The 72,089-nt window shown below is 44.5% G+C and overlaps 1 protein-coding gene across 1 annotated transcript; it reads right to left on the minus strand.

Moving 5' to 3' along the window:
* Nucleotides 1–10,515: 10,515 nt before the first annotated feature.
* On the minus strand, nucleotides 10,516–35,091 carry eef1e1 (eukaryotic translation elongation factor 1 epsilon 1). The gene is made up of 4 exons (XM_068030988.1): nucleotides 34,971–35,091; nucleotides 19,199–19,399; nucleotides 14,044–14,139; nucleotides 10,516–11,691 (listed from the first exon to the last, which is right to left on the minus strand). The coding sequence occupies exons 1-4, from the start codon at nucleotides 35,061–35,063 to the stop codon at nucleotides 11,551–11,553; spliced, it is 531 nt and encodes a 176-aa protein (XP_067887089.1). The 5' UTR covers nucleotides 35,064–35,091; the 3' UTR covers nucleotides 10,516–11,550.
* Between the last annotated feature and the right edge of the window lie 36,998 nt (nucleotides 35,092–72,089).

Raw genomic sequence — 72,089 nt, forward strand, 5'->3', positions numbered from 1 at the left:
CCAACAATTTTTGCCAGTTCTCTTAAGAACAATGCCATGTACATATAATATTTATATGTAGTACAAATATAAATAGAGAATCTGATATACAGATGCAAGTAGAATCATAGTTGAATCTTACAGCACGGAAGGAGGCCATTCAGCCCATCCTGCTTCTGCTGGCTCTTTGAAAGTGCTATCCAATTAATCCCACTTGACTGTTTTTTCCCCTGTAGCCCTGTAAAAGAGTTCTGTAAATAATTTTAGCAAATTCTCCAACCATAAAAGCCACAAATTTGGATTTTTTTTATAGTAACCTCTCGCCTGCAGTTATTTATGAGAGAACAGTTGTTTGCTTTTCATGTATAGTATAAATGCAGTTTTGCTTCCCAAACTATTTGTGTTCTAATGCAACAGTTATAAAAGTTGCATTGATTTGACTGATTTAAGGAGAAATATGAAGGTGTCAACAATGTCATCACTTTATCACTTGGTTTGCAGTGCAAGCTTATTGAACAATATCAGCCTTTCACAGGACAAGTGCAGTGAAAGTAGCACACTTGAGTTACACACTCTTCAACCAGTCAAATATTTTTCTTTCCAAATATATCTGATCAGCTTTCTGAGATACAAACTGTTCATGCTGTATCAAGCAATCCATGTGCACAAATACAAAGTGACAGGATTCGCCATCACATTCTATAATTTAGTCCCCTGCTAGAAAATAGCTTGTGGCCTCAGATGCCAAGCCTCTCGACAAAGGCCTTAAGGGTATTTTCTTCGTCTCTTCGAACAAATAAAGCAAAACTCACTCTTAATAAGTTATGATGTCAAAAGAGGTTATGGTGCACACTGATTGCCTAATTAACCAATCAGACTCTTAGAAGCCAGTAAAATACTTCCTCTCCAACCGTAAATGTCACAAATTTGGGTTCCTTTGTTGATCTGTGCAGCATTAAGAGACACAGGCACACTAGTGCCTTTTCTGACTGAAAGATGGATTGTCTTAGAGAGTTTTTCTTCCTCCAGTACCTACAAAGATTAGAGGATTTTGACAGCAAAATGTGGAGCTGAGCCTCAGCTAAATACATTTGACATCTATGGTTCTTGAAGGCCAACTTTCTCCCAGACTTCTTCATCCAGTTTTTTTTTTGTAAAACAGCCTATCCATTTTAAGTTTGAATGCTATTATTTACCTATAGACTCCTATAATAAATGTTAAAAAGTTTTGAATTCAGCAAACAGCCTCGTTAGATAGTGTCACAAATCATTTACTTCATTCCATTGACTTCTGACTGCAAGCCTGTAATGAATGTGTGGTACCACAGTGAACATTTTAGATATCTTCTCATCCTTGTTTTCAAATCCGTCCATGGCCTTGCCCCTCCTGATCTCTTCCTCCAATCCTACGACCCTCCAAGATCTCTGTGCTCCTCCAATCCTGGCCTCTTACCCTTCCTCGATTTTCTTCTTTTTTTATTAGTTTTTGGGACGTGGGTGTCACTGGCAAGGCCAGCATTTATTGCCCATCCCTAATTGCCCTTGAGAAGGTGGTGGTGAGCTGCCTTCTTGAACCGCTGCAGTCCTTGGGGTATAGATACATCAACAGTGCGGTTAGGAAGGGATTTTCAGGATTTTGACCCAGCGACAGTGAAGGAATGGCAATATAGTTCCAAGTCAGGATGGTGTGTGGCCTGGAGGGGAACTTGAAGGTCGTGGTGTTCCCATACATCTGCTGCCCTTGTTCTTCTAGGTGGTAAAGGTCACGGGTTTGGAAGATGCTACCAATGGAGCCTTGGTGAGTTGCTGCAGTGCATCTTGTAGATAGTACACACTGCTGCCACTGTGCGTTGGTGGAGGAGTGAATGTTGAAGGTGATGGATGGTGCCAATCAAGTGGGCTGCTTTGTCCTGGATGATGTTGAGCTTCTTGAGTTTTGTTGGAGTTGCACCCATCCAGGCAAGTGGAGAGTATTCCATCACACTCTTGACTTGTGCCTTGTAGATGGTGGACAGGCATTGGGGAGTCAGGAGGTGAGTTACTCGCTGCAGAATTCCCAGCCTCTGAGCTGCTCTTGTAGCCACAGCATTTATGTGGCTGGTCTGGTTCAGTTTTTGGTCAATGGTGACTCTCAGGATGTTGATAGTGGGGGATTCAGCGATGGTAATGCCATTGAATGTCAAAGGGAAATGGTTAGATTCTCTCTTGTTTGAAATGGTCATTGCCTGGCACTTGCGTGACACGAATGTAACTTTCCTTTCTCCAACATTGGTAGCTGTGCCTTCAGCTGCCTAGGCCCTAAGCTCTGAAATTCCCATCCTAAACCTCTCTGCCTGTCCTTTAAGATGCTCCTTAAAACCTACCTCCCTTTACATGTTCAGTGATCTGTCCTAATATTGCCTTATGTGGAATTGGTGTCAAATTTTGTTTGATGATCGCTTGTGAAAAGCCTTGGGATGTTTCACTATGTTAAAAATGCTATCTAAATACAAGTTGTTATTCGGTATCATAAACTGACCATGCTCCATTGACCAAAAATAGCTGGATGGATGATACAGGCTCTTTAAAAAAAAGTCACTGTTGTCTATTTTCATGCTTAGTAACAAGAAAGCAGCCATTGCTAATTAATGGATGCAAATCATTGCTGCTTATATAGCAGTATGTTTAGTATTGGAATAATAGACTGCATCAGCAGATCAAGCCATGGACGGTTTTTGTAGCAAACATTGTTTAATGAAAGTCCTGCCTTGAAACTGCCTAAAAGAATAGTTAACTCAGTTTCATTTCAGTACAATCCCTGCCTCGTGTCCTCAATGTTTACAGCATGAATCCTGAAGAGATAGGGACCTTAACAGACGCTTCTGTGACTGCAGGGTTGTAATCTAATCCTTTCTCCCTGCTGGGAGAGTTGACTTTATGACATCTCGTAAACACAGTCAAACCTATGTTGGCAGAGGATGTAGATCAAGAGACACATGGGTAATGACAACTTAACGATGCAATTTTACTATGAATAAAATAATTTGTATAATTATAATCATGGATATAACCTGATCTGAATTGTCTATGCGAATTGCATTACTTCCTTTGTGATCCAATTAAATGCTATACAGCCTAACTCCTCACAATCATCCACCACTTAGAAATGTTGTCATTGTAAAGGAAGTGGTTAGCAAGCATACAAGAAAGTGTGTCAATGGGATGATGTTAATGCAAAATGCATTATGTTACTTGTGCATGTCATTATGTGGAAAATGAGGCATCATTGTTCCCTTTCCACCGTAAGTCAGTGCCCCTTTACATGCTACACCTTATGAAGTGACTTCAAAGCAAAGCATAGATTGACTCAGTTGATGTCACTTATGCCTCTGAGACAACTGTAGGATCATGTCCCACTCTAGGAGTTAGGTACAGAACCCAGGCAGACACTTCAGTGCAGCACACTGTCTTTCAGCTAAGACATTAATCAAGGCTCCATCAACCAGTTTAGGTGGATGTTGTGGATCAAACAATATGATTCAAAGAAGAGCAGGTTTTTTTTTCCTGGCCAACATTCTTCAGTCTACCAACACCACACTAACAAATGGGATGGCAGCATAGTGGTAATGTTATTAGACTAGTAGTCCAGGGACATGGTCAAATGCTCTGGACACATAACTTCAAATCCCACCACAGCAGCTAGGGAAATTCAATTTAATTAATTAATAAATCTGAAAAGATAAGCTAGTCTTAGTAATGGTGACCATGAAACTATCAGATTGTCATAAAAACCCATTTAGTTCATTAATGTTTTTCAGGGGAGGATTCTCTACAGTCCTTCTCCTGGTCTGGCCTACCTGTGACTCCAGACCCACAGCAATGTGGTTGACTCCTAACTGCCCTCTGAAACTCAGTTGTATCAAACTGCTACAGAAAAGTCAAATAAGAATAAAACCAGATGGACCACCTGACCAGCTGACACTGCAAAGTACTCCTCAATAACATCTGGGGGACTCGTGCCAAAAGTGGGAAAACAGTCCCACAGACTAGTCAAACAACAGCCTGACGCAGTCATACTCACCAAATCATACCTTACAGACAAGATCCCAGCCTTCTCCATCACCATTCCTGGGTGGGACAGGATAGACCCAACAGAGGTGGTGGTACAGTGGTATAGTCAGGAGGGAGTGGCCCTGGGTGTCCTCAAAATTGATTCACTCTACCATTACCATCAAGCCAGGAGACCAACCCTGGTTCAACGAGGAGTGCAGGAGAATGTGCTAGGAGCAGCATAGTCACACCTAAAAATGAGGTGAAGCGACATCACAGGAAACACATGTGAAACAGCATGCTACAAACAGAGCTAAGTGATCCCACAACCAACATATCAGGTTAAAGCTCTGCAGTCCTGCCACATCCAGTCATGAATGCTGGTGGACAATTAAACAACTAACCAGAGGAAGAGGATCCAAAAACATCCACATCCTCAATAATGGTGGTGTCCAGCACATCAGTGCAAAAGACAAGGCTGAAGCATTTGCAACCATCTTCAGCTAGAAGTGTCAAGTGGATGACCCATCTCAGTCTCCTCCTGAGGTTCCCACCATAACACAAGCCAGTCTTCAGCCAATTCGATTGACTCCATGTGATATGAAGAAACAGCTGAAGGCACTGGATACAGCAAAGCCTATGGGCACTGACAACATCCCAGTTTTTGTACTGAAGACTTGTGCTCCAGAACTAGCTGTGCCCTCAGCCAAGCTGGTTAGGCACAGCTACAACGCTGGGATCTGACAATATGGAAAATTGCCCAGGTATATCCTGTCCACAGAAAGCAGGACAAATCCAATCCAACCAATTACTGCCCCATCAGTCTACTCTTGATCATCAGCAAAGTGATGGAAAGGTGTCGACAGTGATATCAAGCGGCACTTACTCAGCAATAACCTGTTCATCGAATCTCAAATTGGGTTAGGCCAGGGCCACTCATCTCCAGATGTCATTACAGCCTTGGTCCAAACATAGACAAAAGAGCTGAATACCTGAGGTGAGGCATGAGTGACTGCCCTTGACATCAAGGAGCCCTAGCAAAATTGAAGGGGAAAACTCTCCATTGGCTGGAGTCATACCGAGCACAAAGGAAGATGGTTGTGGTTGTTGGAGGCCAATCATCTCAGCTCCAGTACATTGCTGGAGGAGTCCCTCAGGGTAGTGTCCTAGGCCCAACCATCTTCAGCTGCTTCATCAATGACCTTCCCTCCATCATAAAGTCAGAAGTGGGAAGTTTGCTGATTATTGCACAGTCTTTAGTACCATTTGCAACTCCTCAGATGCTGAAGCAGTCTGTGCCTACATAGAGCAGGACCTGGACAACATCCAGGCTTGGGCGAATAAGTGGCAAGTAACATTCAGGCCATACAAGTGCCAGGCAATGACCATCTCAAACAGAATCACAGAATAATACAGTGCAGAAGAGGCCCTTCGGCCCTGCACCGATGCATTAAAGACACCTGACCTGTCTACCTAATCCCATTTGCCAGCACTTGGCCCATAGCCTTGAATGTTATGACATGCCAAGTGCTCATCCAGGTACTTTTTAAAGGATGTGAGGCAACGCGCCTCTACCACCCTCCCAGGCAGTGCATTCCAGACAGTCACCACCCTCTGGGTAAAAAAGTTCTTCAAATCCCCCTTAAACCTCCTGCCCCTCACCTTAAACTTGTGTCCCCTCGTAACTGACCCTTCAACTAAGGAGAATAGCTGCTCCCTATCCACCCTGTCCATGCCCCTCATAACCTTGTACACCTCGATCAGGTCACCCCTCAGTCTTCGCTGCTCCAGCGATAACAACCCAAGCCTATCCAACCTCTCTTCATAGCTTAAATATTCCATCCCAGGCAACATCCTGGTGAATCGCCTCTGCACCCCCTCCAGTGCAATCACATCCTTCCTATAAATGTGGCGATCAGAATTGCACAGTACTCCACTGTGGCCTTACCAAAGTTCTATACAACTCCAACATGACCTCCCTGCTTTTGTAATCTATGCCTCGATTGATAAAGGCAAGTGTCCCACATGCCTTTTTTACCATCCTATTAACCTGCCCTTCTGCCTTCAGAGATCTATGGACAAACACGCCAAGGTCCCTTTGTTCCTCGGAACTTCCCAGTGTCAGGCCATTCATTGAATACTTCTGTGTCACATTACTCCTTCCAAAGTGTATCACCTCATGCTTTTCAGGGTTAAATTCCATCTGCCATTTGACCATCCCATCTATATCTTCCTGTAACCCAAGACACTCAACCTCACTGTTAACCACCTGGCCAATCTTTGTGTCATCCACGAACTTACTGATCCTACCCCCCACATTGTCATTTATATAAACAACATAGATGACTAACAAAAGGGGACCCAGCACAGATCCCTGTGGTACGCCACTGGACACTGGCTTCCAGTTTCTAAAACAGCCGTCTGTCATCACTCTCTGTCTCCTGCAGCTAAGGCAATTTTGAATCCACCTTATCAAGTTACCCTGTATCCCATGTGCATTTGCTTTCTTGATAAGTCTCCCATGTGGTACCTTGTCAAAGGCTTTGCTGAAATCCATGTAAACTACATCAACTACACTACCCTCATCTACACACCTGGTCACATGCTCAGAAAATTCAATCAAATTTGTTAGGCATGACCTCCCTCTGACAAAGCTATGCTGACTATTCCTAATCAAATTTTGTCTCTCCAAGTGGAGATAGATTCTCTCCTTCAGAATTTTCTCCAATAGTTTCCCTACCACTGACATGAGACTCACTGGTCTATAGTTCCCTGGCTTATCTCTACAACCTTTCTTAAATAGTGGGACCACATTAGCTGTTCTCCAGTCCTCTGGCACCTCCCCCGTGGCCAGAGAGGAATTAAAAATTTGGGTCAGAGCCCCTGCAATCTCCACCCTCGCCTCCCACAGCATCCTGGGACACAAATCGTCTGGACCTGGAGATTTGTCCACTGCGAATTGTGCACATATTTGCTCCTCAATTTCCCACTGACTACCTGGGGGTCTATAATAAACACCTAGCAATGTGGCTGTCCCTTTTTTATTCCTAAACTCTACCCATAAAGCTTCATTTGATGCCCCCTCCAAGATATCATCTCTCCTTACTGCAGTAACTGACTCCTTAACTAATATTGCAATGCCCCCTCCTCTTTTACCCCCTCCTCTGTCTCGCCTGAAGATTCTATATCCCAGGATATTGAGCTGCCAATCCTGCCCCTCCATCAACCATGTCTCCGTGATGGCTACTATATCACAATTCCACGTGTCCATCCTTGCCCTTAACTCATCCATTTTACCTGTAATACTCCTGGCATTAAAGTAGAGGATATCCATCCTGCTCTTACTCCCTTGAAACTTACTTCCACTATATTCCCTCTGACTTGTTTGCTTTCCTGTGTTTAGCTGTGTCCCTATTCTGCCAGGAGTCTGCAGCCCCTCCCCCTGCCAAATTAGTTTAAACTCCTCCCAACAGCACAAGCAATCCTGCCAGCAAGGATGTTAGTCCCCCTCTGGTTCAGATGTAGACCGTCCCGCTTGTACAGGTCCCACCTTCCCCAGAAACGGTCCCAGTGGTCCAGGAATCTAAAACCCTCCCTCCTGCACCAACTCTTAAGCCACGCATTCATCCTATTCTCCTATTTCTACACTCGCTAGCACGTGGCACTGGGAGTAATCCAGAGATTACAACCCGAGAGGTCCTGCTTTTTAGCCTGTTGCCTAACTCCCTGAATTCTTGATGCAAGACCTCATCCCTCTTTCTACCTATGTCATTGGTACCAACATGTACCATGACCTCTGCCTTATCATCCTCCCCTTTCAGGATGCCCTGCAGCCGTTCAGTGACATCCCAGACCCTGGCACCAGGGAGGCAACACACCATCCTGGAGTCACGTTGACGGCCACAGTAGCGCCTGTTACCCTGACTATAGAATCCCCTATTACTATTGCTCTTCCTCTCTTTCCCCCTTCCTGTGCAGACAGGCTGCTTGTGCTGCCAGAAGCTTGTCTCTGTCCGCACTACCTGGACGAACCAGCCTCATCAACCTCTAAAATGGAATACCGATTTGCAAGCGGGACCCCAGGGGACTCCTGAACTACCTGCCTGTTTCTCTTGGACTGCCTGGCGGTCACCCATTCCCTTCCTTCAAGTCCCTTCAGCTGCGGTGCGACCACCTCTCTAAACTTGCTATCCACGAAGCTCTCAGACGCTCCACAGTGTTTCCAGCCGCTGTTCCAGCTCTGAAATCCGAGCTTCCAGGAGCTGCAGCTGGACACACTTCCTGCACACATGCTGGTCCCGGGGACTGGAAATGTTCCCGGATTCCCACATGCAGCAAGAGGAGCAAACCACGGCTTTAAGCTCTCCTGCCATGACTAAACCCTTTAAATTAAAAACTTTAGACGACTATTATAATAAAAAATAAATCAACTAAGTTTTGCTAAAACAATGACTTACAATTCAATCCAGTTTGAAAAATATCCACCAGGACTTACTCACCAGTCAGCTGTGCTCTTTGGAAACTCTCGGCTCCCCTCACACTCTGAGGACAGATAGGAAATGAAAGGAGCTCCTCGCTCCCTCCTCACCGAAATCCCTCAGTCACAAAACTCCTACTTTAGCACTCTAATGCAGCCCCAAGTCAGCACTCCAGTGTAAACAAAGTCAGCACTGTAAGATGGCCCACTTTTATACTCTGACTCCAGCCCCTGAAAACTGGTTTAAGCCAGTTATCTAATTAACAATGTGCAGCTGCAAACAGAGCCTGAGTGAACTCTGTTTAAAGCTGGTCGAAAACCAACCCAAACAGCAACTGTTAATTTGCTAAATAAAAGACTAGACTTTAGATAAAACTAACCCTTAATTACTCTGTCACAAAACTCCCACTTTAGCACTCTAATGCAGCCCCAAGTCAGCACTCCAGTGCAAATGAGAGAGAATCTAACCATCTCTCCAGGACATTAAACAGCATTATCATTGCTGAATGCCCCAATATCAACATCCAAGGGGTTACCATTGACCAGAAACTGAACTGTTTCTTCAAGAGCAGGTCAGAGGCTGGGATTTCTGCAGGGAATAACTCACCTCATCTCCCAAAACCTGTCCACCATTTACAAGGCACAAGTCAGGAGTATGATGAAATACTCTCCACTTGCCTGGATGAATGCAGCTCCAACGCTCAAAAAGCTCAACACTCCAAAACAAAGCCATGACTCCTTCATCAGCACCTTCCAAACCCGCAACTTCTACTACCAAGAAGGACAAGGGCAGCAGACGCATGGGATCACCACCTGCAAGTTCCCAGTTCAAGCAGGCAGCTCACCACCACTTTCTCATTCAGTTTATAATTTTTTTTTTTTTTACACTGACCGACCAGTGGGCTCTGATAGTAACTGCATGGCAACAGTCAAACTCAGAGACTGGCAATTCCGCCATAACTGTTAAGTTTAATGAGTAATAATTAATGACTAATAAATGTGGATTTTATTGAACACAGCAGAGCAGCTTCTTAAAAATGTAGCTGCATCTAACTACTCCTGGTGACTTAGGCACGGAAAGCCATTCCCATATTGTAGCTGTTAAAGAAACATTATTGCATTAAATCAACGTTTTGCACTAAATGCCCGTTGATGGCTACAATCCAAAGGAAATGTCCTATTCATACTCAGGTATGCGTCAACATGTTACACCTGAAATTCACCATACACAGAGCTCCTGATTTCTAATCTGGCATATGTTGATTGAAGGTGACACTTTCCTTGAGGTGAAAATTAACAACTGGACTGACCCCCCCCCCCCCCACCACCACCACCAGGCCCAACAGGTTTAACGTAGCCTTTTCTCTTGTTTGATGAATGTTAGAATAATTTTGCGGTCTATTATTGAATAGCATAGAGGTATTTAAGGAGAAGTCAATTAAGTATATGAAGGAGAAAGGGACAGAAGGATATGCTGGTAGGGTTAGATGAAGAGGGTTGGGAGGATCATCAAGTGGAGCATAAATACTGGCACGGGTAAATTGGCCCATTTCTGTGCTGTACATTCTATGTAATTCTATTGGGCTTCCTTTTACTGGCCAGCAAAGGTGAGGGGGGGTGGGTGGGTGGGTGGTTAGAGAAGGGCAACAATGAAAGCCTGTTCTGGTAACATCTAAAATTGCGTGGACCAAAAGTGGCCTCCCTGGGCCACAATCTGGGTACCACTGCTATAACTGACCGCAGAAAGTCTCAAAAAGGCTATTTTAACAGTTGTTCTGCTCTTCGTCTCAGAGTGTCAACACTTTGAATGGCTGCTTTCAATCGATAACACCATCCATGAAAGAACAATGAGAAATTGTGAAGTGGAAACTGGCCAGAGTTAGATTTTTAAATTTAAAGCTTACTCAGACTCAGTTTTTTTTCCACAGAATAAAACTTCAAAACATGCAATATTCGATATTAAAATGAGTGGTCTCAGGTTGGGATGAGTATTGTGACTTATTCATAAGTTTCACAAACACACAACAATGCACCAAATTTGTTCAAATTTATTATAGCATACCTTAGAATATGAATTCCAGACACCCAATAAATATTGATCATTTAATGCAAAATGATCACTGCATACATTTATTTTAAGAGACTACCTTTGTATCATCTGATGCTGTTTTATAGTCAAAACAAGTTAGAGATCTTCACAGTCAAGCTAAGGTCACTGGCTCCCTTTGACAAGCTCTTTAGAATTGGCACTTTTTTACCACTCAAATTAAAAATGTAAACAATATGCATTTTAAAATAATGTAAAACTATGCAAAATAGGTTGTTTTGGAACTTCTTTTCTGTATCGCAATTGATGAGAACAGTTGGCTAGTTGAAATATTTAGAAATGTATATTCAACAGCACTCTTCCATTTACATCCCCACAATTAAATATAATGGTCGAGAGCAAGCGGTTTCTGCAATATCACTGTCCAATTCACCACTAGTATTAGGTAGGATAGGTAGAGAGTCAAAGAATATTTTCATCGTTCCTCAATGACATGTGTAGGGTGTGTCACCACATCGTTCAGCCGAAGCAGCATCTACCAAAATTGATTTCCAGGCATTTCCCTTCAGCAAGGTGAACCGGGATGGATTAGTCGCAACTTTTTCTAAGGCTCCTTTAATGATTGGATTACACCAAAAACGGTCTCTGTAAAATGAGCGAGATTGGCATTTCTAGCATGCTGCGCCATTCAAAGTGAAAGGCTCTGCTCAGAAATAAGACTCATGCCAACTTTGCAGAAACATTTTTAACATGATTTGATAAAACAGAAGTGGTAACACAGCAGGCATTGACACTCTACCAAATTTTAAGAGTTAAATAAGAAAACAAATGGAATTTAAAAAATATTTGCTGTGCATTACATTTTCACCAAAAGCAAACACGCCAGGCAGACAAAAGAACAGGAGGCCTGTTCTCCTGTATGCTGGAATCAGCAAATGTGCCCATGTCAACCCTCACTACTTCAATCCTGACAAGATGCTCAGATTCAGCAAGACTCATGAAGACTGTATGCAGATTTCTAGTGGACGGTAGGATAGAGCCTGTTCTTCATGAAGACGACAGCAGCACAGTGTTGCCGGACTCCTGGATAGTGCTGGATATGGTTGAACCAACGGGACACATTAATGTATTTTTCTCTCTCTTCATGGGTTAGTCCAGCCTAGGAATAAACATTTCAAAAGTAGTTAACAGGAGAAGCTGCTTTACATATTGAAACATCTTCTGTTCCAAATGGGTCAATAATCAAATGAACATATGATGTGTGACTGAGTCATAGGGACCAGAAAATGCCCCTGGTGTGATACCTGCTCAAGTGCCGAATTAATTGACCACAGCTGAGAATGTGGCAGAGGGAACTAAATTGTTCTTGTATACGCTAGAATCTATATGTGCTCACAAGTCAACCCAAACTACTCCAATCCTGGGAGTGGGGAAGGAGGGGTCTCAAGGAAGAAGACAGCTAGAGTTTCAGCTCAACTGCTCAAAAGATGGGATCAGGATTGGGATCAGGTTCACCCATGATGCACCCACAGTTGAACAGCTTTCTAATATTTACTGTCAGTGCTTTCACATGAGTAATAACCCTTTGGATGGGGTGCAAGGCAGCTGGGCACATTCAGAAGGGAAGCTCAAAAATAATCAGTGGGAAAATGAGGCAGAAGGAACACAAAATCAACAAAACCTAGAGTTTGTGTTCACATACAAGGGAAACCTTTCATCAGTCGACAGATTCAGGGATGTGCAGTGAAGTAGATATTATGCAAAAAGCTGAGTTTATGGGCTTGATGGATTATGCTTCAGCATGACCAAATGTGAAAGCAATCTGTAAATGTAGCCACGTCATGCACTAGTGGTCCACATTCCCAAAGCACAAAAAATTGTAGGACACCATTAAAATTAATAGCACATCAAAAAAAGCAAGAGGTTCTGGTCACTATTCTTTCTAAGCTGCATGGGTGCGTGGGCCCACAGCCATCTGGAACGCACCGCACAGTGCAAACAGGCTGTGCACAACCAACATTCAATTTAAGACGTGTGCCTGCATGGTCGTACAGCAATCTTAAAGGGACTGCGCTATGCAAAAAACAAGCAGCACAAAGAAAAATTAGAGGGAAGCTTGGTACTGTTGGAAGTTTATTTCCTCCACTCTTCACTAAAATGTAAGAGGCACTAATTCTTCACCCTCAACTACAGAGGCAAGTGTTTGCATGATGCGCCTGGAACCGAGCATGGGGCAGGCTTGATGGACCAGCTGGTCATTTCCAGGCACTGTTAAGCGTCACAAGGGTGTGGAAATCATGACACAAAGAAGTGAGTGTAGCAAAGAGAGGTGCAGACAATCGCAAGAAGTTTATTGCATGAATAGATGTATCTCAACTTTAAATATTCGACTTTCTGTAAAATCATTACTCACAGAGCTAATCCACCAATGCTGTTCTGTACTGAACACTGGAAATGTACACCACTATCTTACTAGCTTAGAACGGAAAGGGAGCCATTGAAACATTTTTCAAAAGTTCCTAAATAACTGTTCTGGTCTTAAACAGTGCATAGGATTTCACAATATCACATCATATAACATCTGTTGCACTGGAGTCTCTCACGACCTGCAAACTAGTAAGGACACTGAAAACGATTTATAAGCAAGATTTTATTTCTCCAATACATAACATGAATAACTGCACCCTTATTTTATAAATGGAAGAGTCAACAAGTTGGATATTTATATATAAATAAGTATTAAATAAGTTCCTTTACTAATCTTCACTATATAGATATATATATATATATATATATATATATATATATATATATATATATATATATATATACACACACACATGTTGGTTAACTCTACAGGTGCAATACATAAAATGTTTCACATTGCTCTTGTGCTTACACAATTGACGGCATAAAATTAGCCTACAGAGCATATTGGCATCAGCTGTACCTGCATGGGTGGATCTAAAAATGGTTAAAACAAGGGTGTAGTAAGTTATTTGGTTTAACTTGTGCGGGTGCAGGAAGACAAGAGATATTGCAACATCAGATTTCTGTATTTCTTGACTTGCTAGCATGCTACTTTAATTGCTATATATTAGAGACCTTTTGGAGGTCGGACAGTGGGCCTTGGGAGTGTTAATATTTGCAAGGGGTTCGCTCAGAGATTTTGAAAACCACTCATCGAGAACAATGCTCGATTCCAAATCGAGTTAAATCGGAAAGTATTCAAAATGTGGCATGGAGGCAACCAATCACATCCAGTCACATTCTACCATTTTACCTTGGTAATGGCAAGGATTCCTGTGTATTTTTGCTGCACTGAAACACTCGAATGTGTTAAACATTTATTGTCTACTGTGCAAAATAGGAAGGATTTTTTTTTTTTAAACAGTTGTATTTTGTTACAATAATTCCATATTTCACAGGAGTTATACAGAATCCTTATAATCTTAAGCAGAGGTTAAGTTAGTACAAGAGTCCAGTTTCTAAGGCTGTACAAATCACTCACCATAATAGGATGAAGACCATTGTAGACCATGATATCAGCTAACGTGAAGCTGTTTCCAGCCATGTATACTTTATCTTCAAGGTAGCAATTGAGTTCCTACAAAAAAAAAAGCTGGAGTAGACAGAGGTCTGTACATAATAAATCACCAACAGTTAGAAGTCATTGCTTTTAAACTTCAGGACATTTTTAAGTCACCCAAGCCAGAGATGAGAGAATGTTTATAGTAGCTTCCCACTGCTTTGACCTGGCCTTGCAATGCAGTGTGTTGATGAAATTAAAGATTGCCGTAAGGGACAGATCAAACAAACTGGGGTTAAGACTTGCTCTGGCTGCAATATAAATGCATCTAAAAATAAAGAACCCCAGTCTGCAATACCACCAAGTTTGTGCTGGTGGTGTTGCTGCAGCAGAGAATAATGACTGTGAAACAGCACTGCAGTTCCCCCAACAGGCCCTCAGCAGTATAACAGCTGTAAAATTCATGCCAGCAATGACTGGACTCTGCAAATTTTGCAAAATGTAATAGCAATATAAATTAATAGGTCTTATTTAAGTCATCAACTTTAGTACATGAGAACTGTTATGGATACATACAGCACAGTCCACATGCTTAGTTATTTCATGTAAAAAAATCATTCAGATCCAATACTCTTTGGAAAGTTACTCAGAATATGGATAGGTGATTTAATTAGTAGTTATGAAACGAATCAGATGGCAAAATGGAGACTGATGGAAGACCACTCCCAACATACATGCGGCAGAGTTTGTTTTTATTTAGTTTTGGGTCTGTCCTCTGTTGCCATTGGATGTTTTGGGAAACACCAACAAGCAGCCAGCTATATGGGCTAGACTTTTGTGCCCATCAATTGCAATGTCTACCACTCACTATAGTCCACTCTTGGTAATTGGAAAATAACACTCAATATGGACAGAAGCATTTTAAGTACTTTGGGGTGTCCCAAGGTTGTGTAAAAGTCGATGCAAGCCTTTGAAAAAAAAAAATTCATTTGGGGGATGTGGGCATCGCTGGCTAGGATGTCCCTTTGAAGTTCTACACTATCCTCCTCACAGTTCACAATACTTCCAAGTTTTGTATTGTCTGCAAGTTTTGAAATTGTGCCATATACACCAAGATCTAGGTCATTAACGTATATTGGGAAGAGCAGGGGTCCTAACACTGACTCCTCAGAAACTCCACTACAAACCTTCCTCCAGTCTGAAAAACAACCATTAACCATTACTCTGTTTCCTGTCAGTTAGCCAATTTCGTACCCATGTTGCTACTGTTCCTTTTATCCCATGACCTCTAACTTTGCTCACAAGTCCGTCGTGCGGCACTTTATCAAATGTCTTTTGGAAGTCCATGTACACCACATCAACAGCATTATCCTGATCAACCCTCTGTTACCTCATCAAAAAACTCTAGTCAGTTAAACATAATTTGCCCTTAGTAAATCCATGCTGACGTTCCCTGATTAACCTGCATTTGTCCAAGTGACTATTAATTTTGTCCTGAATTATCGTTTTTAGCTTCAGTGGTGGGGAAGCTTCCAGAGACTTATTGGCCTGTAGTTACTGGGCTTATCTTTTACACCCTTTTTGAACGGGGGTATTACATTTGCAACTCTTCAGTCCTCTGGCACAACCCACATCTAAGGAAGATTGAAAAATTATGGCCAGCGCCTCCACAATTTCCATTCTCACTTCCCTCAGTATCCTTGGATGCATCTCATCCGGTCTTGGTGCCTTATCAACTTTATGTACAGCCTATCCAATATTACCTCCTTATCAATTTTAAACCCTTCAAGTGTCTGAACTACCTCCTCTTTCACCATGAGCTATGCAGCATCTTCTTCGTTGTTAGAGACCGATATATTCATTTAATATCTCAACCATGCCCCCTGCCTCCATGCGTAAATCCTTTTTTGGTCCCGAATTGGCCCCACACCTCCTTTTACCACCCTTTCACTATTTATATGCCTACAGAAGACTTTTGGATTCCCTTTTATGTTAGCTGCCAGTCTCTTATCGTACTCTCTCTCTGCTTTTCTTATTTGCTTTTTCAATTCCCCTCTAAACCTTGTATATTCAGCCTGGTTCTTAGTTGTACTATTCATCTGACATACATACATATGAACATACGAATTAGGAGCAGGAGTAGGCCATTCGGCCCCTCAAGCCTGCTCCATCATTTGATAAGATCATGGCTAATCTGATTGTGGCCTCAACTCTACTTTCCTGTCTACCTCCTACAACCTTTGACTGCCTTGTCAATCAAGAATCTATCTAGCTCAGCCTTAAAAATATTCAATGGCCCTGCCTCCACAGCTCTCTGGGGAACAGAATTCCATAGCCTAATGACATTGAGAAACAATTTCTCCTCATCTCCGTGTTTAATGGGAGATGTCTTATTTTTAAACTCTATCCCCTAGTTCTAGTCTCTCCCATAAGGGAAAACATCCTCTCAGCATCCACCCCTTCAAGACCTCTCAAGATCTTGTATGTTTCAATAAGATCACCTCGCATTCTTCTAAACTCCAATGGATACAGGCCCAACCTGTCCAACCTTGCCTCATAAGATAACCCCCCCCCTCATTTGTCATAAGCACATTTTGTCTTTATATTAATTATTTTGTCATCCAGGGAGCTTTGATTTGTTTGCCCTACCTTTCCTCTCCGTGGGAATATACCTTGACTGTGCCCGAATTATCTCTTCTGTAAAGGCAGCCCATTGTTCAGTTACAGTTTTGTTTGGCAACCTTTGATTCAAATTTATCTTGGTCAGATCCATTTTTACCCCATTGAAGTTGACTTTCCCTCATTATTTATTATCCTTAATTATTTCAAAAGTGATTTAGCAGAACTATTCTGATAAAAATTACAACATTTAGATGTGTCTTACCTGTATAGAAGGTGATGTTGAAGCACTAAGTTTTGAGCACCACCCCATATTTTTGATCTAATGGATCTTTTTGAAAAAGGTGGGATGGAAGAGGAGTTTGTTTTGCTAACTTGTCGTAAATAAAGCATGCTATTTAGGGTGACTCATGAAGAGACTTAAAAAGAACGAGCGAACTTGCAACGTAGAACGCTAGCAAAACTGGACTCAATGGGAATCGGGGTGAGGGGGCATCTCCACTGGTTGGAGTCATACCAAGCACAAAGGAAGATCCTTCCCCTGAATTGCAGGAGGTGTAATACCTGCCCATTTACCTCCTTTCTCCTCACTATCCAAGGCCCAAACACTCCTTTCAGGTGAAGCAACGATTTACTTGTATGTCTTTCAATTTAGGATACTGTACTCGCTGCTCACAATGTGGTCTCCTCTACATTGCGGAGACCAAACGCAGACTGGGTGACCGCTTTGCGGAACACCTCTGCTCAGTCCGAAAGCATGACCCAGAGCTTCCGGTTGCTGGCAATTTCAACACTCCCCCTTGCTCTCATGCTCACATTTCTGTCCTGGGATTGCTGCAGTGTTCCAGTGAACAACAACGCAAGCTCGAGGAACAGCATCTCATTTACCGATTAGGCATGCTACAGCTTGCCGGACTGAACATTGAGTTCAATAAATTCAGAGCATGACGGGCCCCCCTTTTTATTTTTTTTTGTGTTTATTTTATTTTAGTTTGTTTCAACTTGCCTACCCACTTTTTTTTCATGATTGTGCTTGGGGCCTGGCTGTTCGGTTTTCTGTCAATTAACACCCTCTCCGTACTAACGCTTTGTCTTTCACCACACCATTAACAAACCGTTTGCCGTTGCTCCATGACCTCTGGTCAGTTATTCTCTGTGACCTTGTTCTATCAACACCTGCTCCTTTGTTATCTCTTGCCCCCACCCCCACTTTACTTGCTTAAAACCTATTACATTTCTGGCTCTGCCAGTTCTGATGAAGGGTCACTGACCTGAAATGTTAACTCTGCTTCTCTCTCCACAGATGCTGCCAGACCTGCTGAGTATTTCCAGCATTTCTCGTTTTTATTTCAGATTTCCAGCATCTGCAGTATTTTGCTTTATTACAAAGGAAGATGGTTGTGGTTGTTGGAGGTCAATCATCTCATCTCCAGGGCATTACTGCAGGAGTTCTTTGGGGAGTGTCCTAGGCCCAACCATCTTCAGCTGCGTCATCAATTACCTTCCCTCCATCACAAGGTCAGAAGTGGGGATGTTCACTGATGATTGCACAATATTCACCATTTGCAACTCCTGATACTGAAACAGCCCGTGTCCATATGCAGCAAGACCTGGATAACATCCAGGCTTGAGCTGATAAGTGTCAAGTAACAGTCGTGCCAGACAAGTGCCAGCAATGACTACCTCAAATAAGAGAATCTAACCATCTCCTTTTGACGTTCAATGGCGTTACCAACGTTGTATCCCCCACTATCAACATTGATCAGAAACTAAATTGGACCAGCCACATAAATGCTGCAGTTACCAGAACAAGTCAGAGGCTGGGAATTCTGCAGCGAGTAACTCACCTCCTGACTCCCCAATGCCTGTTCACCACCTACAAGGCACAAGACAGGAGTGTGATGGAATACTCTCCACTTGCCTGGATGAGTGCAGCTCCAACAACACTCAAGAAGCTCGATACCATCCAGGACAAAGCAGCCCACTTGATTGGCATCCTAGCCACCACCTTCAACATTCACTCCCTCCACTACTGATGCACAGAGGCAGCAGTGTCCACCATCTACAAGAAGCATTGCAGCACCTTCCAAACCCACGACATCTACCACCTACAAAGGACAAGGGCAGCAATGCACAGTAACATCACCACTTGCAAGTTCCCCTCCAAGCCACACACCATCCGGACTTGGAACTATATCGCTGTTCCTTCACTGTCACTGGGTCAAAATCCTGGAACTCCCTTCCTAACAGCACTGTGGACTTCTCTACACCACATGGACTGCAACGGTTCAAGAAAAAGGCTCACCACCACCTTGTCAAGGGCAATTTGGGATGGGCAATAAATGCTGATCTAGTCAGCGTTGCCCCACATACTGCGAAAGAATTAAAAAAAATAATAATTTGATCTCTTGGGTACAAATGTCTCTCGAGGACAGAGGACAAAATCTCTCTCGAATTAAAAGGAAACCTTCGAAAATCTCATTCACAGCTATCTCTTCAGAACTGAAGTTAACCTTACCTTTAAAATCATTCTCGTATCCTCTTGACTATTACACCTATCTATTTGAGTTATTCTATATTCGAGCCATTGCTGAATTATAGCACTCTTCTCTGCTGTACTTCCCAACAGTGCTTCTTTTTTGGCCACTTTTACGAGATGAGATGCTATGGTTGTCAACCCCACTAAACTAGGCCCATTTTCAGTCTGCAGCACGGGAATCTGCGAAGTTAGAAAGAAAATTTAAATGAAGGATCTTCCTACAGTGCAATAATAAAACAGCCATTTATATAAAAAAAGTCAAAAGGTATGATTTAGAGTTAAATAAATCACATACAATGACAATGATATTCAGATCAGATAGATAATTTATGAAAAGATCAAACCAATCCTTTAGGAATAGCTGCCTGAAGAACTAAGTCAGACCACATAGAATTTTGCATTTAAATATATTCATTGGTGCCACTGGGTTTATTATCAATACACATCAGGGAAAAAAAAAATTAGACTAAGCCAATGGAGAAGAGGTTCTTTCTATTATATTCTGGAACCATTTGCCTTTTTTTGGGTGGGGTGGGGTAGAAATGGAACAGTTTAATAATGCATCGCGTCAAATTTCTCACGCCATCAGTATTTCACCTTAGGAAAGGCAAATGCTGTATTTGTAATGCTGGGCCTCTATAAAAAAAGTTCAGGTGAAAACTGCACATAGTTAAGATTATGTTTTTTTTTAAACCGGTGAGAGAACACCGATACAGTCAACAATGTATACATCATGAAAGAGTTCATTCTCCGCTGCTTGACCACGGTTATGAGCATTTACACTAGAACTAATAAATTACTCACTGTTCTTAAACAGCATCAATGCTGTGGGAGGAGTTTCAGTTTATCACGTATAATAGAACATGGCAGTTCACTAATAAGCAACACCATGCACTCATTGTTTCTATAAAAATACCAACCACTTCACTTCAAGTTCACAATCTGCCTTTCAGATATAATTGGACAGAAAACAGCATTTTAAATTTGAATAACAGTCGAAAGGTGTATGCATGGCAGGGAGCAGAGAGACAAACAGAAATGGGATTGAATTTTATGCTCCTCTGTACGGTGGCTTTTTAGGTTGGGGGGGGGGGGGCGGGTGGGGTGGGGGGCAGCGGAGAATCGCCATGGATTTGTCTGCCACGGAACTCGATGCCGCAATGCCACATTCCGATTCTGTTGGAGGCAGCGAAGTTCCGTGGCGGCACTTCTGCACTGCCGTGACGACATTGGTATTTACATATGTTAAACACTTTTTAGCATATATCTGAATCGAATAATGATCTTACCATGCATTCAAAATCTTGTGTTAGGCATGCGGCACCCAAGTACCTTCAGATTTGCATCCTTAAAAAGCTGGCAGCACCAAGGAGAGAGTCCTCAGTGACTTGAAAGGGTAATTTACTTTACCGCTGTTTATCTAGGGGAAGTGGTTGGTTGGAAGAACTCGGCAACTGCATTGTCTGTGGCGGTGGAGGCGTCGGAAGAACTCTGCAAGTGGTGCGCCTGTGGAGGGGAGGGGGTGGTTAGGAGAACTCAGCAAGTGTAGAGGTGGTTTTGTTTTGGAAGGCCAGTGCAGGGCACTGAAATTTTGGCGGTTTGCTCATGATTGCTTGCACTTTTGGAAATCCTGCGGGTCTAACATCAATCCATACCGTGGAGCTAATGTAGACTTCCCATAACCAAAATTCCAACATCTCTTTACACAGATAGGTAAATTTAACATTTGAAGGAAGTCAAAGGTCCAAGGAGGGTACAGATTGGTATGATTCACCCAGTTTTCTTGGAGTCCCGTGCTGTGCTGATGCGAATCCGCTGGAGGCTGGCCGAAGAGGCAGCTGCAGAGCAAGAGAGGCCTCCCAGACGCGAGCAGTAGCAGCAGCTGAGAACGCAACGGAGAGCACAGCAGCAAGTATATAGAACTGGCCCGACATCTGCGGCTGTCTGAGTGGAACTGCTGGAGAAGAGTGCAGCTATCCTGAAGGCCATCACAGACCTCTGTGCACTGCTCAATGACTTGCAATCAATGGTTTTGGTGGTCACCTTATGCCTGTGGCCCTGAAGATTACTGTGGCCCTAAACTTTTATGCCTCGTTACGCCAATGTGTTTTGTTGAATGATAATTTTCCTTAATCCACTGACAGGAGATCTGAATTTTTTTTTTAAAAAAAGACATTTTGAAAGGGCAAGCTGCCAGCAAAGTCATCCTTTCAGCTTAAGATGATTGCCTAGTTTGCTACACTGTATCCTACATTGCAAAAGACTGAGGAGACAGACAAAATGTCTGCTAATATCCCAGCAAGAACCAAGACCCAGGAAGTTTAAAGGAACTACCTATTCTCTCAGCAAGCAGATAAATACTGCTAGCTGCTATGCTTGAATGACTGAGTGATTGTCATGTGACAGGTCCCTCCCCAACTGTGTTTTTAAGCTGACATTTTCTCTGCAGCAGAGGAGAAGCAACTGGACTCTGACATGAGCAGGCCCTAAGTGAGGGTCCCTCTTTCTCTCCCTCCATTTCAGCTTGAAAGCTTTCAAATCCTGCTTGTTGACTGACAACTTTTGCATACTCCAGTTACAATCCGAAATTCTGTTGGAGGAAATCATCCCCATTGCTATCTCCAAGAGACACAATGAACTAGTCATCTATCTCTTCAAACTACAAGCCCCAGGAATACCGAATTCAGCTAGAAGCCAGTCAAATGACTAAACTTCACAGACTTTATACCTTTTTCTCGAGAGATAGAGACAGAGACACAGTGTATGTGTGAAAGTTGGCGCATTGTTTATTATTTTATTGGTTCCTATTAGGTACAATAAAGTCAACCTCTTTCTTTGTTAACTCAAGAAAACCTGTCCGATTAGTTCCTGTTATGATCATAGCAATCAAACACCTACTGAATTGGCCAGTACATCCACTTTAAGAAGGAATTAAACTTGTTGTAGTAAAACAAGGAGAAAGAAAAGAGGGAAGTCCTTCAACCCCATCTCAGTTGACCGTAACACTCTGGATCATTCCAGGGATCCGCCGGGGGCATGTGTGGGGTCTCTCAATCCGCAGTGCACTGCTGCATTAAGGAGGAACCAATGCTCTGTTTAGGAGGGCCGGAGACTATGTGCGCTACAGGGCAGACCTTGAGAGTCAGGCCAACAGGGCCATCGGATTTGGGGCCATTATGGGATTCCCACAGGTCTAAGATGTGATTGACTGTATGGATGTGGCCATTAAGGCTCCCATGGACCAACCAGCCGCCTTCATCAACAGGAAGGGCTTTCATTCCATTAACGTACAACTTGTATGCAACCACAGAAAGCACTTCCTATAAGCGTGTGCACATTCAGGCTTCGGCAGTCCCAGGCACCACTCTGATCAGTCCTGCCGCTTGCCAAGGGTGGATTCTCGGGGGTAAGGGCTACCCATTGAGGACATGGCTTGACACCTGTAAGGCACCCCAACAATGATGCAGAAGAGTGTTACAGTGCCTGTCATGGCACCACCAGAGCGACCATCAAGCAGGCCATTGGCATGCTGAAGACGCGGTTCTGTTGTCTCGAAAGATCTGGTGGAGCCCTTTAGTATGTCCCACAGAAGGTTGGGTGCATCATTGTGCTCTGCACAGATCTACATAACATTACACTGTAGAGAGGGAAGGCATTACAAGAGGAAGACATGTGGGAGTATGAAACTTCCTCAGATGAAGTGGATACAGAGGGCACACAAAGGTCAAGCAGCCATGGAAGATCCTAGCAGAGTGGAGGGCGGACATCTAGAACAATGGAGGCAAGGCAGAGCCTTATAATGGAGCGTGTCCAAAAACCATGACTTGCCATAAATTTACTTCTGACCAAAACTCACCCTCATGCATGTAGACAGGTTTACTGCTTCCGTACTATCGCCCTCCAGCATGAACAGCAACATCTAATTCAACTAGTACCCATGTGACATAATTCGAGTAATAAACTATCATGCTTATTGGCATGTTAATGTCGTCAGTGGTCACTTTGCCTACGTAGTAAGGCATTTGAGGGGATTGCAGTAGTCACACTCATGCCATGGCGGAATGTGGTCATCGATCAATGAAGGCCGAGGATTTGTACCAATGAACTTTTAATCACATTAAACACGATATCTATTTCACCCGTGAATAGCTATGTGTATCAAGGTCTCTGTTGCACATTTGCCGGTGCTCCTGCATGGTACATCCCTGCAACAGCAGCTAGACTGGAGGCAGGCTCATCATGATGTCCCTTGGCTTGGGATGAATTTGGCAGGCATCCTCCGGGTGCCAGAGGCCTGGAGAACCCCAGCTGCCTGAAAGCTTCCTGCACCGGTGCAGGAGTGCACTCAGGCGCTGCGGCTGCTGGAGCTTGGCTCACTGACAGAGGGGATTAGGAGCCGGTGTGCACACAGGAGTCGCTGAGAGGAGACACGAGATCAGGAGCATGTCCTCTCCTCCTCCCTCTCAAGGCTCCTTGGAGCCTCCCTACTCACCGGAGAAGGACTACGAGCTGGAACATTCTCCGGCCGCTTGGTCCTTTTCTCGCCCTGCCACTACTGAGTGGCCAAGGCAAAGGTTTGCATGACATGGCAAATCTGTGGACTGTGGCTCTCTTTGGGCGGCACAGTGGTTCAGTGGTTAGCACTGCAACCTCACAGCTCCAGCGACCCGGGTTCAATTCTGGGTACTGCCTGTGTGGAGTTTGCAAGTTCTCCCTGTGTCTGCGTGGGTTTCCTCCGGGTGCTCTGGTTTCCTCCCACATGCCAAAGACTTGCAGGTTGATAGGTAAATTGGCCATTATAAATTGCCCCTAGTATAGGTAGGTGGTAGGGAAATATAGGGACAGGTGGGGATGTGGTAGGAATATGGAATTAGTGTAGGATTAGTATAAATGGGTGGTTGATGGTCGGCACAGACTCGGTGGGCCGAAGGGCCTGTTTCAGTGCTGTATCTCTAAAAAAAAAAAGAGGGTCACCAACCTCTCAATGGATGAAGCCATGCGTTCATATGCCTGGGACATGGCAGCAGTCATGGCATGGATGGACTCTCCCACCATGCATGGCCTCTGGCATCTCTGCCAGATCTTGCCTTACCTCTCCCTGCAACTCCAGCATGCCCTGTGCTGCCAAAACCAGAGGCTAGTCATCAGCCTGGGGATCAGCATGGGCCTGGGCACCAACAGTCCTCCAACTGTCAGAGGCCTTGCCTGTCTCAGCCTCAACCAGCTGCTCAGGTATGTGTGCGGTGCTCTCACCAGCCTGTGACCCGGATTCTACAGCCGAGTGGAAAGTTTCTGCACTGGCGGAAGGTGCAGGGGAGTCATGGGACAGTGCAACCTCTGAGTGCTCCTCGTCCTCAGAGGTTGTTGTCAGTCTCTTGGGGCTGTGGTCTCCTGCAAACGGCGACATGCAAGAAACAATGCAAACAGCATTTTTGGGGTTTAGGCTACACATATCCCATTAAGGACAGCATGCCAGAGCTAATGCACCATGGCTATCGCATTTTTTAATCTGATCGGCAATAATCACTCTCCTGCGCCGGGACCCCCGGGCTCCACCTCCGAGATGGCATGACTTTTTGGCTCCCGGCTGGTTGCAGTGCCTCCTCTTTGGCTTGACCTAAAGGACGCAGGTCAGGTACTCCGCCACCAGTCCTTGCCGTCTCCCTCCTGTTATGGGACCTCTTCTCCTTAAAGAGCAAGGATGCAGAGATTGAACATTGCCAAACTTCAACATCATGGATCTACCGACCTGTCATGGGTCTAACTTGCCCTGTGGTATTAACAAGGGAGACTTGATTCACATATGTAGCCAGTCATCTGTTATGACCTCCCTGTCTTTGAAATGCCGGTGGCACCCAAGTGGCATACCGTGTCGTGACAACCAGATCACACCGAGCAATTCTGGAACATGCCACTTACCTTTGCTGAAGGCAGGAGGTCATTGTACCTCTTCCTATACTCAACCCAATTTCGTCGGGTGACCCCATGACTATTAACCTCCTCTGCGAATTCTGTCCAGGCTTGCTTGGTCAGGCGGGAGGACCTCTTCTTGCCATTACTGGGGAAAAGAACCTCCTGCCTTTCCCTTGCAGCCTGGAGGAGAATAAGCAGGAAGGCATCACTGAACCATGCGGCCAACCTTGCTCAGACTTCTGACATGAGAAGGATGCCCAGTGGGGTGGTTTGCTGAGTTTTAATGTTTTGGAACAACACGGAAGTGTTGCTTCAGTGAACTTCTACAGAATGCAGGGCTGGCAGGCTTTAAAAAATGGCGGCAGCAACTGGTCCTACATCAGGTGACACCGTGAACACTGTCTCCATTTCTGCCCCCACCACATGATTGGGGGGGGAACAGCTGCGCTGCCTCTATTATGCAATATGGCCGCTCTCCGCATAATCGCAGCGGCATGACTGATCACGGGACAAGCAGGAACGCTGCCATTTTGCACACCCACTGCCACGATCAGAAAATTCAGCCCATGGATACAGGGCAACAGACATTTTATTTCTCTTCTTGCTCGAGTAACACCACAATACAGGAAATAATTAGCAATACATAAAAGAGGCGTTGCCACATTTTTCCTGGGTGGGGTTTGGAGAGGCTTACTGTCTGGCCAAAGGAGGGAAAGGGGAGAAAAAAAGCCACCACAGAAACTCTGCTATGTCTCCATGTCAGCCTCCGAAGTCTGTGGTGCAACTGCATCTTCAGATATTACTATTGCAATGTTCCTTATTCCTTGATTGAATAAATAAAGAAGCCAGTACAAACTGCGTAAGCAGCATGCGATAGACAGAGCCAAGCGATCCCATAACCAACGGATCAGATCTAAGCTCTGCAGTCCTGCCACATCCAGCCGTGAATGGTGGTGGACAATTAAACAACTACTTGGAGGAGGTGGCTCCACAAATATCCCCATCCTCAATGATGAGGTAGCCCAGCACATCAGTGCGAAGGATAAGGCTGAAGCATTTGCAACAATCTTCAGCCAGAAACGCCGGGTTGATGATCTATCTCGGCCTCCTCCTGAAGTCCCCAGCATCGCAAATGCCTTACTTCAGCCAATTCGATTCACTCCGCGTGATATCAAGAAACGACTGAAGGCACTGGATACTGCAAAAGCTATGGGCCCTGACAATATTCCGGCAATAGTACTGAAGACCTGTGCTCCAGAACTTGCCGCGCCCCTAGCCAAGCTGTTCCAGTACAGCTACAACACTGGCATCTACCCAGCAATGTGGAAAATTGCCCAGGTATGTCCTGTACACAAAAAGCAGGACAAGTCCAACCCGGCCAATTACTGCCCCATCAGTCTACTCTCAATCATTGGTAAAGTGATGGAAGGTGTCATCAGCAGTGTCATCAAGCGGCACTTGCTTAGCAATAACCTGCTCAGTGATGCTCAGTTTGAGTTCCACCAGGGCCACTCAGCTCCTGACCTCATGACAGCCTTGGTTCAAACAAGGACAAAAGAGCTGAACTCAAGAGGTGAGGTGAGAGTGACTGCTCTTGATATCAAGGCAGCATTTGACTGAGTATGGCATCAAGGAGCCCTAGCAAAACTGAGGTGAATGGGAATCAGGGAGAAAACCCTCCGCTGGCTGGAGTCATACCTAGCACAAAGGAAGATGGCTGTGATTGTTGGACGTCAATCATCTGAGCTCCAGGACATCACTGCAGGAGTTCCTCAGGGTAGTGCCCTAGGCCCAACCATCTTCAGCTGTTTCATCAATGACCTTCCTTCAATCATAAGGTCAGAAGTGGGGATGTTCGCTGATGATTGCACAATGTTCAGCACCATTTGTGACTCCTCAGATACTGAAGCAGTCCGTGTAGAAATGCAGCAAGACCTGGACAATATCCAGGCTTGGGCTGATAAGTGGCAAGTAACATTCGCGCCACACAAGTGCCAGGCAATGACCATCTCCAACAAGAGAGAATCTAACCATCTCCCCATGACATTTAACAGCATTACCATCGCTGAATCCCCCACGATCAACATCCTAGGGGCTACCATTGACCAGAAACTGAACTGGAGTAGCCATATAAATACCGTGGCTACAAGAGCAGGTCAGAGGTTAGGAATCCTGAGGCGGGTAACTCACCTCCTGACTCCCCAAAGCCTGTCCACCATCTACAAGGCACAAGTGTGATGGAATACTCTCCACTTGCCTGGATGGGTGCAGCTCTAACAATAATCAAGAAGCTCGACACCATCCAGGACAAAGCAGCCCGCTTGACTGGCACCCCATCTACAAACATTCACTCCCTCCACCACCGACACACAGTGGCAGCAGTGTGTACCATCTACAAGATGCACTGCAGCAATGCACCAAGGCTGCTTAGACAGCACCTTCCAAACCCACGACCTCTACCAAATAGAAGGACAAGGGCAGCACATACATGGGAACACCACCACCTGCAAGTTCCCCTCCAAGTCACACACCATCCTGACTTGGAACTATATCGCCGTTCCTTCACTGTCGCTGGGTCAAAATCCTGGAACTCCCTTCCCAACAGCACTGTGGGTGTACCTACCCCACATGGACTGCAGCGGTTCAAGAAGGCAGCTCACCACCACCTTCTGAACAGCAATTAGGGATGGGCAACTGGCCTGGCCAGCGATGCCCACATCCCATGAATGAATTAAAAAAAAGTTGTTACGTCAATGTGCTTTGAGTGACAAATTTTCTTTAACCCACTAACTGGAGATCTGAATTTATATTTTAAAATTACATTTTTAAAAGACAAGCTGCCAGCAAAGTCATCCTTTCAGCTTAAAAATATTACCTAGTTTGACACACTGTATCCTACATTGTAAAGGACGGTGAGGAGGGAAATGAAACGTCTGTGCATTTCGCCAGCAAGAACCAAGACCCAGAAATTTAAGGGAACTGTTTTTCCTTTTTTTAGCAAGAAGAAATACTGCGAAATGCTATGTTTGAATCACTGAGTGACTGTCATGTGACAAGCCCCTCCCCATCTGTGGTTTCAAGCTGGTGTTTTCTCTGCAGCAAAGGAGAAGCAACTGGACTCTGACATGAGCAGACCCGAAGTGGAAGTCCCTCTCTGTCCCTCCATTCCAGCTTGAAAGCTTTCAAATCCTGCCTGTTGACTGACCACCTTTGCATACTCCGGCTACAATCAGAAACCCCGTTGGAGGAAATCATCTGCATCGCTGTTTCCAAGAGACCAACCGAACCAGTCATCTACCTCTTCAAACGAAAAAAAACTCGACCACCAAATTCAGCTAGCAGAATCACCAAAGATTGCACAACCTTTTTTTTAAAAAAATGGAGTCTAACTCTGCTCTGTCATTCAACAAGCTCATGGCTGATCTGATTGCAACTTCAACTCCACATTCCCGCCTACCCCCAAATCACCTTTCACCCCCTTATCAAGGATCTATCTACCTCTACCTTAAAAAAATCAAAGACTCTGCTTCCACTGCCTTTTGAGGAGAGTTCCAAAGACTCATGGCCCTCAGAGAAAAAATTTCTCATGTCTTAAATAGGCGAGCCCTAGTTCTAGATTCTCCCACAAGAGGGACTCACCTCACTCTTCTAAACTCCAGCAGAAACCAGCCTAGCCTGTCCAACATTTCATAACAAGACAACCCGCCCATTCCAGGTATTAGTCTAGTAAACATGAAAACAAAGCTGTGCGTGGAAAAAGTCACTCAGACTCTACCACAGCTGCTAAGAAGCCACTATATACCCCTAAGTGAACCCCACCCATTTATCCTCCCAATAAAAGTTTGCAGCCAGTTCTGGAATAAACTCGGAACTAAACTCAAAATGACCACAATGCTAGGACAGGTACACAATTTTTTGTTGAGGGAGTGGGGGAATGGGATGTCATGTCGTTTTTTTCTGGCCCACCCACCTCCCGGTGGTCAAACTGCTTTGAAATGAATCCTACTCGTCTTATTGTATGTGGGGAGTTATTTAATTATAAACCACCCACTTATACCATCTACTTAGATCAATTTTATATAATCCCTTCATAATTAGAAAAATAAATTAACTTTGAAACAATTAGCTCACTTTAAAGTCTACTCCTTTCTAAAGGAACACACCCAACATTTTCAAATGGAGATTTATGTTTGTTGCTCATCTCTGTGCTTCCCCCATCCCCCAAGGGCAGTAATATTCCTGCCATGATTTGCAACCAAGGTCGCACACAGTCCTCTGTGTACAGTCTGACTAATGTCTTTTGATAAAATCCCACACAGGTTAGTAAGCAAAATTAGAGCACATGGATTGGAGGCAAAATACTGGCATGGATTGAAAACTGGTTAACGAACAGAAAACAGAGTTAGAATAAGCAGGTCATTCTCAGGGTTGGCAGGCTGTGACTAGTGGGGTACTGCAAGGATCAGTGCTTGGGGCCCAGCCATGCACAATCTATATCAATGATTTGGATGTGGGCTCCAAATGTAATGTTTCCAAGTTTGCTGATAACACAACTCGGTGTGAGTTGCAAGGAGGATGCAAAGAGGCTTCAAGGGGATTTAGACAGGCTAAGTGAGTGAGCAAGAACATAGCAGATGGAATATAATGTAGAAAAATGTGAAGTTATCCACTTTGTTCGGAAAAGCAGAAATGCAGAGTATTTCTTAAATGGCAAGAGATTGGGAAGTGATGATGTCCAAAGGGGCCTGCATGTCCTTGTTCATAAGTCACAGAAAGCTAACATACAGGTTCAGCAAGCAATTACGAAGACAAATGGTATGTTGGCGTATATTGCAAGAGGTTGAGTACAGGAGTAAGGAAGTCTTACTGCAATTGTATAGAGCCTTGCTGGGGGTATTGGGTACAGTTTTGGTCTCCTTACCTCAGGAAGGATATACTTGCCATAGAGGGAGTGCAACGAAGGTTCACCAGACTGATCCCTGGGATGGCGGGATTGTCCTATGAGGAGACTGATTCTATATTCTGTAGAGTTTAAAAGAATGAGAAGTGATCTCATTGATGCATACAACATTCTTACAGGGCTCAACCAGTGTAAGGCATTTGGATATCTCATATTTTTGTTATGCTGTGAGGCATTTATTAACAACTCCTACATTTCTGCTCGTAAGTAAAATGTAACCAGTTGTGCAGACTGGAGTGTGGAGCTCATTGGGTGGTAAAAATGTGCACATCAGGATGAAGGGAGAAGAATTCTGACTGAAGGCATCATCGCTAGGATTCCTATCAGAATGATTAAAAAGTCCTCGAGGCGGCCAACATCCCCAGCATATACACCCTACTAATCCAGTAGCGCCTGACATGGCTTGGCCTTGTGAGCCACATGGAACATGGCAGGATCCCCAAGGACACATTGCACAGCGAGCTCGTCACTGGTACCAGACCCACCGGCCGTCCATGTCTCCGCTTTAAAGACGCCTGCACATGCGACATGAAGTCCTGTGACATTGACCACAAGTCGTGGGAGTCAGTTGCCAGTGATCGCCAGAGCTGACGGGCAACCATAAAGGCGGGGCTAAAGTGTGGTGATTCAAAGAGACTCAGCAGTTGGCAGGAAAAAAGACAGAAGCGCAAGGAGAGAGCCAACTGTGTAACAGCCTTGACAACCAATCTTATCTGCAGCACCTGTGGAAGAGTCTGTCACTCTAAAATTGGCCTTTATAGCCACTCCAGGTGCTGCTTCACAAACCACTGACCACCTCCAGGCACTTACCCATTGTCTCTCGAGACAAGGAGGCCAAAGACGATTAAAAATAAAAAACAATGTAACTGAACAAAGACCCCCACATACAAACACAGACAGACAAATCAGGACATGCTATTGATGTGGTAGCCTGGGCTGTTAAAACATCAAACAGCCTGCCTACAACCACTCTCATTGACAACGGCCTTTTGAAAACTGTGTGAATGGTTTCCTTCTTGCCTTATCAAGATGCAGATATCACATCAATGGGTGGTATGCACTCAAGAACTCCCCCTGCTGAGAGCAGGATATGACCACATGCAGGTGGTCTTACATAGCAAGGGGGAGATTGATAAGGCACTGAAACCCAATCGGATGATCCAATTCGAAACATTACCTTTATGTCAAGGGGTCAGGGTCAGAAAGGGGTATTAAAGCCACAGCTCACAAGGATGTTGTTGCTGCAGCTGAGAAGTGTGACTTGGTCAGTCACAGGAAGTCATGCGGAAGAAGTCGTTCAGCGGACCTGACCACCCAGGAACGAGCTTCTGTCTGTGGGTCTACTAAGCAACTGGTGTTGAAAGTATATACTACCGCTTGGTGAGTTAATAGAGGTGTTCCACATTAAGTGGAAATTGTATCCAAAGTCTGTTTCATGCGATTGATACTCAGTACGGGGACCTTAGAGGAAATGAGACCCCCTTTTTCAGTCTTAGAAATTTCTAGACACAGGATGTTTCTCCTGGCTTGAGTGGGGGGGGGGGTTAGAACCAGGGGACAGTGTCTCAAAATAAGAAGTAGGTAGGCCATTTAGGACTGAGATGAGGAGGAATTTCTTCAGAGGGTGGTGAATCTTTGGAATTCTCTACCCCAGAGGGCTGTGGAGGCTGAGTCATTAATTATATTCAAGAGATTGATGGATTTCTAATATTAAAGATATTAAGGGATAGTGCAATAAAATGACATTGAGGTAGATCAGCCATGATCTAGTTGAATAGTGGAGCAAGTTCAAAGGCCGAATGTCCTACTCCTATTTCCTATATGGTCAGAATGGGTCAAAATCCTGGAACTCCCTTCCTAACAGCAATGTGGGTATATCTACCCCTTATGGACTGCAGCAGTTCAAGAAGGCAGCTCATCACCACCTCCTTCTCAAGGGCAATTAAGGATGGGTAATAAATGCTGTTCTAGTCAGCGATGCCCACATCCCATGAATGAATAAAAAAGTCCTATGTAAATACCACCATCTCATTTCATTTGAACTCTATCCCTCTATAAGTACTCTGCTGCTGCTTTGATTGATTTATTCATTACAAGTGCTGGATTTCTATCCTGACGAGTACTCTCCTATTCTTCCATTTAGCACATAGTCTGGAAATAAGCAACCAGAAAAGGGACTAACTATTTCACATTTACCCACATTCAACTACACGTCCAAGAGATCAAAACCGTTCTGAATCTTTAATACCATGTGCTTCTATTTTCCAAATAAGTCTCGTGTGACTTTTTAGCAACCGCCTATTGAAAGTACATATCATATGCTTAAGAGTATATATATCGTTATACTTCATAAAGATTACCTGCTTCAACTCTGTGCTGATGGCTTCTGACCTGTTCGAAGCCCCTCTGGTTAGATTACACTAACCCCTCCAGTTCTCTCTTAAGTATATGTACTTTCAATAGGCAGTTGCTAAATTGTCACAAGAGACTTATTTGGACTGAAACATGGACTTATACCTATAGATATATTATTTTATATTCCATTAATTCAGCATGCTATTTTGATTCCAATAACAATTCTTTCAGAAGTTATGCACCTAAAATTTAAGATGTGTGATTTCCTCACACAAAACTCTATTACACTGGAAAACCTCATCGACCATCACATCCCAAGGATGAAACATTAGGCAGGATGGGGAACTTCCAATTAAGTGTTGATCAAAGACAGCATATGCTGGAACTTTTTCATCACTTTAACGGTTTAGAGACAGCACTAAAAGGGAAGGAAAGTCTTGGGGAGCACACATTATTTATAATATCCCCTGTTTTTATACACCTGCCACTACTTTGCTCGGGTGACCTCACTCACTGACAACAGGAATGCTAACTCCCCCAAATGGGGGCATTGCACTGTGGGCAGTGACGTCCACCTTCTGGAAAGCCAATGGAGAGGGGCCTGACCACAGGAAAACATGCTCTGGCTGTGTATAAACAGTTTGGTACTCTCAATAACAAAAAAAAAAATGGAAAATCTTTTCTTTCAATACACTGTGTGGGAATACTTCCGTTAAGGGCAGGTCCCAACCTCTTCTCAGTCCACTTCTTTTTAATTCGGATAACCTGCTTGTGGGAATCATTTGCAGAAGATTATAGGACAATCACAGTCTATCTGGACTGCGTGGAGTGAATAATGAACTCCTTAGAGAAATTACAAGACAATTCTCTAACAGAGGTTTAGTTAATGAGCTGCTCAAACGTTGCTCATGTTTGAAGAACCTCCAAGTTAAATACAGCCTTGAAATCATCTTAAAAAAAAAGTAGGGTTTTATTCTGTATAATTTTAAGATTTAGTGCGGGCAGCTCTTTCCATACACATAATAACAACACTCTGTTGCTTACGGCTGTACAAAAGATGGGTGGACAGGGTTTGTAATGTGACCTGGGACTGGTTTTCGGGCAGCAAATGAACCACAGCTTCCTCATTTGGTTAGTGACTTCTCTCTGCACATTATCTTGTACAATATATATTTAACGAACTGCGTTCCTTGCTTCTATTCACAATCAACAAGTAGCATCATGGAGGTGAGTTAACTGCACACGACAACACAGAACAAGACCTACCAGGCTCATTGCGTCACTGGCCATGCATGATTTATCCTTTTATGGACCCTACTTAACCTATTTTGTCTACTCCAAAGAAACACCATCACTCCCAGCAGCAAGGAAACCATTGTGTCCTGTGGAGTCTCTCGGTCCCTAAAGCGCACCAGATGGACTTCAGCAGTTCAAGAAGGCAGCTCACCACCGCCTTTTCAAGGGCAATCAGGGACGCTCACATCCCATGAAATGACTAAAAAAAATTATGGAGATTTCAATGCCAATATCTCCCATAAGGGGCTGAATTTTATGGTCTCCCCGGAGACAGGTTTGGGGGAGAAAACAGTGAGGGGGTCCACAGAATTGTGACAGGAGGCAGGGGGCTTGTCACAACATAATTCTGCCAGGGGCAGGATAGGCTGAAGACAGTCTTCCTGTCCAGAGGCAACTTGAGGCGCTTAAGTGGCCGCTTCTCGCCGACACTAGGATTTAACCAGTGGTTTGGGGGTAGGGAAGAGAGACCCTCCTCCATGGGCAATCCATGGCCCACAGAGGGCCCCTGCTGGGCAAACCCTTAATTCCCATCTGCACTAATCAGCCACCCTCCCTATATGCCTGGTGACCCCACATCCTCACCTTGGGTCTGGGGTTCCCACACTGGGCTCAGGTCCAAGGCCTCCGCAGGACCGGCAGTGACAAACGCTCCCAGTGACATTGCCAATACTGCTGAGCTGCCAGCCCAGTGATTGGCTGACAGCTCTAGGCAGGATCCTCATCTTTAAAGGGATAGGGATCACAGTACTGGGCACTTAAGTGCCAATCAGCAGTAGATCACATTGGCAGGGAGAAGGGGTGCTCCAAAAGGCAGAAATCCCCTTGCCTTTTCAGCCTGGAGCCCCACTGGTGCAACAAAATCCAGCCCACGTTATGTCCATGAGGTTAACAAATAATTTTCACTGGAGGCAATAATTTACCCTTAAAATAGTTTACAACTGTTTTGCCAGGAACTAATAGACAGTCTGGGCTGTAGACAGTTTCTATCAGACTTCTCCTTCTCTCATAGACACGTGTATTTAAACTGGGCGCTGCTGTAATAAGGGCCCCTCTCAGTCGCAGTGATCAGGCGTGAACCTCGCCTAATTCTCCGCCCAAACTCATCACCATGGTTACCGCAGACCAAGGCGAAGCCGGAACTTCCCGCCCCGATTTAAAACACCTTCGTTGCCCGGCCGCTCGGGTCCTTCTCCCCTCACACGGACTGCTCCCGGGTTGTTCACTCACCGTCCTGTCGCCCTGGCTGAGCCCCAGCTTGCTACCTTTCCGGAGCCCCAGCGTCTTCTCCAGCGACTCCAACTCCACCACCGGCGACGCCATCTTCTCTTGCTCCGCCTGTCCCAACCACTTTTACAGAGCACCACCCCCATTGGCTCAAGGGTTCTTTGCCGAGCCGGCAACAAACAGCGCCGCTGATTGGCCGTCGGCTCGCTGCGTGAGAATAGGCCCCGCCCCTCTCCGCCACGTTAGCTACTGTGCACCACAGCGTCGCCTGCGGCCATATCGGGAATTGCAACCACCCAGCTCTTGCCAACTTTTAAGGGAACCCAATAATAATCATCCTTCAGCCTGATCATATCCCTCATCATTGTGAGAATCCTGTCTCAACTTTATGAAGCTACCACTGAGAAAAGCTTCCAGAGTCAAATTTTGACTGGGAATTTGAAAAATGCAAGTTCACAATGATAATACACTTTAATAAAGGTAAAGATGCAGAAATATGTTATAAAAGTGCCTGAGAAATCATTAAATTTAACGATAAGCAATATCTTTTTGTACCACATTCAAACTTTATATTCATAATTCTCGACATGGAACACTAACTCCCTAAACCTGACATGAGGCTTTCAAAAGGGAGTTGGATAGGCACTTGAGAAAATATTTGCAGGGCTAGGGGAATTGGGTGGGGGAGTGGGTCTAGCTGAGTTTCTCTTGCATACAGCCAGCATGGACACAACAGGCCGAATGGTCTCCTTCTGTGCTGTAACCATTCTGTGATTCTAAGAGCAGACTTACTATTTTATCACATGTATGTGATGACGTTGGGTCCTGCAGAGGAATCTGGGTTCGGGTTCACATGACATTAAAAGCAACACCTGAAGTAGATGAGGCCATAAAAAGCTTCTGGCAAACTAGGTTTTATGACAAGAGAGATGGAATAGAAAAGTCAAGGTATAATGGTGAATCTATATAAAAACTTAGAAAGATGAGAATTGGAGTATTGTGTGTAGTTTTGGGCTCTACACTACAGGAAGGAAGTTGAGGCAATAGGGACGATACGTCCAGTTTCACCAGGATCCTGCCTGGTATGAAGAAATACAAATACAAAGACACACTTGAGATACTGGGGCTGTTTTTACATTGGAACAGAGAAGATTGTGCAGTGATTTGATAGTGGTGTTTAAAATTATAAACAGATTGGACAAAGTAGAAAGTAGATAGAAACAGAACATTGGGTGAGTGGAACAAAGACATAAAATTAACTGTAAGTCTCTAGGACATAGAACAAGAGAAATCTTTTTACACAGAGTGTTGTGAAGCTGTGGAATGTACTACAGGAGTTTGGTGTTTGAAGGAAAGGGGAATAAAGGGATATGAGAACAGGATCGGCTCAAGACATTAGGACTACTGCTTGCATGAACAGTAAACATGACCACAGCTGGTTGGACTGAATGGCCTATTTCTGTGTTGTACTTTCTATGCAAATCTATGTATAAATCTTCTATCACACTGGGACCATGTGTTATGCTTGATGCAGTTAAACATCCATCAGATGATACCGTAATGAAGAAGGGGAATCAGTACACTCAGTGGTGTTTCTAAGTTCAGCCTTAACCTGTCGTATATGCTTTAAAATTGTTGGTCAATGGCAGCGTGGAAAAAGAGAATAGAACATCAGCACCCGCACACCATACCGTGAGGCACTGTTTGACCAGTTTAATTCAGTGTAGAAGAAATATTTATCAACCTATTTAAATATGTTTCCAGTGGGTTGTTACATCTGGGTGCCTGAGACCATTTTCTCCAAGGAACAAAAGTGCACCTCATCAACAAAAAGAAGTACAGGGCACCATGAATGGTGTGGCATGAAAAAGTTAAAAATATTTTTAAATGATGTGATACAAATACATCACTTTGCCATTGAACATCATAGCATAGTGGTTATATCACTGGACTAGTGATCTGGAGCCAACAGTTCAACTCCCATTATGCCAACTGGGGCATTTATATCAAATAATTATAATTAAATAAAGCTGTAATTAAAAAAATCGAGCACCAATTATGGTGACCATAAAACTACCTGATTGCCATTAGAACCTTATTGAGTTTTTCGAGAAGGTGACCAAACAGGTGGATAAGGGTAAAGCAGTGGATGTGGTGTATATGGATTTCAGTAAGGCGTTTGATAAGGTTCCCCACGGTAGGCTATTGCAGAAAATACGGAAGTATGGGGTTGAAGGTGATTTAGAGCTTTGGATCAGAAATTGGCTAGCTGAAAGAAGACAGAGGGTGGTGGTTGATGGCAAATGTTCATCCTGGAGTTTAGTTACTAGTGGTGTACCGCAACGATTTGTTTTGGGGCCACTGCTGTTTGTCATTTTTATAAATGACCTGGAAGAGGGTGTAGAAGGGTGGGTTAGTAAATTTGCGGATGACACGAAGGTCGATGGAGTTGTGGATAGTGCCGAAGGATGTTGTAGGGTACAGAGGGACATAGATAGGCTGCAGAGCTGGGCTGAGAGATGGCAAATGGAGTTTAATGCGGAAAAGTGCGAGGTGATTCACTTTGGAAGAAGTAACAGGAATGCAGAGTACTGGGCTAATGGGAAGATTCTTGGTAGTGTAGATGAACAGAGAGATCTTGGTGTCCAGGTACATAAATCCCTGAAAGTTGCTACCCAGGTTAATAGGGCTGTTAAGAAGGCATATGGTGTGTTAGCTTTTATTAGTAGGGGGATCGAGTTTCGGAGCCACGAGCTCATGCTGCAGCTGTACAAAACTCTGGTGAGACCGCACCTGGAGTATTGCGTGCAGTTCTGGTCACCGCATTATAGGAAGGATGTGGAAGCTTTGGAAAGGGTGCAGAGGAGATTTACTAGGATGTTGCCTGGTATGGAGGGAAGGTCTTACGAGGAAAGGCTGAGGGACTTGGGGTTGTTTTCGTTGGAGAGAAGGAGGAGGAGAGGTGACTTAATAGAGACATATAAGATAATCAGAGGGTTAGATAGGGTGGATAGTGAGAGTCTTTTTCCTCGGATGGTGATGGCAAACATGAGGGGACATAGCTTTAAGTTGAGGGGTGATAGATATAGGACAGATGTTAGAGGTAGTTTCTTTACTCAGAGAGTAGTAGGGGCGTGGAACGCCCTGCCTGCAACAGTAGTAGACTCACCAACTTTAAGGGCATTTAAGTGGTCATTGGATGGACATATGGATGAAAATGGAATAGTGTAGGTCAGATGGTTTCACAGGTCGGTGCAACATCGAGGGCCGAAGGGCCTGTACTGCGCTGTAATGTTCTAATTCTAATTCTAATTCTAAGAACCCATCTGGTTCACTAGTGTCCTTTAGGGAAGGAAATCTGCTTTCTTTACCTGGTCTGACCTACATGTGATTCCAGACCCACAGCAATGTGATTGCTTCTGAAATGGTCTAACAAGCCACTCCTTGAATCAAATGAGAAAGTCCAATAGGGATAAAACCGGAAAGGCAACCCAGCATCGACCTAAGTACCAGACATAACAAAGGCACACTCAGCTCAGTCAACCTTGTAAAGGTTTCCTCACTAATGTATGGGGACTTGTGCCAAAATTGGGAGAGATGTCTCACAGATTAGTTAAACAGCAGTCTGACATAGTCATACTCACCGAATCATACCTTTCAGCCAACGTCCCAGACTCCTCCCACCAGCAGGACAGACCTACCAGAGGTGGTGGCACAGTAGTATACAATTGGGAGGGATTGGCCCTGGGAGTCCTCAACATTGATTCCGGTCCCCATGAAGTCTCATGGCATCAGGTCAAATATCTCCTGCTGATTATCACCTCAACTGATGAAACAGTACTCCTCCATGTTGAACACCACTTGGAAGAAGCGCTGATGTTAGAAAGGGCACAGAATGTACTCTGGATCAAGGACTTCAATGTCCACCAAGTGTGGCTCAGTAGCATCACTACTGACTGTGAGCAGCAGCACAATTGTGTTCCAACATAATCTGTAACCTCATGGCCTAGCTTAACCCTCGCTCTACCATTGCCATCAAGTCAAAGGGACCAACCCTGATTCAATGAGGTGTGCAGGAGAACCTGTCAGGAGCAGCACCAATCATACATAAAAATGAGGTGCCAGCCTGGTGAAGCTACAACACAGGACTAGATGCATGCTAAACAGCGGAAGCAGCATTCGATCGACAGAATTAAATGATCCCACAACCAACAGATCAGATCAAAGCTTTGCAGTCCTGACACACATCCAGTTGTGAATGCTGGTGGACAATTAAACAACAAACCAGAGGAGGAGGCTCCACAAACATTCCCATCCTCAGTGATAGGTGGAGCCCAGCACGTCAGTGCAAAAGACAATGCTGAAGCATTTACGACCATCTTCAGCCAGAAGTACCAAGTGGATGATCCATCTCGGCCTCCTCTGAGGTCTCCAGCATCACAGATGCCAGTTTTCAGCCAATTCGATTAACTCCATGTGATATCAGGAAATGACTAAAGGCACTGGATACTGCAAAGGCTATTGGACCCTGACAACATTCTGGCAATAATACTGAAGACTTGTGTTCCAGAACTAGCTGACCCTTAGACAAGCTGTACCAGTACGGCTACAGCACTGGCATCTACCCGGCAATGTGGAAAATTGCCCAGATACTGTAGACAGTCCTGCAGCAAGAATGCATTTAACTTACAGAGTAAACGGAGTAAAGTAAACAGATATTAAAGAATCAAGCGGCTGTAGTGCGAAGGCAGTTTGTAAATTGACAAACACCAGAAATGGGCCAGGTTTTGTATACCAGGAACCAACAGGAAATTTAACTGAACTCTTAAAACAAACTGGGAGCTGAAATGAAATTATTCATACGACAACACAGGCACAATCAAGTGACTTCATGAATATATTAGTCAAGAGATAGCTGATGCAATCAGACTATATGTTAATTATGTATCAATTGTTTAATTATATACAGGTGGAGGGTGTTCACTGGGGTCTTTTTGAGCACTTATAAGGAGACACTGACTGAGACTGGTGGAGGGTTTGAGCGAGGAGCTACATATTTGTAATCCTTTTACTCTGTACAATAAATGTGAAACTGAGTCAAGATAGGCTCCAACGTTATCCTTCCATAACAAGCTTTCTGGAATTTAACACTATACAATGTTATGCATCTATCCAGATTTAAGTGACTTATCCCGACCACTGAACTCCTGTAGCAAAACTGTAAATAGCACTTACAAGCTATTGAGTTGTGTGTTCCAGTATGTCTGGATGGACACCTACATCTATTGGAAATGCTAATCCCAAAAACTGTTTCATTATGGTGAAATTCATTCACCAATCTGATGATGCTGATAAACCAGAATCCACCCCATCAAGACACCTTCATATGCTAACGAGATATTCGTAAACCCAGGGTGTGGAATTGTTTCAAGATTTAAGAAGTTACAATCAAAATCAGTAGGGGTTTGTGTCAATCATTGTCATGGGTGTGGTTTTTGTTCTGTAAGAAACGTGTGTTTAGGGACAAGAGCAATGACTTGCAAGGGAACCACGGGTGGGATTGATCATCCACACAAATGGGAATGTAATCCTCTGAGTGATCGACATGGTAAATGCTGTTTGGAAGGGACAGCGTTTGTGAGTATTAATTTGACTTGAAGGGAGCAGGGTACTGATATTTGTACTGGTTTAACTTGAAGGGAGTAGGGTACTGGAATTTGTATTGATTTAGAGTCATAGAGTTATACAGCACAGAAACAGGCTCTTCGGCCCATTGTGTCTGTGCCGGCCATCAAGCACCTAACTATTCTAATCCCATTTTCCAGCACTTGGTCCGTAGCCTTGTATGCTATGCTATTTAATTTGAAGGGAGCAGGGTACTGATATTTGTCAGTTATTGGCGGTACAGAATCACAGAATTATTACAGTGCAGAATGAGGCCATTCAGAGCATCGGGTCTTCACCAGCTCTCTGGAAGAGCAATTCACTCAGTTCCATTCCCTGCCTTCTCCCCATAACCCTGCACATTCTTCCTTCTCATTTAACTGTCTAATTCCCTTCTGAATGCTTCAATTGAATCTACCTCTACCACACTCCCAGGCAGTGCATTCCACTCCTCAACCACTCACTGTGTGAAAAAGTTTTTCCTCGTCACTTTTGCTTCTTTTACCAAATACTTTAAATCTGTGCCCTCTCATTCTCAATCATTTCATGAGTGGGAACTGTTTCTCTCTATCTACTCTGTCCAGACCCCTCATGATTTTGAATATCTCTATCAAATCACCACTCAGCCTTCTCTTCTCCAAGGAAAATAGTCCTAATTTCTCCAATCTATCTTCATATCTGAAGTTCCTCATCCCTGGAACTATTCTCGTGAATCTTTTCTGTACTTTCTCCAATGCCCTCATGTCTTTCCTAAAGAGTGGCGCCCAGAACTGGACGCAATACTCCAGCTGAGGCCGAACTAGTGTCTTATACAAGTTCAACATAAGTTCTTTATTTTTTTATTTAGAGATACAGCACTGAAACAGGCCCTTCGGCCCACCGAGTCTGTGCCGACCATCAACCACCCATTTATACTAATCCTACATTAATCCCATTACCCTCTCACATCCCCACCTTCCCTCAATTCCCCTATCACCTACCTATACTAGGGGCAATTTATAATGGTCAATTTACCTATCAACCTGCAAGTCTTTGGCTGTGGGAGAAAACCGGAGCACCCGGTGAAAACCCACACGGTCACAGGGAGAACTTGCAAACTCCGCACAGGCAGTACCCAGAATCGAACCCAGGTCACTGGAGCTGTGAGGCTGCAGTGCTCTTATACTCTATGTCCCTGTTAATGAAGCCTAGGATACTGTATGCTTTATTAACCACTCTCTCAACCTGTCGTTTCACCTTCAATGACGCATGCACATATATACCCAGGTTCCTTTGCTCCTGCACCCCCTTTAAAATTGTATCCTTTATTTTAAATTGTCTCTCCATGTTCTTCTTACCAAAATGAATCACCTTACATTTCTCTGCATTGAACTTCTTCTGCCACCTGTCTGCCCATTCCACCTACACTGTCCTTCTCACAGTTCACAATGTTTCCAAGTTTCATATCATCTGCAAACTTTGAAATTGTGCCCTGTACACCACGGTCTAGGTCATTAATATAGATCAGGAAAAGCAAGGATCCCAACAGTGACCCCTGGGAACCTCCACTACAAACCTTCCTCCAGCCTGATAAACATCCATTAACCACTACCCTTTGTTTCCTGTCACTCAGCCAATTCCATATCCATGTTGCTACCATCCCTTTTATTCCATGAGCTATAACCTTGCACACAAGTCTGTATCAAATGCCTTTTGAAAGTCCATGTGCACCACATCAACTGCATTGCCCTCATCAACTCTCTCTGTTACCTCCTCAAAAAACTCCAGCAATTTAGTTAAACATGATTTTCCCTTAACAAATCCATGCTGGCTTTCCTTAATTAACCAGCATTTGTCCATGTGACTATTAATTTTGTTCGTAATTATTCTTTCTAGAAGTTTCCCCACCACTAAAGTTAAACTGACTGGCCTGTAGTTGCTGGGCTTATCTTTAGACCCTTTTTTGAACAAGGGTGTAACGTTTGCAATTCTCTAGTCCTCTGGCACCACCTTTGAGTTTAAGGAAGACTGAAAAATTATGGCCAGCGCCTCCACGATTTCCACCTCACTTCCCTCAGTATCCTTGGATGCATCTCGTCCTGGTGTTTTATCTACTTTACGTACAGACAGCCTATCTAATACGTTCTCTTTATCAATTTTAAACCCATCTAGTGTCCGAATTACCTCCTCTTTCACCATTGACTGGGTTGCATCTTCTTCCTTGGTAAAGACTGATGCAAAGTATTTATTTAATACTACAGTTATGCCATCCGCCTCCATACGTAAATCCCATTTCTGGTCCCTGATCGTCTCCACTCCTCCTTTTACCATGCTTTTACTATTTATATGTCTATAGAAAACTTCGGGAGTCTGTGCTCTCTCATGTGGATATAAAAGATCTCATGGCACTATTTAAAGATGAGCATAGCAGTCCTGGCCAATTCTTAACACTCAACTAATGTCAAAAAACAAATTATCTGATCATGCTGCAAGGACACCTCCTGACAACTTGTACCATAAGGCCAGCCCTGCCAGTGACAGTCCAGGTCACCTCCTCCCTCAATTTCTTTGCCACCATCTCTTGCGTTGTTGTCATTTGGGCGGGATGGCCTGGAGTGCCAAGCAGGGCAACCGCCCCTGCCCTCATCTCTTGCAGCAGGATATCCCCCTTCCCTGGGGAGGGGTGGGGAGTGGGAGGAGGGAGTTTTGATATGGTGACACTCCATCACTTGCCAATAGATTCCATTTCCTGCTTTCATATTTATTTTGACAACCTTTGTGTTTTTGCCTGACACCTTTTGCACCCTAAGCAAACTTTGCAAAGGTTGAAACATATACAGGAAACATTTACCACCTTTTAAAAGTTATCTTTAACATTTCCCCCCCGTCAACCTTTGCAGACCACTCATCTTTAAGTGACCATTATACTTGCATTTTCCCCTTTGGCGAACTCCTGGTGTTCACTCTATAAAACACCTGGAACTAACTGTGACTCAGTAATGAAGTAATTCAGTAACATCTATCCTACTGGAAGTGGCTATTAATGTGCTTACTGTGCAAGTGCCTTGCCGGTTTCTGTAGGCCCCATGAAGTATTGACTGTAGTAAGAACGAATGATGTTGTTTCAATGCTCATCCAGCCCTGGAAGAGCTCCTGAAATGGTAGATTTAATGTATAAACCATGGGAATAAGGCATAACTGAAGGAACAGTAAGGGTATCATTACTCATCTCGATGATGCCCCTCAGCGACATCATCTGAAAGTACGTCAAGTTCCACTGTAAACCGATAACATCCAACTGTATCTGACCACCTTCATCTCAGCCCCTCCACTGTCTCTAAATTATCAGACTGCTTGTCTGACATCCAGTACTTGATGAGCAGAAATCTCCTCCACTTAAATATTGGGAAGACTGATGCCATTCTCTTCAGTCCCCACTCCAAACTCTGTTCCCTAGCCACTGACTCTGTTCCTTCCCTGGCCACTGTCTGAGGCTGAACCAGACTGTTTGCAACCTCAGTGTCATATTTGACTCCGACATGAGCTTCTGACCTCATATCCTCTCCATCACCAAGGCTATCTGCCAGCACCTTTGTCCATCTCCACACCTGCCTCAGCTCACCTGCTACTGAAACCCTCATCCATGTCATTGTTACCTCTAGATCTGATTATTGCAACGCGCCCCTTACTGCCCTCCCACTTTACACTCTCTCTAAATTTGAGCTCAACTTTCGATAGTCGCTAATGTGAAGCTCTGGGACATTTTTCTATGTTAGAAGTGCCAATATAAATGCATTTGTTGTTGTTATTAGTGTTCCTGTATAACAATAAGGCTTAGGTGACAATGTAGATGAATATATTGAATAAATGTGATACCCTTAAACACTGAGCAAAGGCTTAACAGGACAAAGCTTAAATAGTTATAATATAGCCTTGAAAAGATCACTCTATTACATTGAAAACAAAACATGTTTCTTTGCAAATCATAGCATTTGAAACATTGATCTTAACAGAAACTTGATTTTAATTGGTAAAATTTTTTTAAAAATCTGGTTTTATAATCCTTATTTTTTTCATTCATTAACAGGATGTGGGCATCACTGGCAAGGCCAGCATTTATTGCCCATCCCTAATTGCCCTTAAGAAGGTGGTGGTGAGCCACGTTCTTGAATACAAGTGAGTGGCTTGCCAGGCCATTTCAGCGGGCAGTTAAGAGTCAACCACTTTGCTGTGGGTCTGGAATCACATATAGGCCAGACCAGATATGGAAGGCAGATTTCCTTCTGTAAAGTATATGTATATTTTTTTATTTGTTCATGGCTTGTGAGCATCGCAGGCAAGACCAGCATTTATTGTGCATCCCTAATTGCCCTTGAGAAGGTGGGGGTGAGCCACCGAATGAACCAGATGGATTTTTCCAACAATTTGGTATTTTCATGGTTTCCATTACTGATACTAGTTGTTTATTCCAGATTTATTTAATTAATCAAATTTAAATTTCCCAGCGGCCCCTGGTAGGATTTGAACACAGATCACAAAAATATTAGTCTAGACTTCTGTATCACTAGCCCAGTAACATAACCACAATGCAAACCACATTACAAATGGTACACCAAGGATAAAAAATGTTAGTCTATAGTTCTCCTCTTTTCATATTGTAATTAAGATGTCTAAACGAACAGATCAATCGGTTGATGTGTAAGGAAAGCAAAACCCTACAGTGGCGAGACGTTTTGTAGTGCATGCAATGTTTTAATTCTCACTTGTCTTTTCAATTACAGGTATGTTGAACAGTATCTATGACGTTTTCAGAAAATCAATTCTACCAAAAATTACTTTAAAAATGAAAACATGGTTTGGGGTAATTGGTTTCTACGCTCTGTAGCAACACAAATCGGCTCTCCTGTTCATTTACAGTAGAAATACAGAGATCCAAATGTACATTAGGTGAAACTCAATCTGATTATTTGACGATTAAATGGCTGAAGGCTGCAAAAAACCCACTCAATTTGCAGCATTTGTACTGTCAGCAAGTAAAATCTAATCTATTAAGCTATTAGGCATTTAAACCTGTAGCTTTTCAATAACAAGGAAAATAAACAACTTATTGAATGCGGTCTAATTGGATTAAAAGAAGACATTCAGAAACTATACAGATAAATCATAAGCAATGAATGCAACAACTGCTGTGGTAATACATAAACCTTAAAGTGGCATCCATATTATAGTACAAACGTTTACTGTGTTCCTGTGACAACCCTCCCCTTTAAAATAGGGCAAAAAAGGAAGGTCACACATACATGTTAACTGTTCATTCATTAATAATGCAAACAGCAGTTTCTGCATGACGGTGGATATATGAAATGGGGACAAATCAGAGCCCGGGAACTAACAGGGCCATCAGCCTGACATCCATCAGTGGGAAGATGCTTGAAGGGATCCTAACAGATGACCTTTATGATCACTGGGAGAGAGTAGGGGCCATTAGAGACATGGGGCATATACCTTCTTCCGATACCGTTTATTAGCACTCTAGCATTCAATGCACTCTCTGGGGGAAAGCTCTTGTCTTTTCCCAGCAGAAGGGATTGGGTGCCCTCTATATCCCTTAGTATGACTATGGGCTTACTTGCCTCACTCGAGGGGTATAGGGTCACTTTTCCTCTGGACACAAAATTTTGGTAACTCTCAGGGATTTTGTTAAGTTTTCCCACACTCTCAGTGGTGGGTCTTACTGCCACAGTTAAAGCCACAGCCTGGTCTGCTTTGCTTTCCATCAGGGCCCCTTTTCCTGCACTAAACCTATGGGTTTTCCCCGTAACTTCCAGCAGTCAGCTCGAGGGTGCCTTGCCTTGTAACAATGGAAACATACAGGCTTCCGAGCGTCACTCCTGTTCTCAGAATCTTCCTATTTGGCCTGAGGAGGGCCCCCTGTGGGCCCAGCTCTCCCTTCTCACCCATGGCTGTTCATCCTCCTATCACCCTCCCACCTTCTACCCTTTTCAGGTTTTTGCAGGTGACTAAGGAAGGGTTTCCCTCGGAGCAAGGGCTTGTGAATAGGTGTATAATCATCAGCCAGGATTGCTGCCTGCCTGGCTCTTGGAAAACTTTGTTCCTCTACGTGGTTTATTATGGAAAGGGGAAGTGAGTTTTTGAACTCCTCAAGGAGGATCACCTCACTGAGATTTTCATAGGTGGACTCCATCTAAAGTACCCATATGCACTGGTCAAAAGCAAGCTGCTTAACTCTTTCAGACTCGAAGTAATTTGTTCAGGCTGCTTTCAGAGAGTTTGGAATTTTTGGTGGTATGCGTCTTGTACTAGCTCATATTCACCCAGGATAGCAATTTTTGTCATCTCATAGTCTGTGAACTCTCACTAGACAACAGTGAAAAAAAACCTCATGGGCTTTTCCTGTTCGTTTGCTTTGCAATAACAACATCCAGTTGTCTACTGGCCATTTCAACTGTTTTGCAAGGTTTTCAAAAGAGATGAAAAATGCTTCCATATCCCCTTAATTGAACTTTGGTATCAACTGGGAGAACTTGCACCCGGTCCTAAAATAAGGGTTACTTCCTCACTAGCGGTGCCTTCACGGGTTGTATTGGGTCTTCCTCTAATAAGTTTGAGCTGTCTTAACTCCCTTTCCTCCTTCTCCTTCTGGAAAGTTCCTTCTTTTTCCCTTTCCTGGAATTCACTCTCCTCTTTCTCGCTCTGGAAAGCTCTTTCTTTCTCCCATTTCCTGAAACCCTCTCTGCTCCTTCTCCTGGAATTCTAATTCTAGTCTCCTCTGTTCTAGTTGTACCTTAGCGAATGTTACTCTGTCTGTTTCAGATTCTATGCCTGTCTCCGGTTCTTTAGTGTCAATTTTAAAATGGTTGGCCACAAAATTTAGGATTTCAGGCTTCCTAGCTTTTGGACAGATAGCAATCTCTAATTGCCCAGCTACATTCCTCAATTCTTCAACAGATAGGGCTTTTAACCTGGCCCAAGTTACTTCACCCTGTTCCAGGAAGGTACGAACCTCGAATGTGGACATTTTCGTACTCTAGCACTGAAAACTACAAGAAAACCTATATTGAAGTTTTTAAATTATTGCTAGGGATCAATTTGGTTTCCTGCTTCCAATTTCCCATTTGTCTTTGGGTTTGATTCCAGACGAGCCCCCAAATTTCTGTTATGGTCAAATGAGGAGGGGTTGAAGGGCTTCCCTTTTATCCCTTTCCGACCACAACAAGTTTAAGTATTTCTTAAAGTGGATGTACTGGCCAATTCAGTAGGTGTTTGATTACTTACTTGCGATGATCATAACAAGAACCAATTGGACAGATTTTCTTGAGTTTAACAAAGAAAGAGGTTAACTTTATTTTACCTAAATCGAACTAATAAAAATAATAAACTACATGCCAACTTTCACTCATACACACACACTAGAGGTTTACACACACACAAATAGGTTACAGAATGGTGAAAGCGGATTGGTTGAGTTAGAGTCCATAGAGAAAAGGGGTATACAGTCTGTGGGGTTTTGTGGTTCGGCTGGCTTCTAGCTGAATTCAGTGGTCCTGAGGCTTTTAGTTTGAAGAGATAGATGACTGGTTCAGTGGGTCTCTTGGAAACAGTGATACAGATGATTTCTTCTAACGTTGTTTCTGGTTGTAGCTGGAGTATGAAAAATGGTCAGTCAACAGGCGGGATTTGAAATCTTTCAAGCTCGAATGAAGAGAGAGAGCGAGAGACCCCCACTTGGGTCTGTATGTGTCAGAGACCAGAAGCCTCTCTCCTCTCTGCTACAGAAAAACACAAGCTTAAAACCACAGATGGGGAGAGGCTTGTCACATGACAGTCACTCAGTGACTCAAACTTGGCAGTTAGCAGCATTTTTCCCTTGCTAAAAACACCAGGTAGTTCCCTTAAACTTCTTGAGTCTTGGTTCTTTCTGGGAAATGAGCAGACATTTTGTCTCCTCTTCACAAGCCTTAAAATGTAGGATGCAAATTAGGTGACCATCCTAAGCTGCCAGCAAAGTCATCCTTTCAGCTGTTCTCTCTTTTTTTAATTTCTTCAAAAAATATAGATTCAGATCTCCAGTCAGTGGATTAAACAAAATTATAATTCAACAAAGCACATTGGCATGACACAGGGCATTACCATCCACCTTCCGGCTTTCCCAACCGATTGGAGAATGAGGGTGTTATAACAACCCCCACCTGTCAATGAAAGGATTTCTATTTAAAGGGACTCAGGCAGGGGTCACAATGGCTGCATCCAGCATTGTCTCTGAAGGCTGAAGGTAGTAGAAGGATGGGAGCAAGATGAGGGAAGACTGACGACCCCCCCCCCCCCCACTCCAGTTCTCTGAGTCTTACCTGGAGGTCATCCTGAAGACAGTGTGACCAGAAAAGAAGTGCTGTTTCCTGCAGATGGGAGGAAGAGGCCAGCCATGCAAACTAAGCAGGCATGGCCGGAAGTCCCTAAAGCAGTCAGCAACAGAACTGTGGTCTCAAGAATATGGATACAGTGCCACAAGAGGTTCAATGACCTCATAAGGGCAGGAAAGGTGAGTGTTATACCACTTTCAGTTGCCAACCCTCACTGTCTGACTTCCCCAGCATTTTCCTGAACAGCACTCCTTAGGTCAACACACCTTGCAGCTCCACTCATTCCTCTCTCTCCCAGCACCTCCTCACATCCCCATCTGGACAGCCAACACTGACACTTACCCTCATCCATCCCTAACAGTTATCCTCCTCAAACGTTCTTTCCACGCAATCCATTTCTCACACTCATAGCTCTCTCCTTTCTCTCCTTACAGGAGAAGAGAGCGCACATCACCAGGGAGAGGCAGGGAACAGGGGGTGGACCTGCAGACATAGCCACCCTGCCGCTGTGGAGGAGGAGCCATTGGATATCAGTCGGGTGATAGAGCCAATGGGTGTAGGTGATGAAGAGAAAGGGGTCTCCCACAGACCTTGTGACAGAATTAGATATCCCACTGTCAATTGGCACATAACACTCATTCATTCCATCACCACTAACTCAAATGTCAAGATTGCACAATGTAGACTTTCAACCCTTGTCCCATGCCAGTTCTATTGCATTTCCAGTTCTAATCTCCCATAGGTCCTTCAAGGATGTCGGAGGAGCTGAAACAGAAGGATGCTGAGGAGTCCTCAGAGGAGAGTGAGTACTCTGAGGAAGCACCATCACATGACTCATGCGCACCCTCCACCAGTGCAGATTCACACACCCTGGTCGGTACTGCAGTAGAGATAGGTAGGCTGTTATATAGTGAGGTGCACATCACATGTGAGCAGGAGCAGGTGCTGGAGATAGGGACAACAGTTGAGAGTCCCCATTGGAGGCCGTAGGCCACTCCAAACTCTGCTCAGCTGGAGGCAGATGCTGAGCCTTCGGGTTCATTCAAAAAGAGGACACTTCTGGAGCAACAACGGGAAATATGTGAGCTTTTGCCAACATTTCCAGGCACTGTGCACTCTTGCAGAGAGATTAGAGGAGTCCGCCTCTACCAAGATTGCCATGATGTCTCAGGCATTTGCACCGATGTCGACCTCCATGGAAAAAGTGAGCACCTGCATGGAAAATCAGACACTCCAAGCCACCAAGTACATGCTGACCCTGACCAATGGCCTGCACACTCTGGGCTGGATTTTGTTGTCATCTCGATGGTGGGCTTTCTGGTGGGGGAGTCCCAGAGATTTGGGACAGCATCACTCACCATGGAACCCGATGCTGGGATTGCAGGTTCCAATTCCCCCAGGATGGGATAGGCCAACGATGGCCTTCCTGCCCTGAAGCCCTTAAGTGGCCTATTGATGGCCAATTAAGGGCCTCTTCTTGTTGCCACTGGGATCTTACCAGCAGCGGGGGCCTCCGCCGGGCGGGGAAGATATCTTGTAAAACAAGGCACCCTCCCTGCAGGCTTGGGGAGGGGTCTCTCCTTTGTAGGCTATTTGTGACCAATGGAGGACCCCCCCCACCCAGGAACTACTGTACCCCAGGAATCCCCCACCCCCCACCCGGTCTGGACCAAACATTCAACACCCCACCCCCTTCACAGGGGCCTTCTGGACTGGCCCCAACAACCCCACCTCACCTACCTCTGGTTCGGGGTTCCACCACTGGGCCTGGGTCTGAAGCCTCTGTAGTACTGGCAGTGGCCACTGCACCCGTTGGCGCTGCCGATACTGCTGAGCTGCCGACCCTGTGATTGGCTGACAGTTCTTGGGGGCGGGAACCCCGTCCCTATAAAGTGTTTAAAGGGACTGGGATCCCGCCTCCTTCAACTTTGCCCTCAAAAGGTCCGCTCCGGAAAAACTGCAGAGGCAGGGCTCTCCCCGACTTTTCAGCTCAGTGCCGGGAGTCCCGCTTCCTGCACAAGATCCAGCCCTTTGACTGCCACTTCAAACGGGATGGAGCAAAGCATCACTTTGGCCACTCAATAGCTCACTGAAGTGCAGCAAAGTTCTCTCCAGCTCTTGGCTAGCAGGGAAGGGAGGTGGGCCATGAGAGGCAAGATGCAGAAAGGGCACATGGATGTGGGGACTCTCTCAAGGTGCTCCCACATTACATCCCTTGCCACCCATTGGCCCCACTACCAAACCTCCAGACAGAGCCTCATTTGCTATCTCCTGCCTCGATGATCGAGTCTGCCCCTGCACAGGTGCAGGTGGGGCAGTCATTGGTGGGGCCTTCATGGGCTCCAAAACTCAGAAGATGTCTTTCACAGACATCTCAGCATTCAGAGCAGGGGAACGAGCATCCTGCCTCCAGCTCCGCTGAAACCACAAAGGAGTAAGAGGAAGTGGACGAGGGAGACTTCTTAGTTGCAGAAGGAGATTTGCTTGGGTGTTTATAGTAATATCAGTGTTGTTGTATATGTGGAATTTTAAATGAATCAAGCACTTAATTTGAACTCTCCATTGTGCTGTTAGTTTGACATCAGTAGTAGGGAAAATGTCAAATCTATTATAAAGGATGTGATAACCAGACACTTAGAACATAATGTTATGATTGGGCAGAGTTTGACAAACCAGTTGAAGTCTTTTGAGGATGTTAATTGTAGCATAGATAAAGGAGAACCAGTGGATGTGGTGTATTTGGATTTTCAGAAGGCTTTTGATAAGGTCCCATACAGTAGGTGAGTAAACAAAATTATAAACAGATCATTCTCAGGATGGCAGGCTGTTATGAGTGGGGTACAGCAAGGATCAGTGCTGGGGCCACAACTGTTCACAATCTATATAAATGATTTGGATGTGGGGACCAAATGTAATATTTCCAAATTTGCTGATGACACAAAACTTGGAGGGAATGTAAGTTGTGAGGAGGATGCAAAAAGGGTTCAAGGATACTTGGACAGGCTAACTGAATGGACAAGAACATGGCAGATGGAATATAATGTGAATAAGTGCGAAGTTATCCACTTTGGTAAGAAAAACAGAAAGTCAGAGTCTTTCTTAAATGGTGAGAGGTTGGGAAGTGTTGATGTCCAAAGGGACCAGGGTGTCCTTGTTCATGAGTCAGTAAAAGCAAGCATGCAGATGCAGCAAGTAATTAGGAAGGCAAATGGTATGTTGGCCTTCATCACAAGGGGTTTTGAGTACAGGAGTAAAGGCGTTTTGCTGCAATTGTATAGAGCCTTGGTGAGATCACACCTGGAGTATTGTGCACTGATTTGGTCTCCTCAGCTAAGGAAGGATATACCTGCCATAGAGGGAGTGCAACGGAGGTTCACCAGACTAATCCCTGGGTTGGTGGGATTGTCTTATGAGGAGAAATTGAGAAACTATACCTGCATTCTCTAGAGTTCCGAAGAATGAGAGGTGATCTCATTGAAAACTTACAAAATTCTTACAGGGTGTGACAGGGTGGATGCAGATAGGATGTTTCCCCTGGCTGGTGAGTCTAGAACCAAGGGAAATAGTCTCAGAATAAGGGACAGGCTGAGATGAGAAGGAATTTCTTCATTCAGAGAGTGGCAAATCTTTGGAATTCTCTATCCCAGAGGGCTGTGGAAGCTCAATCATTGAGCATGTTTAAGACAGAAATCGATAGATATCTGGATACTAATGACATCAAGGGATATGGGCATTGTGCTGGAAAGTGGCAATGAGGTAGATGATCAGCCATGATCTCATTGAATGGCGGAGCAGGCTCGATGGGATGAATGGCCTACTCCTGCTCCTATGTTCCTATCTGCTGTCATGCCCATTGTTGCGTCCCAAATTCGAAATGGACATTAGCCTTCAGGTAAATGGTATGACCAGAGTGGAAGATCAGCAAACTGTGAATGTGATGGAAGGATTTATGACTGTGGGAATGATTTGTGTTGTGGGTGAGGTGGGGGTTGTGTTGGCGGGAAGAGGGATTAGCATTGGAGTGCCATATAACTTCTCGCACTCTGTTTAACTGAAGTGTGCCTGCATTAGCCTGTTGCTCGCTTCTCTGGCAGCGAGGTGAGCGGCTGCAGGCGCCATGGTCACATCAGGCTCCTCCTCCTTATCCGAGGGTGCCGTGTGGTCTGCACTACCCCCTCCTGCAGCTCCATTCCTCTCTGCTGTGCCATGTTGTGTGAGGCACAGTAGACCACAAACATTCTCGACACCCATGCTAGTGCAAACCGAAGGGCTCCCCCAGATCTGTCCAGGCACTTGAATCACATCTTCAGCAACCCAATGACGTGCTCACTGATTGCCCTGCGGTCATGTGGTTCTGGTTGTATCTTTCCTCTACATCAGTGGTGGGCCTCCTCACAGGTGTCATGAGCCAGCCTGTCAGAAGGTAGCCCTTTCCTCCAAGCAGCCACCCACTCACACTGTGTGGAGGTACAAAAACTTGTGGGAGGTGGAACTGTTACAGAATAAAGGAATCATGGCAGTTTCCAGGATGTTTTGCACAGACATGCATAATAACCTTCTGGTGGTCAGCTATGAGCTGAACATTGAGGGAGAGGAATCCCTTCCTATTGATAAATAATGCTGTTTGATCTGAGAGCGCCTTGATTGCTTCATGTGTGCAGTCAATGACTCCCTGTACCTGTGGAAATCGAGCCACTGCAGCAAATGTGAGAGCCCTGACTGACCAGTTTCAACATTGACATAAGTGGCAGCCTTGGCAAACATGGTATTGGTCATCTGGGAGATACACTTCTGGGCAGCTGATTGTGAAATCCTGCAGATGTCAGCAGGCAATCCCTGGAAGGAGCTGGAGGCGAAGAAATTCAGGGCAGTGGTGACCTCAATGGCCATCGACGATGTGTGCCTAGCTGGTCCTCATAGAAGGAGGTCTTGTTCCAGGAGGCTGCAGATGTTAATATTGTCATGCTGCGAAAGCCTGAACCTCCTGAGGCACTGTTGCTCTGTCATGTCCAGGAAGTTGATCCTCTTCCTGTTGACCCTGTGCTGGGGCTCACCTCTTTCAACCTGAAGCTCTGTGTCCATCCTCTCTGTCCTGTGGAGCCACATGTGGCTGTGGAGAAGACAGCTGCCGTTGCTGCTCCTGTTGCTGGCATTGAAGTGGCTCCCGGTGTTATCAGCATTGGTATTGCTGCTCCTCATTTTCCTCAGAGGTTCAAGGTAAAGCTGCATAAGCTGCTCCCATGTTGCAGTGAAGGCTGACAGCAGACAAGTTCAGATCAAGGTGAATAAAGTCCAAGGTAAGTGAAATGACTTCCAAAAAGTTGGAAATCACCTTTAAAGCAGTGAAATCGTGCTCTCAGAAGCAGTCCTGTGAGCACAAGCCTTTCCCATAGGCAGGGCAGCAGCTTTGCAGTTTCACTGGTTAAATGCTTTCCAGCCTATCAGCTTCATTGACCAATGACACCCACTGTGCTCTCCCCTTGTTGACCCTGAAGTGTTCCACACAGCTGAGGAAACCTGTGTGCAGGCTGTTAAAGCCGTAATGCTGAGTCAAAGCCACGGTTTGCACTAGCATGGTTATTTAAATATTTGAATAACTGCCTTGACAATTCAACTGGGATTTCTTACTTACCTTGGAACGTGCCCCATCAAAACCTGTAAGGGCGGGACCATGTCGGGTTTCCGACATGCCGGCATTTTTTGGGGATTTAACCCCCTGCCTGCACACGAACCAATCTCCCCATCCCACACTTGGCAATTAAAATTCTGCCCATGGCCTCTGGGTAGGAAGGTCGCGTCTTACAAATTCAGTAGAGATTTTGGAAGAAGTTACAAGGATAGTGGATGAGGATAATCAAGTTGACATTGTCTACCTGGATTTCCAGAAAGTCTTTGATAAGATGCCTCACACTTGGTTATTTAACAAAATAATTTCTTATGGTATCTGTGGTAATTTGATATGCTGGATCAGGAATTGGCTCCCGTCCTACAGCCAAAATATTGTAGTCAATGCTTTTGGATCAGCCTGGAGGTAGTTTACTAGTGGTGTAGCCCGAGGAATTGGTGTTAAGCCCACGACAGTTCACCGTTTTTATTAATGCACTGCACAGTGGTTTTGGGGATATGATCAATAAATTTGCAGCTGATATTAAAATCTGTGCAAGAGTTGAAACAGTAGAGGAGAGTAATCTACCACAGAAAAGGTTTAACCTAGATAAATGCATTGTCATGCATGTAGGTAGGAACAGCAGTTATCATTTACACGGAACAACACTGAAAGCGGTTGTGAGAGAAAAGGATCTTGGTGTTATTGTAGCTACATCACTCAAAGTTCCCGACCAATGCAGAGAAACTGTAGCCAAAGCAAACAGGGTGTATGATTGTAATAGTAGATCCATTCAGTACAAATCAAAGGGCACTATTCTTTCATTATACAGTTTTTTGGATAAACCGCATCTGGAGTACTGCACCCAGTTTTGGCCATCTTACATGGTGGATGATATAATGAGCTTGGAAAAGGTTCAGAGGGGAGCTGTGAGAATGATTCCTTGTTTAAAGAACCTTAGTTACTCAGATAAGCTTAAAGAGCTGATCTATTTACTCTAGGGCATTGCTCCCTTAGAGGTGAGCTAATAGAAGCGTATACAATAATGAAAGGGGTAGATTGCATACCTATTTATAGATTATTTCCATTTGACACATTGGGGAGGACCAGGGGACATGCAATTAATCTACACAAAAGTAAAAATAGACTGGATGTTAGGTAGTTCTTTTCCCAGAGACTAGTAAGCCTGTGGAATGCATGGCCAGCTTGTGTGGTGCATGCTTTTAAGAAGGAACTGGACTGGTTCTTGGCTGGGACAGAGATCACATCATATGGAGTGGTTCTCAAAGTGTGGTACGGTGGACCCTCCAGGTGATCCCCAGGCTGGTTCAAAATGCAAGTCACTGACTCACAATGCCACGGCCGAGGCCATACCAGAGGACAGGCCTGAACCCTCATCCCACCACTCGTGTGATGTCACACAGCCAGACCGGTTTCCATGAGCAGCAAGATTTATGTTACTGTTAGAACATACAACTGCGAGATCAGATTTTCAACACTTGTCAGGCTGAAAACAAAGAGGAAGGAACTGGCTGAATGTGGAGCCCGACTTGAGACTGCAGCTCTCTAGCTTGGAACCAGACATCACCTCATTGGAATCTCATCAAAAGCAGAGCCATTCTTCCCATTAATCCGGATGAGATTTTTGCGGTAGCAAGCAAAAGTGGAAGGGTTAGGACCAGTCGGTGGTCTGCGGGCTCTTTTTCCCTGCCTACTGGTATGTGGTACACGGACGAAAAAATTTGAGAACCAGTGATATAAAGGGTAAGTGGATTAACGTACATATGGTTAATGAAATCATCTGGATTGATTTTGATTGCCTGAGGGGGTCAGAGCAGAATTTTCCAGAGGGTGAAGTGGGGGAGGGGGGGGGGGGGGGGAAGAAGGAAGTGTTTATTCATGATGTTCCAGGTATCATAGTGTCTTTACCTGCATGTCAATCCTGTATGTAAGTATGAGGAGTGGTGGGATATATTCCCTATCCCTATCAGGTGGACTAACCTGATCGCTCATGAGTGACAGCTGAGCTGGCTGTGGTTAATGTTGTGGGTGACACCATCAATCAAAACAATACTATATGGCCTGGTTAAAAAAACAATGACATCTCACAGCTCCTCCTCATTATATATCCGACCAATTCCATTGAACATTAGGTAAATAATTTAAAATCACAAGGAAAAAAGTGAGAGGTAAATCTCAAATTTAAATGGAAAAGGAAACAACACATGAGTTATGGACAGGTACCAGTAACGTCATCCTCAGGGGTATTTTCTCACACACTCATGGGGAATCAGCCCGATGAAAAATGAACAATATGCACTGAGATGATATCTTCACGTGTGGTATAGCGACAACAACAACAACATCTCCGTCATCTTTTCTCTTGTTATGCGAGGCCCCCACCTGCCAAGAATGAGGCACATGAATTTTGTCATGAACATTGATTTTAAACTGTTACTGGAGTGAAGAAAGTACTTGTTAAACAGATCAGCCGTGGCTGGAAAAGATATTTACACATTAACAGACAGTGTTTGGAAGGACAAAGCAGCCATTCCCTTACACATTCAACCTACAATGGACTTTTGATCACCAGACGTTGAAGGTGGGGGAGCTCACATTCCAGGTTGTCCGCTAAACTGGCCGAGTACACAAACGGACATAGTCAAACCAGCTAGTCACATGACTAACCTGCTGCACAATTTGAGTTTTTTGAATTTGTACGAACAGTTTGGGTAGAAAGCTCTTTGCTCCTGGATTGGAAAAGACCACCTCTCCTCCTGTCTGCTCCCATTTCTTTCTCACGAAACTGAAATCCACTGAAGCCACATGAACCCCAAGAGAGAAAAGTCTCCTACAGTGAACAAGGTTTAAGAAGAATACTGGGTTCCAACGAAAAACAAGAACTAGCTACAATCAAGGACTATACAGTGAGCTGGAAGACCAGTAACAAACTCTTCAGATATTGCCTCAAACCTTTCCAATTTATTTTTCTTCTGCTCTTTTCTGTCTCTATTTGCATGTGTGTATCACATATACAGGCTAGCGTGTGCATATTGTGTATCCGTAGGCGTCAACTAAATTAGAGTTTAAGTTTAAGTTTAGTAAATTTCATTTTTCTTCTTTAAACCTAAGAACGCCTGTTTGTGCTCATTTCTTTGCTTTGTAATTGGAAAGCAGTGAATACGGATTCACCAAGGGGGAGCTCAAAACACAGTGTGTTAAAAAATAAAATCCTGTTACGGTAAGACCAGGTGAAGGTCTGAAAGGAACCCCTAGACACCTTTCTCACTTGGTCGTAACACTCTTCTCCACCCAGCACCTGCACCCCCCCACTCCCAAACCTGCTCTTTGCTTTCTCCACGATCCTGATTCCTGCTCCCAATATGGCCTCTTCCACCCTGCTGCCCTACTAACTCCAGCTCTTCTTGTGGTGACCCCTCCCCCAGCTAATTGTGATCAATATAAATGTAAAGAATATATATTATTAATACATAAATGTAAAGAATGTTGTTATATATAAAATTAATAATATTTAAATGAAATAAGTCAAATCTCTATAGCCGATGATTTTAATTTTTCTAACATCAAGGACCACCCCTTAACCCTGCTTTACCTTCCTCTCCCAACCTCTTACCTCCCCTAACCCCGTCCCAGCCCCTTCTGCCTGCCGACTCACCCCTCACTGCTCTAACTTCCTCCTATATGTACTAGGTTTCTACATTACAGTCCTCTGTCTCCTCCCCAGTCCAATTATTCCCTCAACCCCTGAATCCCAGGGATGCCAACCCTCCCTGTTTGCCAGGCACTCTCCCAGAATTGTTGATCGATCTCCCACTGTTGATGGCGAAGTGGGAGTAAAGTGAATCCGCATTCTGTTGTACATATCTCCAATGGCATGAGCTGTCGATTCTCGCCCTGTACCCACCAGGTTATTGGATAGTAGTCATACAGAGGGGGCCCGTCTGATATTGTCCCTCTCTAATCTGCCAGCAGAAACCTCATTAAGTGACCACTGGCATGCTCAAGCATAGCTTCCACTGCCCGAACTGTTTGGGAAAAGCTTCGCAGTCCATCTCCGCATGAGTATCCGACTTGTGGTCATCTGCTACATGCCTAATGGGTCTTGACCTCACTTCACTACAAATATAATATTCTGGGTGAGGTGGTGGTGTAGTTTTATTGTCATTGGACGAGTAACCCAAAGATCTGGGGTATTGCTCTGGGGACATGGGTTTGAATCCCACCACGGCAGAAGGTGGAATTTGAATTCAATTAATAAAATCTGGAATTAAAAGCTCATCTAGTGATGGCCATGAAACCATTGTCGATTGTTGTAAAAACTCATCTGGTTCACTAATGTCATTTAGGAAAGGAAATCTGCCGTCCTTACCTGGTCTGGCCTACATGTGACTCCAGACCCACAGCAATGTGGTTCACTCTTAAATGCCCTACGAAATGGCCTAGCAAGCCACTCAGTTGATTCAAACACTACAAAGTCAATAAGGAATGAAGTCAATAAGGAATGAAACCAGATGGACCACCCGACATCGACCTATGCATCGGGAACGACAATGGAAAAGGCAAACCTAGCCCTGCTGACCCTGCAAAATCCTCTTTACGAACATTTGCGGGCTTGTGCCAAAGTTGGGAGAGCTGTACCGCAGACTAGTCAAGCAACAGCCTGACATAGTCATACTAACGGAATCATACCTTAATAGACACTGCTATCGCCATCCCCAGGTATGTCCTGTCCAACCGACTGGACAGACCCAGCAGAGATGGCGGCATAGTGGAGGGAGGGAGTTGCCCTGGGAGTCCTCAACATCGACTCCGGATGCCATGGAGTCTCATGGCATCAGATCAAACATGGGCAAGGAAACCTCTTGCTGATTACCACCTACCGCCCCCCCCCTCAGCTGATGACTCAGTACTCCTCCATGTTGAACACCGCTTGGAGGAAGCACTGAGGGTGGCAAGGGCAGAAAATGTACTCTGGCTGGGGGACTTCAATGTCCATCACCACGAGTGGCTCGGTAGCACCACTACTGACCGAGCTGGCCGAGTCCTAAAGGACATAGCTGCTAGACTGGGTATGCGGCAGGTGGTGAGGGAACCAACAAGAGGGAAAAACATACTTGACCTCGTCCTCACCAATCTGCCTGTTTCAGATGCATCTGTCCATGACAGTATTGAGAGGAGTGACCACTGTACAGTCTTGTGGAGACAAAGTCCTGTCTTCACATTGAGGATACCGTCCATCGTGTTGTGTGGCACTATCACCGTGCTAAATGGGATAGATTTCAAACAGATCTAGCAACACAAAACTGGGCATCCATGAGGCGCTGTGGGCCATCAGCAGCAGCAGAATTGTACTCAACCACAATCTGTAACCTCATGGCCCGCCATATCCCCCACTCTACCATTACTATCAAGCCAGGAGACCAACCCTGCGTAAACAGCTTGCAATAGACAGAGCGAAGCGATCCCATAACCAACAGATCAGATCTAAGCTCTGCAGTCCTGCCACATCCAGCCGTGAATGGTGGTGGACAATTAAACAACTAACTGGAGGAGGTGGCTCCACAAATATCCCCATCCTCAATGATGGGGGAGCCCAGCACATCAGTGCGAAAGATAAGGCAGAAGCATTTGCAACAATCTTCAGCCAGAAGTGCCACGCAGATGATCCATTGGCCTCCTCCTGAAGTCCCCAGCTTCACAGATGCCAGTCTTCAGCCAACTTGATTCACTCCACGTGACAGCAAGAAACGACTGAAGGCATGGGATACTGCAAAAGCTATGGGCCCTGACAAGATCCCGGCAATAGTACTGAAGACCTGTGCTCCAGAACCCGCTGTACCACTAGCCAAGCTGTTCCAGTACAGCTACAACACTGGCATCTACCCGGCAATGTGGAAAATTGCCCAGGTATGTCCTGTACACAAAAAGCAGGACAAATCTAACTCGGTCAAATACTGCCCAATCAATCTACACTCGATCATCAGGAAAGTGATGGATGGTGTTGTCAACCGTGCCATCAAGCGGCACTTGCTTAGCAATAACCTGCTCAGTGATGCTCAGTTTGAGTTCAGCCAGGGTCACTCAGCTCCTGATCTCATTACAGCCTAGATTCAAACATGGACAAAAGAGCTGAACTCAAGAGGTGAGGTGAGAGTGACTGCCCTTGACATCAAGGCAGCATTTGACTGGGTATGGCATCAAGGAGGCCAAGTAAAACTGAAGTCAATGGGAGTCAGGGGGAAAACTATCCGCTGATTGGAGTCATACGTAGATTAAAAGAAGATGGTTGTGGTCGTTGGAGGTCAATCATCTCAGTCCCAGGATATCACCGCAGGTGTTCCTCAGCTTAGTGTCCTAGGATCAACCATCTTCAGCTCCTTCATCAATGACCTTCATTCAATCATAAAGTCAGAAGTGGAGATGTTTGCTGATGATTGCACAATGTTCAGCACCATTCACAACTCCTCAGATACTGAAGCAGCTCATGTTGAAATGCGGCAAGACCTTGACAATATCCAGGCTTGGGCTGATAAGTGGCAAGTAACATTTGCACCACACAAGTGCCAGGCAATGCCCATCTCAAACAAGAGAGAATCTAACAATCTCCCCTTGACTTCCAATGGCATTACTATCGCTGAATCCCAACTATCAACATCCTGGGGGTTACCATTGACCAAAAACTGAACTGGACCAGCCATATATATACCATGGCTACAAGAGAAGGTCAGAGGCTAGGAGTTCTGCGGCGAGTTACTCACCTCCTGGCTCCCCAAAGCCTGTCCATCATCTACAAGGCACAAGTCAGGAGTGTTATGGAATACTCTCCACTTGCCTGGATGGGGGCACCTCCAACAACACTCAAGAAGCTCGACACCATCCAGCTTCATTGGCACCCCATCCACGACCTTCAACATTCACTCTCTCCACCACTGACGCACAGTGGCAGCAGTGTGTACCATCTACAAGATGCACTGCAACAATGCACCAAGGCTCCTTAGACAGCACCTTCCAAACCCACGACCTCTACCACCTAGAAGGACAAAAGCAGCAGGTGCATGGGAACATCACCACCTGCAAGTTCCCCTCCAAGCCACACACTATCCTGACTTGGAACTATATTGCCATTCCTTCACTGTCACTGGGTCAAAATCCTGGAACTCCCTTCTAACAGCACTGTGGGTGTATATACCCCACATGGACTGCAGCGGTTCAAGAAGGCAGCTCATCACCCCCTTCTCAAGGGCAATTAGGGATGGGCAATAAATGTTGTCCCAGCTAGCGACGCCCACATCTCATGAACGAATAACAAAAAAATGCCAGCACCAAATCCGGAACAAAAGACAAATTTATCAGACAACTCAATTCCATGTCTATCTTATAGTTAATAGAAATAATTATGACTCACCCTTGTGCAAGCCCTTCGTGCCTGTCTAGTGCGCTTGTTTACCTATCCTACTGCTCCTACTAAGTGTTTGCCCAGTGGCTACAGTTTGGGAAGCGGAAGGCAGCTGAGTTTCCATTAAGGACACTTTAGATGGCCATGGTGTGGGATGTCGAGAAGCTTGGACCTTGAGGGCCGGGCTCCGAAATGAAGCATCTCGGCCTTGTCTGGACTGGTCTGGCCTATATGGCTGTGTGGCACTAAGAAGGATAATGGTGGAGTGGGTGTCAGCAGAGCAGACATGGTTCCATCCTGAGAAAGGACAGCAGGTGCCTTGCACATGGAGCCAAGGCCACTCTCCTCAGATTGTGCCTCAGCACTCCTACCGCTCTGCACAAGAACTATGTGCAGGAGTAATGTGATGCTCTGTTAACACAGGGCCCCGGAGCCAAGATGTCAGCAGAGGCTCCATCATGGTGGAAGCCACTGTCGTGTTCATGGAGCTGACTACTCAGTCCGTGTTGGACAGGATTGTCTTCATACTCTACACGAAGCCTTTAAACAAATTGGTACTGGACTCCGCCGTGCTCTGTGACATTATGCACAGGCTGGCAGGCTGCTCAGAGCACCAAGAGCTTCCTGGTGTATGTTCATTAGCTTTCTTTGACACTCTGGCCCTTAAAGTGAGTTTTGGCGGACTACCACCCATGGAGACCTACCCTCTACCCTTGCTCCTGCACATCTATGCCTGGTGATGCACCATGTGAAGATCCACCCTCTAGCCTACATCTCAAGTATATGTGGTACTAGTATCTGAGCTGGTGCTTGCCAGGGTTCTGATTGGGTGATACTGCACCTTCAGGAAGGCTGACCTCCTCTTCCTGAAGTGGCAGAGGCTCAGAAAATGGCCCTAAAATGTTCAGAAATGTTTTTTTTTGGTGAAATTGGTAGGAGCAGAGGTTATCCTCCTGGCTCCACAAACCAATGAGGTCCACTGTTGGCTAGTCCTTGGCCCCTCCCTCACATTGCCTCCTCAGCTCCCAAAATACTTGTGGGCATCAGCACCAGTTAAAAATTGATTCGCCCCCGACAGGCAAGCTGTGATCTAATTGGTGCCACTGCTCACATGAATTACCATGATGGGGCCCTGAGAATGAATTAGGACAGTGCTCTGGGCCTCTCCAGTCTGGTGCCCGAATGAGCCAGAATTGCGAATAAATTTAGGCCCCGTGCGATCAACTGACACAACTCTCAAGCCCAAAATCACCAGATTAATGTTTCCAACAAAGAGAGAGAAAGCTCTTTTGACTATTCCATTTATCTTGTGATTAAGTTATTTCAGATTTATAATTATTGCTGTTCCAGTAATTACAATTTTCCAGCAAATTTATAAGGAAAGTACATGTTAATGGAATAATGTGCAGGCAGATTAGTCTGAACCAATAAGATGAGTACTAAATATGCAATTTATTTTATTTCTGCCATACAATAATTACAGCATACAGATTCAAATTGAAGGCGAGACATACATCACCATCGGCAATGGTTTTGGTTGAAGGCACATTTTAACAATGCTTTCAGGAACTGCACAAGGTATTTGATGCCTTATGATGCCGTGCAACGGGGAGGGCCTGCTTGCATTACCTTCATTTTCCTTTGGCTAACCTTGTCTCTCTCTCTACAGTCTGTTCAATCAAGAGTTCACCTGGCTCTCTTTAGTGCTGCAACAACACCAACTTGCATTTATATAGTGCCTTTAACATAATATATCCCAAGGAGCTCACAGGAGGGGTACCAAAACAAAAAATTGACACCAGACTACAGAAGGAGATGTCAGGACAGGCAACCAAAAGCTTGGTGAAAGAGGTAGGATTTAAGGACATAGAGAGTTGGGAAAGTGGAAAGGTTTAGGGAGAGGATTCCACAGCCTCGGGCAGCTGAAGACACAGCCACCAATGATGGAGTGATGAAATTCGGGAATGTGCAAGAGGCCAGAATTGGAGGAGTACAGATATCTTGGAGGGTTGTAGGGGTGGAGGAAGTTACAGAGATAAGAATGGGGTGATGCCTTGGAGAAATATGAAAACCAGGATGAGAATTTTAAAATTGAGGCATTGCCGGTGTTACGACTAGGTATGAAAGGTGTCTAGGGGTCTGTTACCATCTTCACCTGGTCTTATTTTAACAGGGGTTAATTTTAAACACACTGTGTTTTGAGTTCCCCCTTTGTGAATCCTTCTTCACAACTTTCCAATTATAAGTCAAATAAATTAGCACAAACAGGCTTTCTGTGGTTTAAAGAAGAAAGATGAAATTTATTAAACCTGAAACTTAAACTCTAATGTGATTAACACCTATGGATATACAACACGCCCACACTAGCATGCACATGCGATACACACATGAAAATAGGGACAGAAAAGAGCAGAAGAAAAGATAAGTAGAACAGTTTGAGGCAATATCTTGTTACTGTTTCTCAAACTCGCTGTCGTCCTTGATTGAAGGTATGGTCTTGCGTTTCGTTGGAGGTCAGTATTTGTCTTAAACCTTGTTCACATAGGAGACTGTTCTCTCTTTGAGTTTACGGGTCTTCACAAGATTCAGTTCCGTGGGAAAGAGATGGAAGCAGGCAGACAGGAGAGATGTTCTCAGTCCATGAGCACACGCCGTTCTGAGTTCAAAATCTGTTTTTCCAGTTTAAAACTCCCCTAGTTGGCCAGTTGATGGTCACATGACCGACTGGTTTGACCAGGTCTCTTTCTGTGTATTGGGGGGCAGGGACTGGCTCCCTTTGTTTCCACATTGTCTGGTACTATGCAAATGTCTTTCCAGTCAGGAACTTGCAATTTTTAAGTTTTAATGTTAATTTGGCAAAATAATGTGTGCCTCAGTCTTGGCAGGTGGGGGGGCTTGCCTGACACTGGACTGGGAGTCAATGTAGGTCAGCGAGCATGGAGACTCAATTAGGTGTAGTAGAATCTAGGAATCCAATTCCAAAGCAATTACTCTTCAATGGTTTAGGTTGCAGTTTAGGATTTCAATAGAAAGGCTTACCAGAGGAAATAATCCTGTATTTATCTATGAGGGTGCTCACAACTAGAGGAGACCATCTTCTCTGCTTTCATTTGCTTGTTGCTACAATTCCTTATTGTGACAGCTTAACTGATGTCCCATCTCAGTGGTATGTTTTTCTCCTAGTAAGAACAGATTTATTTCTCCTTGCTTTTGTTTGTAGTTCGTGGATTTAATTTTCCAGGAAAATATTGCTATGCTCCATCTGGTCCTGGTGGAGTGCAGATTGACGAATCAGGCATAGCGATCCTATTAGTGGCACTCCTGATTTTTTGGTCATTAAAAATCAGTCGCTGGAAACTCATAGAATCAGAGAATGGTTACAGCACAGAAGGAGGTCATTCGGCCCGTTGTGTTTGTGCTAGCTCTGTGCAAGAGCAACTCAGCTAATCCCACTCCTCTGCCCTTTCCTTGTAGCCCAACAAACTTTTTCCTTTCAGGTGCTTATCCAATTCTCTTTTGAAAGCCTTGGTTGAGCGTGCCTCCATCACACTCTCAAGCAGTGCATTCCAGATCCTAACCACTCGCTGTGGAAAATGTTTTTTTCTTATGTGGCTGTTGGTTCTTTTGCGATTCTCCTTAAATTGGTGTCCTCTGGTTCTTGACTGTTCCACCAATGGGAACAGTTTCTCTCTATCCGCTCGTCAAGATTGCTCATGATTTTGAACACTTCTATCAAATCTCCTCTCAGTCCTCTCTAAGCAGAATGACCCCAGCTGCTTCAATCTGTCCATAACTGAAGTCCCCCATTCCTGGACTGATTCTCGTGAATCTTTTCTGCACCCTCTCTAAAGACTTCACATTCTTCTTAAAGTGCATAAATTGGGAATGTCGCAAAATTTAGGGTGGTGATCTCTGTGTTTGACTCTCCAATTGGTATTCCCTTTGAATGGCACTCTGCGCTGGGAACCTTACAGTGCAACTTTTACCTTCTTGCAGCATCCTTCCTTCCTTTTCTTGAAGCTCTGTGGTCCTACGTAATTTCTTTTTAAGCTTTTCTCTGGAGAGATGACAGAGGTACTAAGCTGGAGAGAGAGAGAGAGGGAGGGACTTCAAGGGTGACTTCAAGAGTTTGGGCGTAAATGTGTGAAAGGGAGCTGAATTAACACATTCTGCTGAAATGATATGATCACTGAAGCAATCTGGACTCATGGCTGCAACTCTGCAGATGTTAATTCAGCTTCCTCCCACTGTTAGACCCAATAATTCTCTCAAGCTAATTCTCTAGTGATGGCACCTGCTATTCAAACAAAAATATTTAAAGGCATTCAGTAGAACAGTAGAGACATCATTTGAGAACAAAAGCGATCTTTATAGCCATTACACACACACACACACACACATATAATATATATTGTTACGGTCTGATGCAGAGAGGTCAGAGGGCTTCTCTCTTTTCCCTCTTTTCCCTCTCCTTGTTTAACCACAACAGGTTTAATTCTGTTTATCTAAATAAAAAGGGGGAGAATTAATTGTGTTTTCTCCACAACTAACCACTCATTAACAAATGCCATACATTGCAACAATACAGCTTCCTTTGATTTTGTTAGTGGGTCATTCACTGTGGAAAGAAAACCCAGACATCATTCTTTTGTTTATTAGAAGAGGAATTTTGGGCCGTAGATTTTTTTTCTGTAGAAATAATTGCGCTAAAATCATAGGGTCTGATGTTAGTAATAAATGCATCAATTCATCTGTATGAGCTCCCTTTGTCTGCTATTTTAACTAAAGCATTGACCTGTTTATTTTAACGACAGTGACACTTTCATTTAAATAGGAAACAGATACAGTTTCATTTAAATCGGAGACGGGTAGATGAATTACATATGAGCACACTAATATGTTTATTATTAATATCACACAGTACGATTTCAACCCACATGAGCCATTAGAACTCCTTAGTCAATATGTTAAATGTTTCTCTCACTCTAAATGAATGCTGTAAGCTCATTTTTATGCCTTGTATTGAGTGGTAATATATCCTGCCATTCAGCTGAGTCTATCCTGCAAACAAATTTGCTGGATTATAACGTTTTGATGCAGAAAATAAACTGACCAAACCTACACTTCATTCAAATCTGACTGAAATCCAAACAGTAAGCAGTTTTAAATATTTGTTGGTAGAGGAAACCGTGCTGCATAGATCAGGGCATAGCTCAAATAATATTGAGTTGGCTTGGAATGATTTGTATCAATTTTCATTATATTATTTATTCTGTGTCACATAATGATGACATGCCTAAATTAATGTTGCATCATCAATCCTGTATAATCTGCTTTAATGTCCCTGTAATATTTTTAAATACGCTTTCCTATTCTCTTCCTAAGCTTTTTTTTTTAACACAACAGTAATATTGTAGTCAGTGTGAAGGTAAAAAAAAGTAGCCTCACCACATTCCACCAGCCCTCCCCCGGCTAATTCTGTTCACCTCAGGTTTTAGGAACACTTCAGAATTTCTGTCAATGGACAGTCGAAAATGCTTTATTTCGATTCAAACTGTGCAATATACCTGGCCTAAAAAGCAAGCACATTTCTACTGACACTCCAGGATTGTCCTGGCATTTCCAGCAATTACAGATTACACCGCTACAAGCAACCAGGGTGAAAGAAAATATCAGAGGGACATTGAATAAAAAAGGTGCATTCATTTTTCACTTTCGATGAACAACTGTCACTTATTGGTTGCATAAATAGTGGAGATGGGATAATCGGCTGTTTGATAGTTGTCAAAACTGCCAAGAATGAGGCACACATGATTTCGTCACATGAACATTAAAACTTAAAATTGCAAGCCCCTGATTGGAAAGACATTTGCATAGTAACCGACAGTGTTGGAACAATGGGGACCCAGTCGTTGCTTCCCCAATACACAGAAGAAGTGGTCAGACCAGTTTTGGTCACATGACTGACTGACCATTGGAAGTTTTGAATTTGAACTTCCAACAGAGGATTTGAATGGAGAAAGCCGTGTGCTTCCGGTTGGAACAGAACCTCCTCTCCAGTCCTGCCTGCCTTCATTTCTTTCTCATGGAAGTGAATCTTGTGAAAACACATGAACCTCAAAGACAGAAAAGTCTCCGACGTGAACAAGGTTTAAGAAGAACACTGGGCCCTGACGAACAGCAAGACTACCTGCAATCAAGTGAGCTCAAAGCACAGTAAACAAGAAACTCTTCTGATATTGCCTCAAACCCCTCTCTACTATATCTTCCTCTCCTCTTTTCTGTCCATATTTGCATGTGTGTATCGTGTGTGCATGCTAGCGCGGGTGTGTCGTATATCCGTAGGCATTAACCGTATTAGAGTTTAAGTTTAAGTTTTAATAACATTTCATCTTTCTTCTTTAAACCTCAGAAAACCTGTGTGAATTGGTTTCTTTGTCTTATAATTGGAAAGCTGTGAATAAGGATTCACGAAGGGGAGCTCAAAACACTGGTTAAAAAAAAATAAGATCAGGTGAAGACAGCAAAAGACTCCTAGACACCTTTCTCACCTGGTTGTAACAGAAATTTGGTTGCTAGCGTCTGGAATTTTACCCACAGATGAACAAATGAAATTGGAAGTGGGAAGCCAAACTGTTCCCAATAAAAAAGAGCAAAAGATCAATACAGTTTTTCTTGTGGTTGTGTGTGATTGAATACTAACATGTCTGCAACTAAAACGAGTAGCTCTCCAAGCCAGGGTGAAGTAACTTGGGATAAGTTAAAAGCACTGTCTATGGAGGAGTTGAGAGAAATGGCTGATCAGTGTGGGATCACTGTACGTGGCAAGGCTAGGAAGACTGAACTCCTAAGGCTAGTGGCTGACCATTTTTTGCTTGAATCTGAAAAAGCAGGGTTCGAAACAGAATCCGACAGGGTATTGTTAGCAAAGATACAACTGGAACAAAGGAAACTTGAATTAGAGGAAAGAGAAACAGAGAGAGAGAGGTGGGAGAGGGGAAAGAGAGAGCCTTCCAGAAGGAACGGGAAGGGAAAGAGAGAGCCTTCCAAAAGGAACGTGAAGAAAATGAAAGACAGGAGAAGGAAAGAGAGAGAGAAGAGAGAGAAAAAAAGAATATTCCAGAAAGAATCCAAAGAGAGAGAGCTGAAGCAGCTTGAGTTAGCTAGGGGGTGACAGAGTAACTAGTGAAAGCCTGGCCAATATGGAGGAGCACAAGTCAGAGCTGGGTACAAGATTGCTAAAATTCACTCAATTAATTCCAAAATCCAATGAGGAAGATGTGGAAGAATTTTTCGTGTCTTTTGAGAAACTGGCAAGGCAGCTAAAATGGCCAGCTGAGAACCGGTCTCTCTTATTGCAAAGCAAACTAACTGGAAAAGCCCATGAGGTTTATTTCCTGTTGCCAGATGAGAGTTCATTAAGTTACAAACTGACCAAAAATTCTTTCCTCGGGGCATATGAATTAGTACCTGAAGCCTACCACCAAAAGTTTAGAACCCTCAAGAAGCAAACTAATCAAACTTATCTGGGGTTTGAAAGAAGTAAGCAGCTGGCTTTTGACAAGTGGCTGAGGGCTTTAAAAATGCAGCTCAGCTATGAGACTCTCAGAGAAGTAATCCTGTTAAAGGAATTTAAAAACCCTCTCCCATTCTCAGTGAAGAACCATGTAGAGGAGCAGCAGGTTCAGGGAGCCCGGCAAGTGGCCATTTTGGCCGATGAATTTGCTTTAATTTATAAGTTGGTTTCCCAGGGGAGAACCTTTCCTAATCACCCCCACAAATCTGAAAAGGACAAAGGGTGGGAAGGTGATATCTGCCCAGGCAGTCCTGGAAGAGAAAGGAAAGTAGGAGACACAGGGGGCCCTCCTTCAGCCAAAAAGGAAGGTGCTGTGAGCAAGAGTGAGACACAGAGATCTATGTGCTTCCATTGTTACAAGGCAGGGCATTTAAAAGTGGACTGCTGGAAACTAAAGTAAAGACCAGTAGGGTTAATCAGGGCACACCCACTCAATGCAGATGGGACCCTGATGGAAAGCACAGCAGAACAAGCTGTGGCTGTAACTGCAGTAAGAGTGTAACTCAGGAAGTAAATGGCCAGTGCAGGAAAAGTTAATAGGATTCCTGAAGCTTATCAGGGTTTTATATTTGAAGGGAAAGTAACCCCATACCTCTTGAGTGGGGCAAGCAAGCCCATAGTAATTCTCAGGGATGCAGGGGCCACCAGATCCCATTTACTGGGAAAAGGCCTGACCTTTCTCCCAGAGAGTGCAGTGAACTCCAGAATGGTGGTGAATGGTATTGGAGGACAGTGTGTGCCTGTACCTTTACATCGGGTGCACTTGAAGTGCGACCTAGTTTCAGGATTGGTGACTGTAGGGATTATCCCTAGTTTGCCTGTGGACGGGGTTGACCTGCTGCTAGGTGATGATCTGGCAGGGGTGAAGGTGGTAGCCCCCCCAGTAGTGAAAAAAAGACCGCAGGAGGTCAGAGAAACAGGGCAGTGGCAGGAGATGGACCCCTGCAGAGTCCCTGAATGTGTAGTGGATCAGGCCATGATCAAAACAGCTCCCACAGAGGAGACTGCATTGACACTGCAGGCAGATGACCATGAGGTCTGTCAATCCGAGACTTTCTTTGGAAAGTTAGGAGACGCAGCGAATGAATTAAATGGATTTTCCCTAGCTGAGGCTCAGGGAGCTGACCCAGTATTGTGACAGTTAGCACAGGCTGCCCAGTCTGAAAGTGAAGCAGAGGGAGTCCCTGATTGCTACTATTTAAAGAATGAGGTACTGATGAGGGAGTGGGGTTCTCCTCACAGACTTGAGAGCAAGGAGTGGATAGTAGTTCACCATTTAGTGGTACCACAGAGATACCGGGGAGAAATATTAAGAAGGGCCCACGAGACCATAGTGGCTGTACATGCCAGCATATGAAAAACCAAAGCCCACACAATACAACAGTTTGACTGGCCAAAACTCCACAAAGATGTGGTGCAGTACTGCAGGAGTTGCTACACGTGCCAGGTTAAGGGGAAACCCCAACCTACAGTGAAACCTGCACCCCTAAGTCCTGTACCGGTGTTAGGAGGACCCTCCACAGAGGGTTGGTGAATTGCAAGGGGTTCCTGCCGAGAACAAAAGGGGCAGGCAAGCACATGCCTGGTGAAAGTTTAGAAAGAAAGAGAAGGGGAAAATGTGATCAAGCAGGCAGGTTAAAGGAAGTCCGGGAAGAATCCCAGATGAAAACCCCTACTGTCTGGTCAAATAACCCTGAAAAATGTGAAAAGTTAAACCCCACATCCTCCTATGTAAACGCAGGCTCTAGAGGCACCCCAGCATTTACAGGAACCTGCAGAGACAAAGAGAGACCTCTAGGGGGCACAGAAACTGTGAGGGTGATGCCTCACCTAGTCGAAGTGCTACAGGAGAGCGCAGCCAAGTCTGCACAAATACCCTCAGGTAGGAGAGTCCCAGAGAACAAAGGGCGGAGTAACAAAGACTCCTCCCCCACAGTCAGACGAAATGGAAACCACCCATCCCCTGAAGTCAAAAGTCTTTGTAAAGCAGCCCTGGTATCCAGAACAGACCATTTTTAATAAGCTTTAAGATTGGTGAGTGAGTGGAAATGAATGAGAGAAATGCATGGTTTTTCATTATGTATTTTATATTTCTCTCAAACTCTCTAATGAAATGCGCTATTTTTCTTCAAATCGCATTTCATTCCCCTGGGTGTGGAGGTGTCAGGCAAACCTCTCACCTACCAAGACTGAGGCACACATGATTTTGCCACATGAACATTAAAACTTAAAATTGCAAGCCCCTGACTGGAAAGACATTTGCATAGTAACCGACAGTGTTGGAACAATGGGGACCCAGTCGTTGCTTCCCCAATACACAGAAGAAGTGGTCAGATCAGTTTTGGTCACATGACTGACTAATGTTGGAGGTTTTGAATTTGAACTTCCAACAGAGGATTTGAACGGAGAAAGCCGTGTGCTTCCGGTTGGAACAGAATCTCCTCTCCAGTCCTGCTTGCCTCCATCTCTTTCCCATGGAACTGAATCTTGTGAAAACACA

This window comes from Heterodontus francisci, chromosome 5 (genome assembly GCF_036365525.1).
Source record: "Heterodontus francisci isolate sHetFra1 chromosome 5, sHetFra1.hap1, whole genome shotgun sequence".
NCBI classification, from domain to species: domain Eukaryota; kingdom Metazoa; phylum Chordata; class Chondrichthyes; order Heterodontiformes; family Heterodontidae; genus Heterodontus; species Heterodontus francisci.

What these genes read in the sequence shown, in the direction of transcription:
- eef1e1 (XM_068030988.1), bottom strand. Translation starts at nt 35,063, where the DNA reads ATGGCGTCGCCGGTGGTGGAGTTGGAGTCGCTGGAGAAGACGCTGGGG. An exon ending in TCAGCCAGGGCGACAGGACG is followed by an intron (nt 19,400 to 34,970) that starts GTGAGTGAACAA and finishes CTAACTTCGCAG; the next exon opens with ATTCCCGTGCTGCAGACTGA. An exon ending in ATGGTCTTCATCCTATTATG is followed by an intron (nt 11,692 to 14,043) that starts GTGAGTGATTTG and finishes GTTTATTCCTAG; the next exon opens with GCTGGACTAACCCATGAAGA.